Raw genomic sequence first — 72,089 nt, 5'->3', positions numbered from 1 at the left:
CCATCAGGTTTTCTTCCAGAATGGTCCTGTATTTGGCTCCATCCATCTTCCCATCAATTTTAACCATCTTCCCTGTCCCTGCTGAAGAAAAGCAGGCCCAAACCATGATGCTGCCACCACCATGTTTGACAGTGGGGATGGTGTGTTCAGCTGTGTTGCTTTTACGCCAAACATAACATTTTGCATTGTTGCCAAAAAGTTCAATTTTGGTTTCATCTGACCAGAGCACCTTCTTCCACATGTTTGGTGTGTCTCCCAGGTGGCTTGTGGCAAACTTTAAACAACACTTTTTATGGATATCTTTAAGAAATGGCTTTCTTCTTGCCACTCTTCCATAAAGGCCAGATTTGTGCAATATACGACTGATTGTTGTCCTATGGACAGAGTCTCCCACCTCAGCTGTAGATCTCTGCAGTTCATCCAGAGTGATCATGGGCCTCTTGGCTGCATCTCTGATCAGTCTTCTCCTTGTATGAGCTGAAAGTTTAGAGGGACGGCCAGGTTTTGGTAGATTTGCAGTGGTCTGATACTCCTTCCATTTCAATATTATCGCTTGCACAGTGCTCCTTGGGATGTTTAAAGCTTGGGAAATCTTTTTGTATCCAAATCCGGCTTTAAACTTCTTCACAACAGTATCTCGGACCTGCCTGGTGTGTTCCTTGTTATTCGTGATGCTCTCTGCGCTTTTAACGGACCTCTGAGACTATCACAGTGCAGGTGCATTTATACGGAGACTTGATTACACACAGGTGGATTGTATTTATCATCATTAGTCATTTAGGTCAACATTGGATCATTCAGAGATCCTCACTGAACTTCTGGAGAGAGTTTGCTGCACTGAAAGTAAAGGGGCTGAATAATTTTGCACGCCCAATTTTTCAGTTTTTGATTTGTTAAAAAAGTTTGAAATATCCAATAAATGTCGTTCCACTTCATGATTGTGTCCCACTTGTTGATTCTTCACAAAAAAATACAGTTTTATATCTTTATGTTTGAAGCCTGAAATGTGGCAAAAGGTCGCAAAGTTCAATGGGGCCGAATACTTTCGCAAGGCACTGTATATATATTTTTAATCCAGCCATACACCATAATGACAAAGCGAAAACATGTAAAAAAATAAAAAATAAAAAAAATCTATGGGACTTTAAATTAAGCTCAGGTGCATCCTGTTTCCATTGATCATCCTTGAGATTCAATTGATTGGACATGATTTGGAAAGACACACACCTGTCTATATAAGGTCTCACAGTTGACAGTGCATGTCAGAGCAAAAACCAAGCCATGAGATTGAAAGAATTGTCCGTAGAGCTCAGAGACAGGATTGTGTCGAGGCACAGATCTGGTGATGGGTACCAAAATAATATCTGCAGCATTGAATGTCCCCAAGAACACAGTGGCCTCCAACATTCTTAAATGGAAGAAGTTTGGAACCACCAATACTTTTCCTACAGCCGGCCGCCTGGCCAAACTGAGAAATTGAGGGAGAAGGGCCTTTGTCAGGGAGGTGACCAAGAATATAATGGTCACTCTGACAGAGCTCTAGAGTTCCTCTGTGGAGATGGGAGAACCTTCCAGAAGGACAACCTCCGCAGCACTCCACCAATCAGGCCTTTACGGTAGAGTGGCCAGACGGAAGCCACTCCTCAGTAAAAGACACATGACAGCCCTCTTGGAGTTTGCCAAAAGGCACGTAAAAGACTCTCAGACAATGAGAAACATAATTCTCTGGTCTGATGAAACCAAATATGAACTATTTGGCCTGAATGCCAAGAGTCACGTCTGGAGGAAACCTGGCACCATCCCTACGGGTAAAGCATGGTGGTGGCAGCATCATGCTGTGGGGATGTTTTTCAGCGGCAGGGACTGGGAGACTAGTCAGGATCGAGGCAAAGGTGAACAGAGAAAAGTACAGAGAGATCCTTGATGAACCTGCTCCAGAGTGCTCAAGGCCTCAGACTGGGTCGAAGGTTCACCTTCCAGCAGGACAACGACCTAAAGTACACAGCCAAGACAATGCAGGAGTGGCTTCAGGACAAACCTTTGAATGTCTCCGAGTGGCCCAACCAGTGCCCGGACTCGAATCCGATTGAACATATTTGGAGAGACCTGAAAATAGCCGTGCAGCAACGCTCCCCATCCAACCTGACAGAGCTTGATAGGATCTGCAGAGAAGAATGGTAGAAACTCTCCAAATACAGGTGTGCCAAGCCTGTAGCGTCATACCCAAGAAGACTCAATGCTGTAATCGCTGCCAAAGGTGCTTCAACCAAGTACTGAGTAAAGGGTCTGAATACTTATGTCAATGGGATGTTTAAGATACTTTTTAATACATTTACAAACAATCTAAAAAACAGTTTTTGCTTTGTAATTATGGGGTATTGTGTGTAGTTTGATGAGGAACAAAAACAATTGAATTTCTTTTATGTGTAAAAAGTCAAGAGGTCTGAATACTTTCCGAATGCTCTGTATGTCACAGGTTGTGACAGCGCTTGTGCGTGCGCAACCAGTCTACTATTTACTTTGCAATGTGTTCAATGGGTGTATGCAATGCTGGGTATCCAGGCAACTGTACAAAATATTGAGCGTGATCATGGATATTGATATACTATCATGTCGGTTAACATCTTTCTCTGTTTGTTTGTCCTCCGAAAGAGGATTTACTATCTTTGTCTCGAGTCCCTCACTAAGTATTGCCATTAACCATGTATTCTCATGTATTATTGAACCAGAATGGACAATTCCAATGGAACATCTTTGTAGAGGGAACAGCCTTCAGACATGTGATCATTGTCTCCCCGTACCTAATATAGGACTGTCTGCCCCATGGGACAAACATCTTAATTTAACAAGATCTTTAGTAACTCTTGGAAAAAAGGGAGCCAATAGCTAATTCAATTAGTATTGAGGGATGTCGTCGTGTCGTGGCAAATTTGCCGTGTGACACGCAAGTAGGCCAATACTTAAACTGAGTAATTATGTGTTCGCTAACGATAGACATTTGATAAATATCACATAATCACAGTGCAAGAGGTACAAAGCAGGAGTGCTGAATAACAAGCTGGAAGCTTAACTTGACTGTCCCACATTTTGAACAATAACCTACAATACACAAAACAGCCAGTGATTATCTTTAATAGTTTATGATGTGTACGGTCTATACTAACAATGGTTTTGTCCTGGTGATTTCTGCACTGAGAACCGAGATACCCAAGTCTATTAATTCCAGGTAAATCCCCCTAACACTCCAACCCCTGTGTGTGTGTCGGGAACATTGTTTTTGGGCTACACTGTTTCCTGTAATCACTTCCTTCAAAAGGTTCCCCTCTCACTGCCAGCTAACAGTTCTCTGGCCTCTAAAGTAACCTTGTGCCCATCGGAACACCACTTTGTCCGATGAATATCTGAATCAGAGATGGATAGTCTCATTGACAGTTGGTGGGATTGAGGGGTTTTGAGCAATATCCTGTCCTCTGGCTTGAGCAGCTTAGTAAAGAATATATTCCCACTTAACCATTTGAGTGATTACCCGAAGGGTTATCTTAAAATAATATTTTGTCAGAATAAAGAAGTTGCTACAAGAACGCTCTGCAACATCGTCTCGTGTTGAGGTGACTCATTTGTGAAAAGTGCGTTGCACATCTGTTTCTGTTAGTTTCTATAGAATTACAAATCATATTGTGAAATGGGTAAACCATCCATCGAAGCAAGCCCGTCCTTCGCCCCTTTTCACTCCTTCCTCTGATTATTTTCCTTGTTCCTGCTGGTTCAAAAGGAGGAGCTTGTCTCCCCAGCAGACCAAAGCATGTCTGTTCCCCTGCTGCACCCTACAGCTCTCCCTCCGTCACCCCCGGGCTGTAGAATGCGTCATTCAGCTTCACACCCAACACAACTCCCATCCTCGCCCCCTGCAAGCTCTACTAGACTGCACTTGATTCCCAGAATGGGTATGAGACTGAGAATATGAAAACCCCCAAAAACATGAGGATGCATGTATTGTGGTGTAACAGTGTTATTACACTGAGTGTACAAAGCATTAGGAACACCTGCTCTTTCCATGACATAGACTGACCAGATGAATCCAGGCGAAAGCTAGGATCCATTATTCATGTCATTAGTTAAATCCACTTCAATCAGTGTAGATGAAGAGGATGAAACAGGTTAAAGAAGGATTTTTAAACCTTGAGACACTTGAGACATGGATTGTGTATGTGTGTCATTCAGAGGGTGAACGGTCAGGACAAAACGTTTAAGTGCCTTTGAACGGGATATAGTAGTAGATGCCAGGCGCACATGTTTGTGTCAAGAACTGCAGCGCTCCTGGGTTTTCCACACTCAAAGGTTTACCGTGTGTATCAAAAAATGGTCCACCACCCCAAAGGACATCCAGCCAACTTGACGCAGGTGTGGGAAGCATTGGAGTCAACATGGGCCAGCATCCCTGTGTATAATGCTTTTCGACACCTTGTAGAGCCCAGTGAATTCCCCGACATATTGAGGCTGTTCTGGGGGCAAAAGTGGATGCAACTCAATACTAGGAAGGCGCTCTTAGTTGTTTGTCGACTTTTCTTAAGGTTCTAGGCATCTTGACTGGATGAGGGCAACAACAAAAAAAATAATATCTGTTCAACTCTCTTCACAAACGAGCATCATTGGTCATGTCAGTCTTCTACCTGGCAATAATAGATTTTTCTCACATCTATTGCCCTATGTGTTGCCCAGTCATGTCCTCCAGTATTACCATAGAAAATGAAACGCTTTCACAAAAACAGCTCAATCGTTGTCCCCTGTACTCAGTTCGGCCCACATCAGCAGAGTAACCAAACTCTTCCGTGGACACACAACGGGTAGTAGCAGTTCGACTCGCAATGTCTGGGAGAGGTTGACGTACTGCCAGAACCAATGTTGACGCTGAAAGTGGATCTTGTACTTATCAACACTTGGCAACCCTCACGGTCTCCATGTAAACTTGTTTTACTTTCCTAAGGCTAATGTGGAAGATTGTATCTGTCTGTCTGAATGGCCGCAGGGCAATAGCATTCCAAAATGTGTTACCGTTGTCTTTCTGTTATTTTAACAGGTTGAAACATCGAAACCGTTTCTTTGCAGACACTTTTTTGCCTGAAACTATTTCCCAATATTTTTTTTATTTTATATAACCTTTATTTAACGAGGCAAGTCAGTTTAGAACAAATTCAATGACGGCCTACCCCGACCAAACCCTAACGACACTGGGCCAACCGTGCGCCGCCCTATGGGACTCCCAATCATGTCCGGTTGTGATACAGCCCAGGATCGAACCAGGGTCTTTAGTGACGCCTCTAGCACTAAGATGCAGACCTCTGCGCCACCCGGTGGCCCAAGATTTCCCAAGATTTAATGCCTTGAACCGAGAAGCTCAGGGGCAAAAAGCGCTAACTCAAGAGGAAATCCCATAAAGTTGTCAGAGACTCCAGTCACCCAAGTCATAGACTGTTTTCTCGGCTACCGCACGGCAAGTGGTACCGGAGCGCCAAGTCTAGGACCAAAAGGCTCCTCAACAGCTTCTACCCCCAAGCTATAAGACTGCTGAACATTTAATTAAATGGCCACTGGACTATTTACATGAACCCCCCCCCCATTTGTTTTGTACACTGCTGCTACTCTCTGTTTATTATCTATGCATAGTCACGTCACCCCTAACTACATGTACATATTACCTCAACTAACCTGTCCCCCTGCACACTGACTAGGTACCGGTACCCAATAGCCTCGTTATTGTGTTACTTTTTATTATTTTAAATTTTTTACTTTAGTTTATTTGGTCAATATTTTCTTAACTCTTCATGAACTGCACTGTTGGTTAAGGGCTTGCAAGTAAGCATTTCACGGTAAGGTCTACACTCATTGTATTCATCGCATGTGACAAATAAAGTTTGATTTGATTTGAAGTAAAAAGCCCAGACTTGATTATTACATTATACTGAGAATAAGCTATATCTTAGTTCAACATTTACGACAAAAACCACAGCTTATTGAGCAAATCATAAACAGCACGTCAGCATGAGTATCAGTTCCCCTTTTATGGTCGTCAGTAACTACCAGCCGTAGGTTAATCAAGTCTGAAGTTGTCAACAAACACTCACTAAGCTCCGAAGGCTGCATATTTTGGACCCTATTCCAGTCTGACCGGCAGCTCTGCCAATAAGGTAATATGTAGACCTTCAGCGACTATGAATGGTCCTAATAGGCTTTTCAGTAGACTCTATCATAAAGCCCAACTGAGGGAGAAAAGTGGGGGTTACGTTGTGAGTGCACAGGTGTCCCATTCCCCAGGAGGATAAGAGTTGCTGGGAGTTGGTGCTCAACTTTTGAAGTGGCCGCTGATACTCTGAGACTAGGCTAGGCAAATAATAAGCCTTGAAGACGGCAATTTAGTCTCAGGCCACTTTCAAAACACACAAGGGCAGTTATTCTTCCACGGAACAGTTCCAATGTTTCACTGGGTCCTTGACAATCTGTTTAATCAACCAGAGAAATGTAAATTGATACATTCTTGAAGTCCAGAGAGATGTTAGGAAATGGTGGATGGAGAGGAAGTTTACTGGAAACAGATGTCTAACATTCCATTGTTCTTCCATCCTTTTTTTTTTCTAGCTTCATTTTCCCATGATGGATTATTTTCACTGAGAGAGGAAATAATTTTGCTGTCCTCTGCAGTCGAGTTACCACAGTATTCCTGGGGAGGTCTGCCAGTAATATACCATTCAAAGTGCACTATACATCCCACCCTAACAGAATTCACACACCTGTTCAAATACCCAGCCTGTCCACAAAAGGAGAATTGTCCGCTATCAGTGGTGGATAAAGTACCCAATTGTCATACTTGAGTAAAAGTATAGATACCTTTTAATAGAACGTTTACTCAAGTAAAAGTGGAAGTCACCCAGTAAAATACTACTTGAGTAAAAGTCTAAAAGTATTTGGTTCTAAAGATACTTCAGTATCAAAAGTAAAAGTATAAATCATTTCAAATTACTTATATTAAAGCAGACGGAACCGTTTTCTTGTTTTAAAAATGTACGGATAGCCAGGGGGACACCTCAACACTCAGACATAATTTACAAAAGATGCATTTGTGTTTAGTGAGTCAGCCAGATCAGAGGCAGCAGGGATGACCAGAAGATGTTCTCTTGATAAGTGTGTGAATAGGACAATTTACCTGTCCTGTTAAGCATTCAAAATGTAACAAGTACTTTTGGATGTCATGGAAAATGTAGGGAGTAAAAGTATGTCATTTTCTTTAGGAATGTAGTGAAGTAAAAGTGTCCCAAAAAAGGGGAAGTACAGATACCCCCCCCCCCCCCCAAAAAAAAAAAAACTGCTTAAGTAGTACGCACTTTAAAGTGTTTTTACTCAAGTACTTTACACCACTGTCAGCTACCATGTAATTGCAATGTCATGTGCTGTATTTCCAAGCACTAACCAGTGCTTATTTTATACCTAACAAATACACATAATTGTAATGACCTATTTGAAGTATGACCATCTGTGCTATGCTAAGACAGTTCCTGTCTTGGGGGGGGGGCTATATGTATTTTGGGGGGAATCGTCACGAACAAGAATGAATGGTTGCCAGTTTCGTTAAATTGACATGACAATAGAAACATCATAAAGCTGCAATGAAAGCTTCAGACGCACATTACTATTGAGTCTATGCCATCTGATTGTCAAGCTTCAACAGAGGTCCATTCCCACCCACAGGATTCCCATAGTCCATAATAAGGTAAACCTATTTGCTGTTGTTATGCGTGACTATCATTGTGCAACCAACACCTGCAAACGTGCATGGCTTTGTCAAGGCATTTCTTAACTGACTGTGTGGAGTCAAATTCCCTCAGGACACCATTGTGTACGTGCTATTTCAGTGGATGCTTATTGTGCGAGTGGAAAGAACTCTGGGACAGTACTTGAAGGGTTCACGGTGCAAGATATCTGAGGTCAAGTTGAAAATGGAGCCAGAAATGTGATTTTATTGTGTTTGCCTTTTTTGATATGCATGTGGTAATGACCACCCAGGGCTAGGGTTTCACAAAGGAACATCAAACAGGAACGTCGGTCTGAACTTCTGCAGGTTTTAAACACACGGTTTGTGAAAGATGTCTTTTTTTTTTTTTTTTTTTAAACTGGAGATGTGAAACAGGCTGACAGGGTATTTATTTTGCAGAAGAGAGTGACACAAGGTGTGTGCAGATCATCAGCCAATGGCAGGGTTCAAAAGGAGATGGCCTCACTATGTGAGAGCATTGCTTTGGGGTTGATGTCTGTTTCCCTTTTTTGTGTCCATTTAGACCCTTGTTTCACTTCATATTACATGCTCAATAGTAAAAGCACAAGGCAAAGAAACATAGTTTGGGATATGATATGTCACAGTGGTGAATCATTCAAATATATTTTTACTCCCGTACGATACGTATATATTTTTCTAGGGTTAACCATCATTTGATTTCCGGTGACCAAGGGCGTCCTCCAAAGAGCACTACTCATTTCCACCCTAGAAAGCTAAAGTGTGTTTTATTGAAAGGCATGCCAGAGACTGTGAGGACAAAAATGGCAAACTTCTAAACTGGTTTAGAGTCGTCGCATTGAATGTAGCTGCAGAGCAGAGAATGAGCTGCTTTAGTTTTGCTTGTACTAAAGTGAGTAGAGTAGAGGGAAATAACTGTCCTCTGACGTCAACGCCCATGAGTGGAAGTGATCTCCTTTTATAGCCACGTTTTCGCTCTCTCTCTGCATTCCGTACAGGAGCAGTGGAGAGGGCCGTGACGCACACATAGGGAGAAAGAGAGAAGTTGGCACATGCCGGTCCGTGAGGGATGAAAAAAATCCCCCCTCCCAAAGCTTTTACTTTCACTCGACAGGCTCAATCAACTCAAAGCTCCTTATCTTTGAGGAAATGTAAGACACGTTTTTACTTTAGAAGGGACTGAGGTCACACTAAGACTTGGCAAGGAAGACGCCTTCGGACTACTACTGAATCTGTTCAGCATTGTCAAAACGTGACGTATTGCACTCACACCGTGAAGAAGATGGTTCTTATTTAGTAGAAAGCACAGAATGTTAAATACAGAAATACATATTCTGTTTTCTTCTGATTTAACATTTTCTTCCCTTCCCCCCCTTGGCACAGAATGACGCCAAATCACATGCCCCGGTATTAAATTGTTAGGGACAGGTCGACATTTTTTGAAGGGGAGGGTTGTCCAAAATAAGGGAGGGTTGTCAAACTTCTTTTTTTTTTTTTGCTTTGGGGAGGGTTGTGTGCTTTTTTTTATTTGGCACAGGGGAGGGTAGTGTGTTTTTTCCCTGGTTTACATTCACTCATCTGCTGGTATTTTCCCCATAAACAATGGCTTGACTTATCTTTGATGTTACCCTAATACATTTCGAAAAGAATGTGAAGGTTTGGTATGGTATGGCTATTATTACGTTTTCGCTACTGTAGGCCTTTGATATGAAGGAAGCTCTCCAACTTACTCCAACAGCTGAAGTGGAGTTGAGGAAGACTGTTACTCCTATAATCAAACAATATAATCTTTATAAAAAAAATGTTCTGGTCACCTATATCTGCATAGCAGATGCAGTAGCCATCTGACATAAAGAAATGCATATCGGTGTCGTTGCATGCCACTGGCATATCTCTCGCTCTCTCGCTCTCTCTGGGGTTAGGCCTTAAGCTTCTCTTCCTTTTATATAGACTATATATTTTATTAAAAAATTAAGTGGACACCTAAGGCTATAGGCCTATGCATGCAGTGCCTTGATGCATTTAGTGCTCAAATATCTGACAGCTGAACTGAGAGGTGGACAATTATTGTTTAAAGAAAGTTGCCTGAAAAGCAATAAAATAATAAAGTTTTGTATAACCTACACATCGAAACACAAGGAATGGTGTTTTTCAGTTGATTTATTCTTGCTCACAGATACAACTGAAGAAATGTAGAATTTACATAAATAAGAATGGCAAAACACTAATTAAAAACACACAAAATGTGATATACAGCGCATTCGGAAAGTATTCAGACACCTTCCCTTTTTCCACATTTTGTTACGTTACAGCCTTTTTTCCTACAATATATTTACTAATTATAAAAACAAAAGTATTCAGACCCTTTGCTGTGAGACTCGAAATTAAGGTTTCCTTTGATCATTTTTGAGATGGTTCTATAATTTGATTGGAGTCCACCTGTGTTAAATTCAATTTATTGGACATGATTTGGAGAGGCACACACCTGTCTATATACAGTGCCTTGCGAAAGTATTCGGCCCCCTTGAACTTTGCGACCTTTTGCCACATTTCAGGCTTCAAACATAAAGATATAAAACTGTATTTTTTTGTGAAGAATCAACAACAAGTGGGACACAATCATGAAGTGGAACGACATTTATTGGATATTTCAAACTTTTTTAACAAATCAAAAACTGAAAAATTGGGCGTGCAAAATTATTCAGCCCCCTTAAGTTAATACTTTGTAGCGCCACCTTTTGCTGTGATTACAGCTGTAAGTCGCTTGGGGTATGTCTCTATCAGTTTTGCACATCGAGAGACTGACAGTTTTTCCCATTCCTCCTTGCAAAACAGCTCGAGCTCAGTGAGGTTGGATGGAGAGCATTTGTGAACAGCAGTTTTCAGTTCTTTCCACAGATTCTCGATTGGATTCAGGTCTGGACTTTGACTTGGCCATTCTAACACCTGGATATGTTTATTTTTTAACCATTCCATTGTAGATTTTGCTTTATGTTTTGGATCATTGTCTTGTTGGAAGACAAATCTCTGTCCCAGTCTCAGGTCTTTTGCAGACTCCATCAGGTTTTCTTCCAGAATGGTCCTGTATTTGGCTCCATCCATCTTCCCATCAATTTTAACCATCTTCCCTGTCCCTGCTGAAGAAAAGCAGGCCCAAACCATGATGCTGCCACCACCATGTTTGACAGTGGGGATGGTGTGTTCAGGGTGATGAGCTGTGTTGCTTTTACGCCAAACATAACGTTTTAAATTGTTGCCAAAAAGTTCAATTTTGGTTTCATCTGACCATAGCACCTTCTTCCACATGTTTGGTGTGTCTCCCAGGTGGCTTGTGGCAAACTTTAAACAACACTTTTTATGGATATCTTTAAGAAATGGCTTTCTTCTTGCCACACTTCCATAAAGGCCAGATTTGTGCAATATAGGACTGATTGTTGTCCTATGGACAGAGTCTCCCACCTCAGCTGTAGATCTCTGCAGTTCATCCAGAGTGATCATGGGCCTCTTGGCTGCATCTCTGATCAGTCTTCTCCTTGTATGAGCTGAAAGTTTAGAGGGACGGCCAGGTTTTGGTAGATTTGCAGTGGTCTGATACTCCTTCCATTTCAATATTATCGCTTGCACAGTGCTCCTTGGGATGTTTAAAGCTTGGGAAATCTTTTTGTATCCAAATCCGGCTTTAAACTTCTTCACAACAGTATCTCGGACCTGCCTGGTGTGTTCCTTGTTCTTCATGATGCTCTCTGCGCTTTTAACGGACCTCTGAGACTATCACAGTGCAGGTGCATTTATACGGAGACTTGATTACACACAGGCGGATTGTATTTATCATCATTAGTCATTTAGGTCAACATTGGATCATTCAGAGATCCTCACTGAACTTCTGGAGAGAGTTTGCTGCACTGAAAGTAAAGGGGCTGAATAATTTTGCACGCCCAATTTTTCAGTTTTTGATTTGTTAAAAAAGTTTGAAATATCCAATAAATGTCGTTCCACTTCATGATTGTGTCCCACTTGTTGTTGATTCTTCACAAAAAAATACAGTTTTATATCTTTATGTTTGAAGCCTGAAATGTGGCAAAAGGTCGCAAAGTTCAAGGGGGCCGAATACTTTCGCAAGGCACTGTAATTCCCACAGTTGACAGTGCATGTCAGAGCAAAACCCAAGCCATGTTGTCAAAGGAATTGTCCAAAAGGCACTTAAAGGACACTCAGACCATGAGAAACAAGATTCTCTGGTCTGATGAAACAAAGAATGAACTCTTTGCCCTGAATGCCAAACATCACGTCTGGAGGAAACCGGGCACCATCCCTACAGGGAAGCATGGTGGTGGCAGCATCATGCTGTGGGGATGTTTTTCAGTGGCAGGGACTGGGAGACTAGTCAGGATCGAGGGACAGATGAACAGAGCAAAGTACAGAGAGATCCTTGATGAAAACCTGCTCCAGAGTGCTCCGGACCTCAGACTGAGGAGAAGGTTCAACTACCAACAGAACAACAACCCTAAGCACACAGCCAAGACAACGCAGGAGTGGCTTCGGAACAAGTCTCTGAATGTCCTTGAGTGGCCCAGTCAGAGCCCGGACTTGAATCCGATCAAACATCTCTAGAGAGACCTTAAAATAGCTGTACAGCGACGCTCCCCATCCAACCTGACAGTGCTTGAGAGGATCTGCAGAGAAGAATGGGAGAAACTCCCCAAATACAGGTGTGCCATGCTTGTAGTGTCATACGCAAGAAGGGTTGAGGCTGTAATTAGATCAAATCAAATTGTATGTCACATGCGCTGAGTACAACAGGTGAAGACCTTACCGTGAAATGCTTACTTTCAAGCCCTAAACCAACAATGCAGTTAAAGAAAATATTTACTAAATAAACTGAAGTAAAAAATAAATGAACAACAACGAGGCTATATACAAGGGTTACCGGTACCGAGTCATTGACCGGAGGTACAGGTTTGTAGAGGTAATTTGTACATGTAGGTATGGGTAAAGTGACTATGTATAGATAACAAACAGCGAGTGGGGGGGGGGGGGGGGGGGGTCAATGTAAATAGTCTGGGTTGCCATTTGATTAATTGTTCAGCAGTCTTATGGCTTGGGGGTTGAAGCTGTTATAGGGAGCCTTTTGGACCTAGATTTGGCGCTCCGGTACTGCTTGCCGTGCGGTAGCATAGAGAGCAGTCTGTGACTTGGGTGACTGGAGTGTTTGACAGTCACCAAGTATATAGGTCCTGGATGGCAGGAAGCTTGGCCCCGTGATGTACTGGGCCGTACGCACTCCCCTCTGTAGCGCCTTACGGTCGGATGCCAAGCTGTTGCTCTACAGAGGATAGTGCCAAAGACCTGAATACTTTCCGAATGGACTTTAAATAGAATACAGAAACATTACAGGATATTTTTCATGGTGGAAATTGAAATGTTAAAATGTGATTGTAAAAAATTAAATGTTTGCAAAAACCATTTAAGAGCTAGAGTTATTATACAGTGTCACACCCTGACCTTAGAGAGCCTGTTTATTTCTCTATTTGGTTAGGTCAGGGTGTGATTTGGGTGGGCATTCTAGTTTTCTATTTCTTTGTTGGCCGGGTATGGTTCCCAATCAGAGGCAGCTAGCTGTCTATCGTTGTCTCTGATTGGGAATCATACTCACCATCAGTACGACCAAGAATATGACTTTCGTGAAGTGGATCCTGTGTTCTGCCTTTCACCCAGGACAACGGAATGGATCCCAGCCGGCGACCCAAAAGAACGACTTCGTAAAAGGGGGAAACGGAGCGGTCTTCTGGTCAGACTCCGGAGACGGGCACATCGTGCACCACTCCCTAGCATTCTTCTCTTGACAAGAAGGTTGATGAAATCCGAGCAAGGGTAGCATTCCAGAGGGACATCAGAGACTGTAACGTTCTTTGCTTCACGGAAACATGGCTCACTGGAGAGACGCTATCGGAGTCGGTGCAGCCAACTGGTTTCTCCACGCATCGCGCAGACAGAAACAAACATCTTTCTGGTAAGAAGAGGGGCGGGGGGCGTATGCTTTATGGTTAACGTGACGTGGTGTGATCATAACAACATACAGGTACTCAAGTCCTTCTGTTCACCTGATTTAGAATTCCTCACAATCAAATGTCGACCGCATTATCTACCAAGGGAATTCTCTTCGATTATAATCACAGCCGTATATATTCCCCCCCCAAGCAAACACATCGATGGCTCTGAACGAACTTTATTTGACTCTTTGCAAACTGGAATCCATTTATCCGGAGGCTGCATTCATTGTAGCTGGGGATTTTAACAAGGCTAATCTGAAAACAAGACTCCCTAAATTTTATCAGCATATCGATTGCGCAACCAGGGCTGGAAAAACCTTGGATCACTGCTATTCTAACTTCCGCGACGCATATAAGGCCATGCCCCGCCCTCCTTTCGGAAAAGCTGACCACGACTCCATTTTGTTGATCCCTGCCTAGAGACAGAAACTAAAACAAGAAGCTCCCGCGCTGAGGTCTGTTCAACGCTGGTCCGACCAATCTGATTCCACACTCCAAGACTGCTGCCATCACGTGGACTGGGATATGTTTCGTATTGCGTCAGACAACAACATTGACGAATACGCTGATTCGGTGAGCGAGTTCATTAGAACGTGCGTTGAAGATGTCGTTCCCATAGCAACGATTAAAACATTCCCAAACCAGAAACCGTGGATTGATGGCAGCATTCGCGTGAAACTGAAAGCCCGAACCACTGCTTTTAATCAGGGCAAGGTGACCGGAAACATGACCGAATACAAACAGTGCAGCTATTCCCTCCGCAAGGCAATCAAACAAGCTAAGCGTCAGTATAGAGACAAAGTAGAATCTCAATTCAACGGCTCAGACACAAGAGGTATGTGGCAGGGTCTACAGTCAATCACGGATTACAAAAAGAAAACCAGCCCTGTCACGGACCAGGATGTCTTGCTCCCAGGCAGACTAAATAACTTTTTTGCCCGCTTTGAGGACAATAGAGTGCCACTGACACGGCCCACAACTAAAACATGCGGACTCTCCTTCACTGCAGTCGACGTGAGGAAAACATTTAAACGTGTCAACCCTCGCAAGGCTGCAGGCCCAGACGGCATCCCCAGCCGCGCCCTCAGAGCATGCGCAGACCAGCTGGCTGGTGTGTTTACAGACATATTCAATCAATCCCTATCCCAGTCTGTTGTTCCCACATGCTTCAAGAGGGCCACCATTGTTCCTGTTCCCAAGAAAGCTAAGGTAACTGAGCTAAACGACTACCGCCCCGTAGCACTCACTTCCGTCATCATGAAGTGCTTTGAGAGACTAGTCAAGGACCATATCACCTCCACCCTACCTGACACCCTAGACCCACTCCAATTTGCTTACCACCCAAATAGGTACACAGACGATGCAATCTCAACCACACTGCACACTGCCCTAACCCATCTGGACAAGAGGAATACCTATGTGAGAATGCTGTTCATCGACTACAGCTCGGCATTTAACACCATAGTGCCCTCCAAGCTCGTCATCAAGCTCGAGACCCTGGGTCTCGACCCCGCCCTGTGCAACTGGGTACTGGACTTCCTGACGGGCCGTCCCAGGTGGTGAGGGTAGGCAACAACATTTCCACCCCGCTGATCCTCGACACTGGGGCCCCACAAGGTTGCGTTCTGAGCCCTCTCCTGTACTCCCTGTTCACCCACGACTGCGTGGCCACGCACGCCTCCAACTCAATCATCAAGTTTGCGGACGACACAACAGTGGTAGGCTTGATTACCAACAACGAAGAGACGGCCTACAGGGAGGAGGTGAGGGCCCTCGGAGTGTGGTGTCAAGAAAATAACCTCACACTCAACGTCAACAAAACTAAGGAGATGATTGTGGACTTCAGGAAACAGCAGAGGGAACACCCCCCTATCCACATCGATGGAACAGTAGTGGAGAGGGTAGTAAGTTTTAAGTTCCTCGGCGTACACATCACAGACAAACTGAATTGGTCCACCCACACAGACAGCATCGTGAAGAAGGCGCAGCAGCGCCTCTTCAACCTCAGGAGGCTGAAGAAATTTGGCTTGTCACCAAAAGCACTCACAAACTTCTACAGATGCACAATCGAGAGCATCCTGTCGGGCTGTATCACCGCCTGGTACGGCAAGTGCTCCGCCCACAACCGTAAGGCTCTCCAGAGGGTAGTGAGGTCTGCACAACGCATCACCGGGGGCAAACTACCTGCCCTCCAGGACACCTACACCACCCGATGTCACAGGAAGGCCATAAAGATCATCAAGGACAACAACCACCCGAGCCACTGCCTGTTCACCCCGCTATCATCCAGAAGGCGAGGTCAGTACAGGTGCATCAAAGCTGGGACCGAGAGACTGAAAAACAGCTTCTATCTCAAGGCCATCAAACTGTTAAACAGCCACCACTAACATTGAGTGGCTGCTGCCAACACACTGACTCAACTCCAGCCACTTTAATAATGGGAATTGATGGGAAATGATGTGAAATATATCACTAGACACTTTAAACAATGCTACCTAATATAATGTTTACATACCCTACATTATTCATCTCATATGTATATGTATATACTGTACTCTATATCATCTACTGCATCTTTATGTAATACATGTATCACTAGCCACTTTAACTATGCCACTTTGTTTACATACTCATCTCATATGTATATACTGCACTCAATACCATCTACTGTATCTTGCCTATGCCGCTCTGTACCATCACTCATTCATATATCTTTATGTACATATTCTTTATCCCCTTACACTTGTGTCTATAAGGTAGTCATTTTGGAATTGTTAGCTAGATTACTTGTTGGTTATTACTGCATTGTCGGAACTAGAAGCACAAGCATTTCGCTACACTCGCATTAACATCTGCTAACCATGTGTATGTGACAAATAACATTTGATTTGATTTGATTTACTTAGGCAGCCTATTTTCCACCTGAGTTTGTGGGATCCTGTTTTTGCATAGTTGCTGTATTAGCCCCGCAGAACTTTATGTTCGTTGATCTTTTGTTGTTTTTTGGTGTTCATCTAAAATAAAGAAAGATGTACACTTTCCACGCCGCGCTTTGGTCTCATTCCGACGACGAACGTAACATACAGTCTGACAGCAGCGGGTAGATTGGCATTTCGCAGGCAGTTCGTACGGGCGGTTATACAGGACAGGTCGTGGGTGTTTCTCAGGAGCCTGGTGGTGCAGTTACCTCTTTTTGGAGGGAGCTGGTCTCTCAGTGGATGGTCAAGGGTGTGCATGTCCTTCACCGGGCGCACCGCAGACTGCTCTCGCCTGCTCTGCAGTGGCGGGGACCATGGTTGGGCTGCTCCACCTCTGGGGATGAGCCTCAAGGCCCTCTTCTGTGCCCTGTCTAGTCGGGCCTGCTGCTTTTTACTGCATCCAACCTTTTATCATTTGTTACAGGCTGTTTTTAAGGACATGTAAATGGGGCTCATTTGGCCAACATCCCTCTTTTATTGATTTGTGCTGGCTGTGCCTGGCCGCATCTGAATGCATATGGACGTCTGTAAAATGTCTTAAATGTCTGGTCAATTAAAATCTTCCCTGTCATGTTTTCCGGCACCAATGAAATATGGGTTTTTATTAAGATTTTAGAATATTTGCATGAAAATCTGTCTCCAATTGGATGGGAACCTAGCTATAGACACCCTAAATGCTCTGGCAAGTTCGTATGCCTGCACATCATGGTTCACCAACAGCCCCAAACATCTAAAGAATAAGCTACCAGCCAAACAAGCTTGGAAGAATTGTACCTAAAGTCCCCCCTCACACTCATCTCGAGATTGAGATTTTTTTTTTACCTCGATCTCTGTAATGTGTCTTGTATCTATGTAATTGTTTATGTGTTCATGCAAAACATAGGGACCACAATGTAAGGGATCTCGTCCTCCTCTGAGGAGGAGGAGAAGCGAGAAGGATCGGAGGACCAAAACGCAGCGTGGTAAGTGTCCATACTGTTTATTTTAAAACATAAACTGAACTCTACGAAATACAAAACAATAAACGTGAAATGAATGAAACAGTCCAGTGTGGCGACAAACACTGACACGGAAGACAAACACCCACAACCCAAAACTGAAACCCAGGCTACCTAAGTATGATTCTCAATCAGGGACAACAATTGACAGCTGTCTCTGATTGAGAACCATACTAGGCCGAACTCAAAAACCAACATAGAAAAACAAACAGACTGCTCACCCCAACTCATGCCCTGACCATACTAAGCCAAAGACAAAAACAAAGGAACTAAGGTCAGAACGTGACACGCAATGAAAATAAGTCCCTGAATTTATTGCTCAATCTCGGTCACTGAAGAAAATCTTTATGTATTTATGTATTTGTTTTTACTGACAAATAAAATCAATCAATCAATCAATTCAAACGGTGCAATTTATGAACGGAAAGAGACGTCCGTCACAAAAGGCCAAAAAGTTGAATGACATTCGGAGATTGTCAAGCCAAGCCTTCGATACTGGGGAAGCCTACAAGGTAGGGAGGGATGTCACGATCGTCGTATGAAGCGGACCAAAGTGCAGCGTGGTATGAATGCATTATTTTATTGAATGACGAAAAACACGACGTAAACAAACAAAACAACAAACCAACGTGACTGCTAATGAAACATAGTGCTAACATGCAACTAGACGTGAGCCAACCCAGCTCACGTCCTGACCAATACCTAAACAAGGAAAACACAAAAGAACTATGGTCAGAACGTGACAAGGGATGTGTTTTCTGTTTGTCAAAATTGACATAGTCTTTTTTTTTTATTGTGGTTGTTGAAAATGCAAACCATGATTTTGAAGTGCCTGAAGGCGGTATTCTTTGTTTATTGGTTGTGTTGGTGCATTGGCATGGAAACCTGTTGGTGGAAAATTCCTTTCATATATTTTATACAATTATAAATATGGCATCAAAATGTTGAAAGTCTGATTTCCCCCCTAGCTGATCATTGTCTGCCAGCTGGCTTTGATCATAGTGTAATGAGACAGGCAGGGAGAGTGAGCTCATCGGTGGTGGTCGGCGAACCTTCTGGCCCATACCCCTGCATGGTATCAACACTGCCACAATGGCATGTTGAAGTGGCAAAGTCGATATCCATATTTATAAAACACAGGGTTGCTACAGTTGTTGTTTTTGGTCGTAAAAAATATTTTTAGTTAATTCTATGATGGGGGAGGGTGTTCAATTTATTTTACAGACAAAGGGAGGGTCATGCAGATTTTTTAATATATTTTTTTTACGTTGGTGACACCTTGAGTTGGACCCCCCCCCCCCCCCCCCTCCCCCACCACTACATTTCAATCTGTCCCATACAATAGCCTGTATCCCATGGCCTGACTTCCCGCATAACACCCAGTGAATGAAGTCAACACACCACAAAGTCCAAAGACTTCAATGGAGCTCCCTCAGATTAACTTGATTCATAAAGCCAAACACATTTAAAGCCTATTTCCTAACTCTCTGGTTCTTTAGTCAATTTCCCCCATTGTTCAGGTATTTGTTTAGCTTAAACACTTGGCTCAAAGATGTGCCAACTGCCTATACACACACCTGCCAAAATACACGTTCATATAAAGTACCTTTGATTTGACTTGGGTGAAGTTTTATAGACAGCCCTGAATGATTATAATAGCATAGGGAGTGCACCGTTCAACCTTGAACGTGCCTGACTCCAAATACAAAACTGTAGCAGTGCTTAATAAATGTGACTGTTGCAATAACTTCTCCATAGCTCATATTGCTGTGCCCACATGCTCCACATTAGATATGTAAGAATTCTCCCTCTGTGTTGTTCTTGGCCGGAGGAGTCTTGATAGGATTTGACACTGACTTGCATCGGCAGAATAGAAACCAGACTTGTTTCCATGACGCTGAGCACGCCTGTTTCAAGAGGCTTTTGCAATTAATCTTGTCTTGCCTCAGTAACTTGTGCAAATAGACCAGTTCTACCTTTGAACTGCTGCTCTAGCAACCACCTCTCAGCAAACGTTGATAGAGAGTGGTTCAAACTGACTGCTCTCAAACGGTTCACATTGCGGTGCTCCTGAATGAACTTTCCTAGTGTCGCTCATGTTTGTAAAGAAAGTTTGCCTGTTCGTGTTTGTTACTGTACGTAGAAGGATGTGTTTTAGGGATGTCTTTTTTTTAAATGGAAAAACAGTAGATACCTTGTTCAAAACATTGCTTTTAGTCATACTTTAGTCATACGTGTTTTTCGATGCCCTGTCTGCCAAACAAAACAATGTCCACACTAGCAAATGTATTATTCAAATGATTTTTTGGTTTTGTAAGGCTTCACTGTTTGCTAATAGTAGACTGTCTATTAGGCCTACTATTTCCTGTTTGCTTGTGGGGGTGGGTCTTGACGGTCCACAATGACGCTGATGGAGTAATGTATTTTGTTTATATTTTATCTCTTTCTAGCGGTTAAACATTGATGTTGGGAGGGGTTTTGGCCTCTGATTATGGATCTGCTTGTCTGCACTGAGACAACCTTGCCAGGGCACAGGTAAAACCCACTCTGCCAGAGGAAACCTTATGCTTAAAATAAGACTTTTCTGATCCCGTTGTCCTTCCTCTGTCCACATTACGAGGTTCTGTTAGAACAGTTATTCTTTTGGGTTTAGGCCACAAGGCAAAGTGAGTTATTGCAGACCCCTAGAGGTTTCTAAAGGCATTGCAAGAAGGAATGGGGGTTGGATCAGTTTGCCATGCTAATAAATCATCATACTGTCAGTCCAGAATAGATAGCCCCAGAGCTTGCCAGCTTGTAGTCCATAAAAAATGAAATGAGTCACGACTGGTTCGTTCAGCCATTCCTATGGGGAAAGAATAGGGTTTTGTCATAAACCCTGAAAATGAGGTCTGAGGTAAACACAGGCTTAGGATCCCATCTTCTAAGTTTGTTCTATCAGATAATATCAGTCAGTTAACATGGCCTTTATAAATTATGAAGCCTTTATGTGCTTTAGATGCTTGTTTTGAATACAGAAATGCTTCAAAGTTCACCAAAAGTTAAGTTCGCTGATGAAGATTATCTCATAAAACAAAATGTAATAAATCTCCTAGGCCTGTGTGAACTACAGACCTTATTTTTGGTGTTTATCCACCCAAAAAACATTAATTTCCCCATAGGCTTTGGCCAACAAGCCATGTTGGAGTTAGTGCCTACAAAAAGACAGCATTAGTAACGCTCACTATAATATTACTTTATCAGTTATTCTGGATACAAAAAAAAATAAATCTGTACTAAGGTATAACTGTTGAGACTTGGAATCAGATCGGAGTAGAGCATTTGGGATTCATTTGTGACTCAACATGTGACCATTTCTACAGAACTGGGTCCATTACACAAGGTGTGATGGAGTTTATCATAGACAGTAAATATATCCTCCTTGGCAGGAATCTACAAAACATATATAAACTAGCATGATGCTCACATTAACAATTCCTCAAAATGCCAACTAAAGATAGGGATTTCACTATCCATTCCAATAGATAAAAGGCAAAAATAAACTAAAGAAACACACTATATGCGGCATTACACTGTTGCGGTCCAAACCGCAATGCATGGTCCACCAGCTGTCTATGTTTGCAGTGTGAGGCCATGCCAAACCTAGAGAAAACACACTGCCCGTTTTGTGCTCTGTGTTGGTCATTTGATTTTACTGGACGGCGTCTGTTGTTATGGCAACGCATCCTGTATCTGTACTGACTTAAAGGACAAGAGAAACTAAATGGACTGTGAATTGATTTCTTTATTGATGTGACTGATGGCCTGCAATCACAGTTCCCCTATGGTAGGTGTTTTTGTGTAACGGCATGGTCTTCCTAGGAGTGTTGTGAGGGGTCCTCTGGTCCTGCATTCTGAAGTCTTGGTTGAAATACAGAGAAAATGTAATGGCAAGATCATCTGTATTGACAGAAAGATGTTCTGTTCTTCAGATCAAACATGAACTTCCTCATTGTCAACTGACACCTCGACTACCCATCTTGAGGAAGAACAGAAGAGGAAAGGGGAAGTGGGAAAGGCAACAAATGAATAGATGGTGTGAATTTGTCATATCCTTTACCTCACTTGTAGCTGTCACAATTAGATACGCTGCGGTTTCAACAACGCTGTTTATCTCGTGCATCAACCACTGAGTGGGGGTCACTTTCCTTAAGCTAGAAGTGAAAACCACTCTAGCAGCACCATGCACGATTACATTACCTTATCAAATAACAATAGCTTTTGCTCTCATTCTATAGTATGCGGGCAATGTATGTCTATGTGGACAAATTGTTGCAGCTATTGATCTGTCTGTATTGGTGACCTGTTCAAAGGTTGTGTTTTCCCTACAGATGGATTAGGGCTATGTACGTACATGCATAGATAACTGATCTCAGGACAGGTTTATCTGGAAGTGTTAGCCTTTAGCACTGTTTCTTCACTGCCGATTGCATTGACAGTGAGAAGATAGCATATCCAATCCATAGGCGTAGCCTGATTTGTATTAGTAGGCTATTCCCAGCCACCTATCATTTAGAGTAAATGGCAAACTGAAAAGCATATGAACTTGGTAGCATATAGGGTTACAAAGCTACTGGTAATTTACCAAAGTTACCTTAATATTCAGTCATTTTAGTAATTAACAGAAAATGATGGCAATCCAGCATAACTGTATTATATCTGTGTGTACATATTGTCCATGAGTTTCTAGTTGATAGACCATATGGTTCAAGCGAAAATAGCCTAAATAATGGAAAAATAATCTAATTAACAAGGGCTTCGTTTTCAATTAACTCTGCAACTCTGTCAACTATTGACTTTTTTCACAACTGCCACCAGTTTGACGCCAAAGCATTGACAACTACATATTGACATAGTAAAATAAATGTTTGTAAACATTTTTTATTTAGAATTAAAAAGGGCATTTCATGCTGAAACTCTCATATGAATCACCAATGGTATTCAAGTTGATTGCTTCGATTTAGCATAATGTTTTACAGCTTTTCCATTCTTTTTTTACATTTTAAAATCATCTCATTTAATTATTTCACATATTTTACATGCAATAAGGCCGACACAGAGGGCCAGAGATTATTACAGACACGTGGAAATCTGAAAAACTCAAAAGGGCCACTAGATGTCTTTTGATAGAGTACATAAAATCCTTGAAAGATACAGAAATTCTAAAGTTTCCAGTAATATACCCAACCTTTTTAACGTTAGTAGCACGTCTGCGTTCAGGTTTGCTTTTTGACCCCTTCCTTATTCTTGGAGAAGGAATTTCAGATGATCCCATCAGAAATGTGCAGCGTATAGACTTTTGAAGGCCTTACTGGATTGAGGAAAAGTAGGCTATTGAAGTAGTGAGGTTGACTTAACACTATAAACCTCACATTTCAAATACACGGTTTAAGGAAGTGTTTGCATTGCTCTTTGTGTTCATCCTGTGTCCATATATTAAAAACTTCTCCATAAAACCTCGTCAGCTATCCTTACATGAAGGGACAAATTGCAAAAGGAGATTTCTGGAGTTCACTTGTAATACAAGGCCTTTCTGATGCAATCGAGTCACATCTGACATCATAAAAATGGATACCCATTTGGGGATAAGAATGGCAAGTATTGGTGCACACTCAAGTGTATACAGAGCAGAGGAAAGACAGGTAACCATGGCAACCTTGCCAGTGAGTAAACACAAGGGTGAGCACAGGGCGTCCTAAGAGAGGAATGTCAAATATGCACAGGCACTTGACCACACAGCTAGGTTACAGCTCAGCTCCCTATCTAATGGTCAACACACCAACTTCAGTATATCCACATGGCTAGTTATGAAACTGAGCTCAATGCATGCAGGATAAGGACTAAGTTGTTGTTTTGGGTCAAATGCCTTCAGTGACTGACAGTATTTGGGGCCAAATACAATATCACCCATTTGTGTTGACATAGCAGCCATCTATAGATAGATATAGACTGGTTTCTCACAGCGAGAAAACGAGGGTATATGCTGTTTCTATTTTTGTATTATTTAAGCACAAAATACAGTTTGATAATATCATAAGTTGTGTGTTGTGTGTATCTTTGCATAAACCATGTATTCTGCCCTCATATAGCCTCGGTTTGTGTTGTCATCAAGTAGTAAGGAATGTTTGCCTTATTGAATCAAACTTGAAGCAAGCTGAAAACGGACAAAAAGACCATTCAATGCAAGGAATTACATTTCTTTATCATTTTCATTTATTTCTCCTGTTCAGGCGATCAAAAAAATAAATTCATACTTTTTTTCTTAATAATTCACACATCGTTTTCACAGACCCTGACATGTTCTTGATAAATAAGTACAAAATGCATTGGTATTAACACAATAAATATCATAATAAATATATTAGTTAAGTCTATACAATTACAAAAAGGCAAATAAGTCAACCGATCGTCTATGGAAATACTGTGATGTTACAGTCCCTGATGAAATAGAAGTCACCTACTACAGTTGAGTAAAGACCCAACCAGGGTTGTCAAAACATTATGGAACAAAACAGGTCTCTCAATAAATGGCAAAGGCTACACAAATACCCCCTCCTAGATCTGTGACATACACAGACGGCGTACTAGCACCTTCTCACTTTTGTCACAGATGTGTTAAAATATGATGGACGCCCCCCAAAAAATTACAAATAAATGGAAAAACTGCTCTTACACAAAGAATGTAGCAAGTGTAAAAAAGTAAGTATAAAGCTTTGGTTAAATGCTACATAGAGAGACTAGTCTCCCAATACCTATTTTAAAGTGCATATCACAGTGAGAGAATGTCTTGTCATTTTTCAAGTCACATTGATGGTTTGAATATTTTCAACAGTTTTTTTGGTATACACATGAATACCAACAGTATGAACAGATCTGACAAATAGTTCTGGCAGCTTACTAAATGGAGGGGAGTCTTTTGTTTCATATGATCATATATTTGAAGGACTAATCGAAGTAATCCAGCTAAAGTAAGGCTACTAGGCCCTTCTCATATTGATTGAGACAGGTAAAGGCACTTAAAACGTCTGTTACTGTCATAACCATCAAGGTCATTTTTAAAGAAAGTAATTAATGGAAGACAAGATGAAAAGTTAAATGAAAATATACATAAGTATAAAAAAATATACAGATTTTGATAAGTTTGAGTACCAAATAAATTTCACTGAGCAAGTAATCTACTAATAAATAAACAACAGTATAAAGTGTTGATGCGCATCATATTGATAGGATTTCTGATTTCTGTAAGCAGAACCTTCACAATTGATCGAGGTTCGTGATTTGGATTGTCTCTGTGTGGTTTGGGTGCCTAGTCAGAGAGTGACAGTCGCGCAAAGACGGTGAGGCGCTTGTTGCCAGCCCCATCAAAGGTGGGGGACTCTGACCCGCTGGTGCTGCCTGTGCTGGTGTAACTATCCCGATCTGAGAGGGAATCTTCAGAAGAGAAGCGCTGGAGGTTTGGCTGGGTGATGTAGACATTGTTGCGGTCCTCCATAGCGTAAGATTTGTTCAGAGTGTTTGGGAAGTTATTTCCGTGGCCACAAACGCAGCGTGAGGGCTTCTGTGGCTCAACTATCATAGGGATGTTGTGGATGTCACCAACACTGGGTCGGCTCTGACAAAACTGAAATGTGCTGCGTTGGGTGTCATTGAACACTGGGGAGAGAATGTCCGCAGGGGGTGGTGACACCGAGGGCGCACGGGTGAAGCCAAGGGGGTCGTGGAGCGCAGGGGGAGGAGAGCTGCGTGATCCCATGAAACCTGCGAAACTGACGCTCTGACGGAGCTGACGTGGGTTCTGATCAGCAAGTGCTTGGTTGTGGAACTTTTGGGTCAAGGGGGTGAGTTTCTCTTCGTGAATGAAGTGACAGCGGGCTCCATATGGGCAGTAGCCAAAGTTGTAAAAGGTGCGACAGGCCTCCGTTTTGTATTTTGGGTGCCTGTACAAACCGCGCAGCTCAGGCTCTCCATGGGCAAACTGACACTTGCTCCCATATTTACAGCTTCCGTTCTCCTGGAAGCTACGGCACAGTTCGGTTTTGTAACGGTTGGAAGGGAGAGGTGTAGGGTTGTTCAGGGGAGGAAATCCAGGCGGTGGAGGCACTTCATCCAGGGTCTTCATTTTACCGAAGGAGAGGATATTGGATTCGGTTAGACTCATGGAGCGGTCAGGTCTGAAGGAAACTTGTTGTTTACTTGGAGCCATCTTGCTCCAAATGTCAAGTGGCCAGGGGGTATCATCGTTCAGTTGCTCAGAGCTTAGACTATGTCTCTTTGGTGAGAAGAACGAAGTTGAACTGTTGAGACGAGGTGCCATTGGTTGAATTTGTTGCTGGATGAATGGTTCATCTAAACCAAGATTGATCAGATTCTGTGGAGAGAAATATGACTGTCAATAAATGATCACGTTATGCCCATCCTATAGACTACCCAGGATGCAGAATTGTAGCCTATGCCCAGTTCCCCATTAAGCTTTTAATTATGTTAAATATGTTTTGTGAATATTTCAACATGTAATCAAAGTTGAAAGTAGCCTACAACTTATACAATAGTTGTAGTTGTAGTTTTTTTTAAGGAACCAAAAGCATAACCTAAGCTTATGTAACTGAACAAAAACATACATATAACCACAGTGAATAAACCTTACCCTCGTGATAATATCGTCGATCATATCGGACATGCTTCTACGTGTTCTTGTCCTTTGAAACGTTTCAGTTCGCCTGTCACTTTCAGCTGCAAGACACGGGCGATTGTGTCTGGGCTGCAGGCAGGCGGGGTTTCCTGTGCTATTTTCCCGGACACCACTCCCATAAAGTTTCATACACAACTCAACCAACCAAGGTTGCTTTGTTTTTGTATTTTTAGTCAGCTGTGAAATGTTTCAGTTTCACCAACATTCGAACATAAACGCGTCGTACTGACTAGGCTTCGTAGGTCAACAACATAATACGCCCACAAATATTGACACACTTGTACATAATTTGCCTATGTTCATTAGATTTTCAATCACGATGACGACTAGTTTTGTGGTAGTAGGCTATGATTAACTACTTCGTCGCCGGACACATTTTCCCCAAGGCTGTTACCAGAATCACCCCAGACTTTTTCCTCGTTGGTTTCTATGCGTGACACCCGCTCTCTGTTTTTTTTGTAGAACATCTGTCTTTAATATAATTTCCAGTCTTTACATTCATTTTCCAACAGTTATAGGCTGTCTCTCTAAGGGGGGAGAATACATTTATTTATATATATTTCCTTAGGCTGTAGACGCAAATATGCTCATGTGCGTTATGACAACGTAAAAACACTTGATATGAATCCAGGTAGGTAAAATACTTTAGTACGATCTTACTGCAACAAACAACATTATCCAGTAATCAGTCTAGACTTCAAACGCAGGGTTTTTCAGGATATGGTTTAGTTTCTATTTGTGATATCATGTAGGCTGAATTAGGTTATGTGACTTCTTCCATCTGTGTTACCGGTAGCCCAAGTATAAACAGGCAATGTGATTACTCGTCCCTCAATAGCAGGAAACTCTTGGATAACGAAAATATGTTTCTGTTTCTGCTATTTAACCAATAATGAAACCCTTGGGTCTATCTCTTGCCTGACATAGCAATTTTCACACACGTGAGAAACGCATCTGAATTTGTGTGGCTAAATACTGAAGTCACGAGGCATTAACTCAGCAGCTATCCACCTTCCAACAACAATAAAGCAAGAATGTGCAAGAATGGCCAGATTTCAAAGGGAGGAGTAACCAACTCTTTGTCTTGATTAGTGGACTATATTCAGAGAGTATTTTGTACATTAGTTGTGCTATATTTGCTTATGTAAATAGTGTCAAGTTGAAGTAGTGGAGAGGGTTTAAAATCTATCCAGTCAAAATCGATCCAGTGACAGTGTCCCATGGATCGACTGGGCCATGTTGATTTGATCTACAGTTCTTAGAGGTATCTCTATTTGTCCTTTGGGTTTGTCATCACACAGTTCATAAGTCTGACAAGGCAGTGTGACAGAAAGTCATATATTTACTTTGAAATGATTACACTTGGATGGGCTTTGAGCTCTGTCAGTTGAGTCAATTGATTGCAAAACTACCTAATGGCAGAAGGGGCACTATTTCAGTGTTCGAGGAAACTGCTCATTTTACTTGAACCCTGTCACACCCTAAAATGCTTACATAATGACTTCAGCACCGCTTTTGCTGGATAAGGATCCACACTTAGGAGTGTTTTTGCATTATCTGGTTGTGTCCTAAGCTTTAACGCCTCTATTTATCTCACTATTAAGGTCGTATTATGGAGACAACGTGAGGGGAAATGGGTGCAGAGACTGGCCTTACATGATGTGTAGTAACTGCTGTATACATATTGCAGTAAGCCAACTCCTCATGGTCTATATAGCCAAGGGTTGGATGTGAAACGGGAACACAAACTTGTCCCTCCCTCCCTCCCAAGACATATTGTGTCAGTTTCCCACCATAGTGGTCACAGTGTACCTTTTCACTTTATGCCATTATCCCAACAGCAGTGGGACTCGTCCACCAGGGGCCCTGAAAAGCTCAGGTTTCATCAGTCGCAGGCAGCGTAATAACTCCCGGGCCACAGGAGCATGCAAGGCAGGCATGCCTACTCATGTCCAGTTAAAAATAACCCCAGGCTTCCACTACCTTGTCAAATTTGGTTGGAAATTCTATTTTAAAAATGCTTAATGAGAAAAGGAAAATATTTCACCCCTTCCTCTCTCCCTTTCCTTTTTATTTCTATTTTGTTTCCCAATCCACCGGTTTGGTTTCTCAAGCTGTGCAGTTGGTGTGCATTTTCTCCAAGTTTCTTTTCTGGCACCGGTCCTGAGAGTATGGAAAGTCGCTCCTAGTGAGTTGTGGAGGGGCGCGGCATACTTGCTCATACACACGTGCTCACACAAATATACATACTAGCTAAGCCCTAAGGGATATTCTATGGTGAGCAACGATGTGCAATACGCCAAGCTTTCCATTCGAGCTTTCCTGTCTTGGCAAAGGTGCCGTTTGTAGACTTACAGGCATACCAATAGGCATGTTTAGGCAGGAACCCCCTTATGAACACTCATGCTGACATATGTGCATGGGGTGGGGTGGCTGTTGTATGAATTAGGGACATTTTCACAAAAACTTATGGTGAAAAATCTGACAGTGCCTTCATAAAGTATACACACTCCTTGACATTTTCCACATTTTGTTGTGTTACAGCCTGAATTTAAAATGGATTCAATTGAGATTTTGTGTCCCTGGCCTACAAAAGCCGTTAATGTCCAAGTGGAATTATGTTTTTAGAAATGTTTACAAATAATAATAAAAAACTATTATCAATAAATATTCAAACTCTTTGTTATGGCAAGCCTAAATATGTTCAGGAGAAAAAAAATGTGATTAACAAGTCACATAATTAATTGCATGGACTCACTCTGTGTGCAATAATAGTGTTTAACATGATTTTTGAATGACTCTCTGTACTGCACACAGAATTATCTGTCGAGCAGTGAATTTCAAACACAGATTCAACCTCCAAGACCAGTGAGGTTTTCCAATGATTCGCAAAGAAGGGCACCTATGGGTAGATGGGTAAAAAAAGCAGATGTTGAATATCCCTTTGAGAATTGGTAAAGTAATTCATTTTTACTTTGGATAGTGTATCAATTCACCCAGTCACTACAAAGATACAGGCGTCTTTCCTAACTCAGTTGCCGGAGAGGAAGGAAACCATGCGGCCAAAGGTGACTTTAAAACAGTTAGAGTTTAATGGCAGTGACAGGAGAAAACTGCTGATGGATCAACAACATTCTAGTTACTCCACAATTACTAACCTAAATGAAAGAGTGAAAAGAAGGAAGCGTGTGCAGACTACAAATATTCCAAAACATGAATCCTATTTGCAATAAGAAGGCACTATCCAACACAACACATCACTGAGTACCACTCTTCATAATTTCAAGCATGGTGCGTGTATTCCGTTTATTTTTATCCCCCCAAACAGCAAGCATCGGCAATTACTAAGGATTTTTTTTTTTTTGGGGGGGGGGGGGGGGGGTGAAAAATAAACGGAATAGAGCTAAGCACAGGCAAAATCCTAGAGGAAAACCTGGTTCAGTCTCCTTTCCAACAAACACTGGGAGACAAATTCACCTTTCAGCAGGACAATAACCTAAAACACAAGGACAAATATACACTGGAGTTGCTTACCAAGACGACATTGAATGTTCCTAGTTGTGGCCTAGTTACTAGTGGCCTAGTTACTGTTTTAACTTAAATCGTCTTGAAAATGGGGGGGAATAGGTGGGGGGGGGGGGGGGGGGGGGGACATCTAACCCTCTTTCTTTCTACATGTCCTTGTTTTGTATGTCGTGTTTTGTATTATTTGTTTTGCACCCAGAACTCTGGGTCTTGTTGTTCCTGTATGCTCTTTTATGTTTAGATAAGAATTGACACACCTGTCTTGTGTGTGTTTAATAAAAAATATTTGAAACAGAAATACAGGGGCTCTTATTTCTTCAAGAGTTGTTTCTGTGTTCTTATCCTTTGTTTGTAATCAGTGCGTCTTTGTGAAATAGGTGTACTGCATATGAGCACTTGTGCTGTATAGTAGGCCTAAGTTCTTTACAGTAGCTACATATTGCTCTGCATTGATTGTAATGTTTGTGTGATAGACATTTTCCTCTATTGCCTTTTGTTTTACCAATATTATTATTTTTCTGTCAAACTCACCTTTGAACCTTTGGTACACAGACTTTTCCAGGTACTGTATGTCTGATTTTGTAGAATGACCTCAGCAAGTCAAGGCGGTAGTTTATTGTTGAGGTCCTCAGAGAGATTGCATTTGTGCCACTTTGTTTTCACTTGGGTGGTGTAGTTTTTACACTTCCCTCCGAAACACATTTTGGCAGTGTGAAATATTCCCAGAAGAACAAACGTGGTCTTATATATGGAATACCACCCCTCGTCTTTCACACACTGGCTCTGTGAGTTGATGCTGTACTCCCCTCTATTTACCCAACCCCACTTAAACACAGCACTGTCTACTGTACCTGGAAAACCTGACTGGATGCCAGTATACATAGGCTACCGTACCCTGTTTCCCTGTAACAGAAAATGGGCTATCAATGAACATCAAAACCGAGACACGTAACCCACTTGCTTTGTGCCAGTTGAAACGTGGACGCTTGTTTGTCAATCCAAGCGTGAAACCGTATTCCTTAATGTTTGCATGCACCGGTCACTGAATATCGTGGCCAAGCGCACAGTGACAACACCCCGCAGTGCCAGTGACGCTGGGCTTCATTGTCCATCTTTATCTAGGTCAAATTTCTGATGCATTATTTTCACACTGAGCAGAGGTTGGAGATAAGATCAGTAGCCTGTCGGGGAATGAATGCAGTGGAATATTTTTCCCAGGGAATGTACACAAGGTTCAAGAATGCGTGGAGAACCTGATAGTCTTGGAAGAATCCAGCATGTGAATTACAGATTTTGTTATGTATTACTTGTAACTCAGTGCGGCATTTCCCTTCTCAATACAGTCCATACACATATCACTGCTTTACAGGTGCGATATCATCACACAACATGTAGCTACATTTTGACTACATGTGTGATATCCCATGTAGTGACATTCTATGATAATATTCACAATTGGTGGATGGTGCCATCTCAGATTTGACCATTTGTGGTGGAGGGGGTAATAAAAAAGAATACTGGAAACTGTCTTGTGAGGTGGGTAGGTGTTGCTAAACGCAGTGCTAGCCTATTCTTGTTAATAATATGGCTGATCCTAGGTCCGAATGGCCAGCCGCCGTGGGAATGATTGAACCAACCCCTCACAGGCACTCTTGATATGGCAGTCAAAGCTGAGTGCAGAATCTGCCAGTCCTGAGCTAGATATGAAGTACTACTCACTCTGCAGAAGCACAGCTCTCATAGTCTCTCTCTCTCTCGCGCTCTCTCTCTCTTGTGCTCTCTCTCTCTCTCTCTTTCTCTCGCTCTCTCGCTCTCTCTCTCTCGCTCTCTCTCGCTCTCTCTCTCGCTCTCTCTCGCTCTCTCTCGCTCTCTCTCGCTCTCTCTCTCTCTCGCGCGCGCGCTCTCTCTCTCTTGTGCTCTCTCTCTCATGCTCTCTCTCTCTCAGTTAAAAGTAGGGAACAGTGTTGTCAGTGAACCATTTAGCTCTGTCCAGGGTGGGGACGCCTTGTGACAAAAGGGTCAGACACTGCCAGAAGACAGTTTTTTTTTTGTCCATGTGAAATAGTTACCGTATGTTCTGCAAAGCTTTTGTATTTTTGACATGTATCTATTCATAATATGCATTAGGCTTTCAAGTCTAATACTGTATATGTGAGATCTCGTTAGGCTATGGCCAAGCGCACACACTCCCTTTTCTGAATTTTCACTCATAGCGGTGTTCAAGGTCAGGTGCCGTACCGCTAGATGACGACTGTGCAGTTGTGGACCGACTGTTCAGTAAAACTATGACTCAGCCTCACACCCTTTTTGAGGTGTTTTCCCACCAGCTTCGGGACCTCACAGTTGACAGGAACGACCCCTGAACTTTTTGACACTGTCTACCTGTTACGTGACTGTCATGTGATTTTCTCTCTCTGTCTGGCTTGCCAGTAATGAGGGGTCATACACAACCTCTCGTCCTTTACTGTAGTGGACTGTACGGCATATTAGGTTGGGGAGTCTTCAGTTGATTCTGTCTGACTACTGATGACTTCTTTATACGGACGCAGTAAAACCGATGCGTTGTCAGTGGCAAAGAACAAAATCAATGCAAAGAATAGCAATAGTAAGACCTCTATGTCATCCATGGTCACACCTGTGGAAATAATACATTTCCTCAAGATGAGGTTTCAAACGTCATGACCAGTATTGTTCAGTTTCAGTAATATCAATGGAGTTCCAGTGTTGGATTGGTTTTCATGTGGATATTTTACAGGCTTGAAGTCCTGAGTACTTTGTGGATTACCACATACTGTATAGCAGATACTAATCCCTATGGGCCGTGCTTATTTGAACGCCCCTCTGTAATTTAGCGGCATGTCAACACCCCTCCTGGTCTCTGTATTACTTTCCCTCTTTCTCTCTCTCTCTCTCATTGGCGCTCTCTTTTCAAACCTTCTGAAAGTCTCTCCCTGGTTCCTCAGTAATATGAGAATCTGAAGTTGTAATATGCTTTCTCATTTTTTCCCCCTTCCCCATCCCCCCTATTTGCCTCTCCCTCGCTCCCTATCATATTTCTACATTCTTCCCCCACTCAAGGATGTGGGGCCAGCGTAGCCTAGCAGGAGGTTGAGGGGCGGGAGAGACGGGAAGCAGAAGTAGGAAAATGAAACAAAACGTCCTGTGCTCTCTGACAGTGGTTCCGCAACAGCAGACTTTTTTCTTTCGCTGGTCTAGTGGAGATAAAAGAAAGCACATAAGAGCGATTGGGAAACCAAGGGAGGCAGCTTCCCCTAAATGTTTCATAACACCATCAGTGCCTGTAAATACTGTAGAGGGAAACACAGGCATGTGAACTCAAATGAGACCGGCAATATAATAAGGGGAATGGAGTGTGTTCCAAAACCTTTGATTGCTATGGGAGGATAGCATTATTTTATGAAAGATGGAAGAGGTAATGAAACATTGTCAGACTGGAAGGGAAGGAAAGTTTTTTAAAAAAGGGCAAGAAATGGTTAGAAGGAGAGGGGGATGGAGGGAGGGAGGGAGTGGGCGTGGGAGTCTGCCGTGCGTCACGCCAGGGCTGATGTGCAGGCGCTATCTCTGCACCATACCGCCTATCAACATTCCCCACTCCACTGATAACAGGCCCTACTTCTCTCTCTCCTCCCTCTCTCTCTCTCCAAACTCTATTGAAAACAGCCTCTCTCTCTCTCTCTCTCTCTCTCTCTCTCTGTCCAAACTCTATTGAAAACAGCCTCTCTCTCTCTCTCTCTCTCTCTCTGTCCAAACTCTATTGAAAACAGTCTCTCTCTCTCTCTCTCTCTCTCTCCCTCTCTATGTCTCTCTCTCTCTCTCTCTCTCTCTCCTTCTCTATGTCTCTCTCTCTCTATATGTCTCTCTCTCTCTCTCTCTCTCCCAACTCCATTGAAAACAGACTCTCTCTCTCTCTCTCTCTCATTTTTATATTTTTATATTTCAGTCAGTTAAGATCAAATTCTTATTTACAATAACGGCCTACCCCGGCCAAGCCTGGACGACGCTGGGCCAATTGTGCGCCGCCCTGTGGGACTCCCAATCACGGCCAGATGTGATACGGCCTGGATTCAAACCAGAGACTGTAGCGATACCTCTTGCACTGAGACGCAGTGCCTTAGACCACTGGCAATAGTATTTCCCTCTAGGGTAGGCAAAATTCGCAGCGTAAAGTTTGACGTATGAGGAGAGAGTTTCAGTGATTTGTGCTGCCGTCCTGTGGGTGTCATGTTGAATAATAACTGACACTCTAGTGCCTGACTCAGGCCATTCAAATCAAATCAAATCCAGATTTATTTATACAGCACATTTAAGACATGGGATGCAATGCAATGTGCTTTGCAGGGGGAAAAAAGCACAAAAAAACAAGGAAAATAAACGCTGAAATATTTACGACACAACAAACACAAGATAAAAAAACGAAACAATGACAAACAGCAGCCAAAGGAAAAGTATGTTTTATATACTTTTAGTAGAAAAGTATGTTTTAGTAAAAATATGTTTTAATATCTTTTTTTTATATTTGGCCACAGTTTCGGCCCCCCTCAGGTTCTTTGGCAGGCTATTCCAGATGCTGGGGGCATAATCTCTTGGTCCAAGGCTTTGGGATAAAGGGAAAGATGGTTAAAAGGTCAGTGCCAGAGGACCTGAGAGACCTACTTGGTACATAAATTCAAAGCATGTCTGACATGTATTGGGGTGCACAATCGTGGATTGATTTAAGAACCAATAGCATAAACTTAAAATGAATTCTAAAACTCACAGTCAGCCGGTGCAGAGACCTTAAAACAGGTGCAATGTGTGCTCTCCGTCTGGTCTTGGTCAGCCATGTCTAATTGGAGAAATGTGGAAATATAATAAATGATCATAACAACAATAATCAGAACAGCAGTAGTACATACAAATGGTGGTGTGGACACGTTGTGTGGACACGTTCCATGCCATACAGTGCATTTGGAAAGTATTCAGACCCTTTGACTTTTTCCACATTTTGTTACGTTACAGCCTTATTCTAAAATGGATTAAATTGTTTTTTTCCACTCTACCATAAAGGTCTAATTGGTGGAGTGATGCAGAGATGGTTGTCCTACTGGAAGGTTCTCCCATCTCCACAGAATAACTCTGGAGCTCTGTCAGAGTGACCATGAAGATCTTGGTCTCCTCTCTGACCAAGGCCCTTCTCCCCCGATTCACCAGTTTGGCCGGGCGGCCAGCTATAGGAAGAGTATTGGTGGTTCCAGACTTTTTCCATTTAAGAATGACTGTATTCTTGGGGACCTTCAATGCTGCAGAATTTTTTTGGTACCCTTCCCCAGATCTGTTCCTTCACACAATCCTGTATCAAAACTCTACGTACAATTCCTTCAACCTCCTGGGTTGGTTTTTGCTCTGACATGCACTGTCAACTGTGGGACTGTCAGATCTCCCCAAGGAGATGTGGGTGTGGAGTCAGGCACAGGAGAAACGAGTTCAAAAGAAAAGGGCGTTTCATTTAACTAGCTCAAAAAAACAAACAGGAAGACCGGACTACAGCAATAGCCACGAACACCCCCACTCAGACACAGTCTAGGGAAAAACACCTGTAAAACATGAGCTAATAAAAACGAAACCCAAACTCACTGACAGTTCAAACGAAAACAATCCCGCACAAAACCCCAAAGGAAATGTCGAATTAAATACCCCCCCCCCCCCTAATTAACCAAAAGGAAACCAGGTGAAACACAAAACAGACATAACCAAAAGAAAAGGAAAAAGGATCGGTGGCAGCTAGTAGACCGGCGACGACGACCGCCGAGCGCCGCCCGAACAGGGCGAGGAGCAACCTGCGGTGGAAGTCGTGACAGGGACCTTGTCAAATAGACAGGTGTGTGCGTTTCCAAATCATGTCCAAACAATTGAATTTACCACAGGTTGACTCCAATCAAGTTGAAGAAACATCTCAAGGATGATCAATGGAAACAAAGAGCTGAATTTCGAGTCTCATAGAAAATGGTCAGAATACTTATTTTTATTTATGTTTTATACATTTTCTATACATATTCTAAAAACCTGTTTTCACTGTTTTCATTATGAGGTATTGTGTGTCAATTGATTTTTTTTTAATAAGGCTGTAAAATAACACAATGTGGAAAAAGTCAAGGGTTCTGAATACTTTCCGAATGTACTGTAACTTCCCCATACTTTTCTGAAAGGTCATGTCTGCTGAACATTTCTCTGTAGTCACATTTCAATCCGCAAATAGTTTAGATAATACCTTCAAATTTAAGTACAGGGGAAACGCAAACCTTGTTGGTGTATCCCTTTCACCAATCAGATCTTTAGCCAATGTGTCTCCCTATGAATGTTCTCTCATATAAAAGTAGGCCAAAGGTACCGTGCAACACCTTTCTGATATCTCACACACCGCTTTGTATGTCTCCTAGGAGCGTATGTGTGTTACCCCTATTCCTGCCTGTGTAGTTCCTCTGTCTGCTGAAGGAGGCTTCTCCATTCTGCCGTGCTCTCACGTATGCTCTGTATTTGCCACCATGGCACTATTGACACTCAAAGCAGAAAGAAGTGCAAGGCTAAGCAATAACAGCAAATGAGTGCACATGTACGTGCACACATGCACCCATGGACACACACACACACACACACACACACACACACACACACACACAGTCCCTCAGACTTTCAAAGGGAACCTTGTGAGGAGGGTGAAAACATTTAGGTCATGTTCATGCTTTGCAAATCACCAAATAATTGTTTAAAACAAACTGTTTTGCAAAATTGGTCTACAGTAGTCTCAACAGCAATCTCTGGGGTAGCACCATTGTGTTGCTGGAGGACAGTTAGTTTCTGACCTCCTCTGGGTATATTGGTTTTCACCCTCTTCCATAGACTTACACAGTAATTATGACAACTTCCGGAGGACATCCTCCAACCTATCATAGCTCTTGCAGTGTGAACTGAAATGTTGTCCACCCAATCAAAGAATCAGATAATTAATCAAGTACTGAATGCTTAAGCTACAGATAGCTAGCACTGCGGTGCATGAAATGTGGCGAGTCGTTGACTCAAAGTGAGAGAAAGACAATAGTTGAACAGTTCTGAAGAAATGTATTTCTTAAAAAATTAAGAAGCCCGAGAGAGAGTGAGAGTGAGAGTGAGAGAGTGAGAGTGAGAGAGAGAGAGAGCTATCTATATCTCTCTATAAATATACAGTGCCTTCGGAAAGTGTTTTTTAAACTCAGCAATCTACACACAATACCCCATAATGACAAAGCAAAAAAGCGTTTTTTAAAACATTTCTTTTGCAAAAAAAAACAAAAAACAACGGAAATACCTTATTTACATAAGTAATCAAAACCTTTGCTATGAGACTCGAAATTGAGCTCAGATGCATCCTGTTTCCATTGATCATCCTTGATGTTAACTTGAATTAAATCCATTGGACATGATTTGGCTAGGCACACACGTCTATTTAAGGTCTCAATGTTGACAGTGCATGCCAGAGCAAAAAACAAGCCATGAGGTCGAAGGAATTGTCCATAGAGCTCCATGACAGGATTGTGTCGAGGCACAGATCAGGGGAAGGGTACCAAAAATTTCTGCAACATTGAAGGTCCCCAAGAACACAGTGGCCTCCATTCTTAAATGGAAGAAGTTTGGAAACACCAAGACTCTTCCTAGAGCTGGCCGCTTGGCCAAACTGAGAAATTGGGGGAGAAGGGCCTTGGTCAGGGAGGTGACCAAGAACCTGATGGTCACTCTAACAGAGTTCTAGAATTCCTCTGTGGAGATGGGAGAATCTTACAGAAGGACAACCATCTCTGAAGCACTACGTCAATCAGGCCTTTATGGTAGAGTGGCCAGACGGAAGCCACTCCTCAGTAAGAGGCACATGACAGCCCGCTTGGAGTTTGCCAAAAGGCACCCATGGACTCTCAGACCATGAGAAACAAGATTCTCTCGTCTGATGAAACCAAGATTGAACTATTTTGCCTGAATACCATACATCACGTCTGGAGGAAACCTGGCACCATCCCTACTGTGAAGCATGGTGGAGGCAGCATCATGCTGTGGGGATGTTTTCAGTGGCAGGGACCTGGAGACTAGTCAGGATTGAGGTAAAGATACCAGAGCAAAGTATAGAGAGATCTTTGATGAAAACCTGTTACAGAGCGCTCAGGACCTCAGACTGGGGCGAAGGTTCAACATTCCAACAGGACAATGGCCCAAAGCACACAGCCAAGACAACGCAGGAGTGGCTTCAGGACAAGTCTCTGAATGTCCTTGAGTGGCCCAGCCAGAGCTAGAACTTGAACCCAATGGAGCATCTCTGGAGACACCTGAAACTAGTTTTCCCCATCCAACCTGACAGAGCTTGAGAGGATCTGCAGAGAAGAATGGGAGAAACTCCCCAAATACAGGTGTGCCAAGCTTGTAGAATCATACCCAAGAAGAGGTATAATCGCTTCCATAGGTGCTTCAACAAAGTACTTAGTAAAGGGTCTGCTTATGTGAATGTCATATTTCCGTGAATTAGTCTCCATAGGTGCTTCAACAAAGTACTTAGTAAAGGGTCTGAATACTTATGTGAATGTCATATTTTCTAAACCTGTTTCTGAATTGTCATTATGGGGTATTGTGTGTGGATTGATGAGGGAAAGAAATCTATTTAATCAGTTTTAGAAGAAGGCTGTAACCTAACAACATTTAGAAAGTCAAGGGGTCTAAGTACTTTCTGAAGGCACTGTGTGTATATATATATATATATATATATATAATATATATATATATATATATATATATATATATATATATATATATATATATATATATATATATATATATATATATATATATATATATTTACCTAGCTAGTGAATGCAGCTAGCTAGTTTAGCCTACTCAAACACCTGGCTCAAACAGAGAAGGATGCTATGTTAGCTAGCTGGCTATGACTATCCAACACTGGAACTCTTCAAAGTCAAGGTAAGCTTTTGGTTTTATATATTAGTTGATAGCCACTGGGGCCCTCTGGTGTAACTGCTAAACTGCATGCTGTTCACTGTACTGCATTGATTGTAGCTGGTTTATTAACTTGTTAGTTCTAGTAGATAGCTATGTTGACTATGACATTAGCTGACATTGAGGTATGCTGTGTGTAGTGGTTAACGGTTATGTTATGAAGGTTTGGCTTGGAAAGGTTTTGTCACCTGGTCACAGACAGTGCTTGTATTGTGCACTGAAGTCCACAAGCAACAAAGGGAAAAGGGGAGAGGAGGAGAGCACCAGTGGTGTAAAGTACTTAAGTAAACATACTTTAAAGTACTACTTAAGTAGTTTTATGGGTATCTGTAGTTTACTATTTCTATTTTTGACTAGTTTTACTTCACTATATTCATACAGATTTTTTAAAACCTTTTACTCCATACATTTTCCTTGACACTCAAAAGTACTCATTACATTTTGATTGTTTAGCAGGACTGTAAAATCCTCCAATTCATTCACTTATCAATAAAACATGCCTGGTCATCCCTACTGCCTCAGATCTGGTGGAGTGTGCCCATGGCTATCCATAAATAAAAATAAAACATATAAAAGGGTGCCTTCCGTTTTGCTTAATATAAGGAATTTGAAAGGATTTATATACTTTGATACTAAAGAATATTTTAGCAATTACATTTACTTTTGATACTTAAGTACATTTAAGACTTATATAATATATATTTTACTGGGTGACTTTCACTTTCTATTAAGCCATCTTTACTTTTACTCAAGTATGACAATTGAATACTTTTTCTACCACTGGAAAGCGTGTAGATGCGAGAAGGAATCATACAACGAGCAAATGATCATACTGTTTGTATGTGGCTGCTATGAAAGTGAACTGTGATTGCGGTGATCAGGGGTACATTCATTCCGCCAATTCTGTTGAAAAACTTTTCTTAAAACGGAAGAAGACGGAATTAAATGGGGATAAGCATACCTGAATTTGTCCAATAAAAACTCTTGTTTGCAACTGTTGGACTAATGATTACACCCTAGATCAGCAAGATGCAGGCAACAGTGTGCAAGGCGTTATTGAATGTATTACTGTCTGGATAACATTTTCTCTCGACCAGTATAGCAACCTCATGATGGGTATAGGGAAATTTGAGCGTCATGTAGTAAACTAAACCTATTGATGTTACATTGATCTGGGTGAATGGAATATGAATGACAGTCATCCAATATGCTGTAATAGAAATAAGGCCATGCTCATTTAAAAAATACTGTCCTCCATCTTAAACGGCGCTGACCGCCTCTGGTATGTACTGATAGAAAAACTCAAATCTGACACAATTACTTTTATAACTGAGACATTTACATTCAGCTGACATTGTCCCTCTCTTGCAATTCCCTAATTTAAGAACAGGTTATTTTTCAGGGGCAGCAATCAATTCAGAATCTAAACCTATCCGATTCCATGCATAAACATTTCCCTTCTTCGAAACTTGGATACAGTCCACTCCTCTTATCCATCTACCAATGACTTCTACTCCCAGTGCCCATGGACACTAGAGTTTATCCATGATTGTGAAGTGCAAATATTGCTCTGTAAAATACACTCTACCCTCAAAGGTCATAGCCTTGGGTTTATGTCAGGCCTGGTGTGAGTTCAGATTCAAGGGCTTCTACATCAAAGCAGGGCACCGGTGTGTTTTCAGCACTACATCAAACCCCTTACTGAATATGCCTCTTTTTTTTAAAAGGGGAGGGTTAATCTGAGCAATAATCCACACATCAAACGTCCCGGGCCACGTGAGAGAGACCCAAAATCCTGGGATTATTTCTGATGAAATCCTCCTTAAGAAGGTAAACCTCACAAGTCAGCCCGATTGTTTTGGCTGTGCTTGGGTTGTACGTAGTTCTGTGAGAGTGACATCTCCTGAACCCAAACCAAAACTCAGGCCTGCCGGAGTCCAAACCTTGGCAAGCCAAGCCATCCGAGTAGAACGCTATAGAGAGGTCCGGAAAAGGGACATATGTAATCAACTCTATCTGGGATAAGATTGTATTACACTTGAGTCAGTTCTACGTTATCAGAGAAGTTAATGTCATGGCACGCATGGAAGAAATGCGTCGGACCGCTCTGGAGGCTTTAGTTTTGAGCTGCTCTTAAAGTTTGTGAGGATTTAAAAGGGGAGTTATCAGGGTCAGGAAGGGTAATAAGCAAGAAGCCAAAGAGCATCGGAGTAATGCTGTGACGCAGGCTGCGGTTGTGTTAATGGGTGATATCTGCACAGTTAATCCATGTGTTTGAACAGGCCAATCTCTGTTGTTTTGGATGGCAAACAACAGTACTAGAATTGAGTAGCTCTGACAACCTGTTCACATCAGTTCTTCTCAATGTGAGTACATCTGACTTTTTCAGATAGGGTACTGGAAAATGTCTGTTTGGCCCTTTGATGTGGTGTAAATGATCTTCCACCTACGCATATTTTCTGAATTGTTACAAAGTCTAAAACTTTCTTTGTCTTGGTATGTAGGTCATATCTTTCAACAGTGAGCTTAAAAATGCCCAGGTTGAAATGTGTGGATCACAGACTTTTTCAACTCGCCCTTCACACCACACGGCATTGTACCATCTGACATACAAAGGAATCTCTTTTTTTAAGTGACAACTTCATGAGGTGTAATTATTTCAATTAGATGAGCAATGCATTTCATCTTTTGATCAAAACCTTACTTGACTTTCAATATAGCATGATTATGTAATCTGCGTGTGAGGTTTTATGTCTTTGTATCCGTCGTTGAAAACGGGAGTATGGAAACATCTAGAAGGAATATTGAGGTGTGTCGTCCATTGAGCAAAAACCACATGCCAACATTATTACATTTTCCATTTGAATCATTTAACCGACTCTCTTATCCAGAACGACTTACAGTTCATCTTAAGATAGCCAGATGGGACAACCACATATCACAGTCATAGTAAGTACATTTTTCCTCAAATGAGCAAATTAGCAAAGTCGATGGTGATACGGGGAAACAAATCCCCTAAGAAAAGTTAGGGTTTCATGTTTTCGGTAAGATTGGCAGGAACTCTGCTGTCCTAGCTTCAGGGGGAAGTTGGTTCCACCATTGAGGTGGGCAAAGAGACCAGAGGTGACAGAACGGAGTACTTGGGTTGGGGTGTAGGGTTTGAGCATAGCTTTAAGGTAAGTTGTAGATGCGAGCTTCGGCTGGAAGCCAGTGGAGTGTGTGGAGGAGCGGGGTGACATGGGAAAACTTGGGAAGGTTGAACAACAGGTGGGCTGCAGCGTTCTGGATACATTGCATGGGATTGAAGGCACAAGTGGGGAGCCCAGCCAATAGTGAGTCGCAGTAGTCCAGATGGGAGATGACAAGTGCCTGGATTAGGACCTGCACCTCTTCCTGTGTGAGGTAGGGTCGAGTCACTGCTTTTATATTTGCAGAGAATGACAGGGTGTTGCCACGGTTCTTTGCACTCTGGGAGGGGGACTCCGTGGAGTTGTCATCCGTGATAGAGAGGTCATGGAGCGGGCTGGCTTTCCCCGGGAGGAAGAGCAGCTCTGTCTTGTCGAGGTTGAGCTTGAGGTGGTGGGCCAACATCCAAGCTGAGATATTTGCCAGGCACGCAGAGATGCGTGTCGCAACCTGGGTGTCAGAAGGAGGGAAGGAGAAAAGTAGTTGAGTGTCATCTGAATAACAATGATAGGAGAGACCATGTAAGGATATGATGGAGGAAATATATTTTATGATGTCACATAGCAGGTGCAACCTGTTTCTGTTGGCAGCAAGCAGGAAGTCACACAGTTGGCAGAGAGAGGGAGAGAGAGAGAGAGAGGGGGAGAGAGAGAGAGAGAGAAAGAAAAAGAGTATGGATGTTTCTTGCTGTTTGGCTGTCTTCACTCTTCTTTAACCAGTTTTAGAGAAAACAGATGAGCCTCTAATATCCCTAGCTAGATGAGTCGAGCCGTGAGGTTACATGTCACGTTGTCTATTTTGTACATTTAATGAGCTGTAAGAAAAGTGAAAAGGTCTGATAATTCAAATCATGATGCATTGAAAGTGGTATGTGTGCTGAGTTAGCTAATTTGCAGGGTAATTTAGGTTAGAAATGGTTTCTGACATCTTCTCAGTTTTATACTGGTCTGGTACAAATTCTTTGGGAATTATTGAGAGAAAATATATACTAAACAATCTTAGCAATGACGTGTCACTATAAACATTTGTATACTGAAGACTTGGGCCAACTAGGGAAGTGACTCATGATATACTTTGAGGTCAACCAAAAACCATTTTTTTGGGCAAGTGAGAATTTCCTTTGAAAAGAAATGCCTTGCATTTTGTCCACTTATCAGGTCTCCTTGGTTTTGGCTGGCAAGAGAGATAGATAGAGGCTTCTCCTTTCCTTTCCTCTCTCCTCGTCTCTCAGTGGGGCCCGTTCGGGGGCTTAGTCACTTGGGTGTGAATCAGAGGCCACATTTGCACCGAACAAAGTGACTCACCCTGCTGCCTTAAGTCATAGGAATGCACGCAATGCAGGCTGCAAGATGGCCGCCTCTGGGCTGGCTGCATATGGACTCTAGCTGAGAGAGAGGTTTAGGTTTGACTCCCTCACTGCCAGAGAATTCCCCCCCTCTGCCCTTCTCTTTATCCCCCTTCAGTCACACTGATTTGGTACACCGTTTTAAACAGGTTGATTAATGTCTTCAGAACCAGATAGCTTTGACTGATGCTTATGTTTAACCCAGAATTCCCTGCATAGTTTTGAGGTTGATAATAACCTGCATATGAACAAATGACAAATGTTTGGCTTTTTTTAGTCACCCATGTCATGCTTTTTTAACAACCTATTTACCTCTTAATGTTATGACAGTAAAACCCTATTTGTATGCCCATATACACTACCATTCAACATTTTGGGGTAACTTAGAATTGTCCTTGTTTTTGAAAGAAAAGCACAACGCTGTGTACTACTCCCTTCACAGAACAGCCCAAACTGGCTCTAACCAGAAGAGAAAGAGGACTGGGAGGCCCCGGTGTACATCTGAACAAGAGGACAAGTACATTAGAGTGTCTAGTTTGAGAAACAGACTTCTCACAAGTCCTCAACTGGCAGCTTCATTTAATAGTACCAGCAAAGCACCAGTCTCAACATCAGCAGTGAAGAGGTGACTCCGGGATGCTGGCCTTCTAGGCAGAATTCCTCTGTCCAGTGTCTGTGTTCTTTTGCCCATATTCATCTTTTCTTTTCATTGTCCAGTCTGAGATATGGCTTTTTCTTTGCAACTCTGCCTAGATGGCCAGCATCCCGGAGTCCCCTTAGGTGTAATTATGTACCTTCAGTCATCAGGCGAATGCTTAACAATATTTTATCACTTTCTGTTAAGATCATCAAGCCTTTCATACTGAGAGAGCTTTCATGAGAGGTTCAAGCCCCTCTTAAAAGGGAGGAAGGGGTCTGGGGAATGTTCAGACTTTTCTTGGAGTATCCTTTTCCGTATGAAATGCAGTCCAGGCTTTCCCACATGTTTTTCATTTCCTTCCTTGTTTTTTCTTCTCTGCCCGTCATCTGGAAGCCCTTCTCATTTGTTAGTGAAATATAGCTGAGCGGTGTTAGTCACAGGCCCAGTTGGAGCAACTGGAGACTCTGGGAGACGTCGCGCAGTGGGTCCTGTCAAACAATCGCCAGATGTTGGGAGAGGAGGCGGACCAAGACCCTAGGCTTGGGCCTACCATATGGAGGGGTGTGGTAGTGGACTAAATGTTGTGCGTTTAGCCTACTGGGGGTGTATGATAATGGGCTTGGGCCTGGGCCTATAAAGGCTTGGGCCTGGGCCTATGGAGGGGTGAGGTAGTAATGGAGGGAATGATTCAGTCTTACTCTGCTCCAATTTATGTAATTAGTCATTAGGGTTACGGAAGTGAAATAAAATGGTGTATTATTACATTCTTAGCTAATTTTAACAAAGTGGTTTCAACAAGGGGCACTCTACTGTCAGACTGTCACAAAGTTTAGTCACACCTAATGTATGTCTGCTGAATGAAATAATCTGCTGAACAAATTGTGTGGTTACCGACTTTGCATACATGATTTATATTTTAAATGTGTATTTATACATTTCTATTAGAAATGTGCTGTCTTTGAAACCTTCCCACATGTAACAGAACATTCCTGGTTTCTATTATGTTTGTAAAGTCAGCATTTGTAGTCAGCAAAAAAAAACAATGAAAGTTTTCCATCCCCCAGAGACCATATCACAATTCCTTCAGCTCATTCCTCTGGCTGAAAGCTCAGGGCATGTGTTGAAAACGTCTCCAGGGAGATGCCTTTCAAACGATGCTGTTCGGCTCCGCACCCACGCTATCCTCAGCTCTTATCATGAAGAACTATGAAGAGCCTAGGACTAAAGCAAAACATCTGTAGTCCTAGATCGGTGAGGAGGAAGGTGAGAGCTGCATTCTTGCCCTGTGGAGGTGACGTCCATTGGAGGAGAGATCTGCTGCTTGATTGGTTGCTTTTCTTTTCAATCAAGCTGCCAAGAGCATAAAACAGCCAGCGTGGCCAAGAGTACCTCCACAGGTTTCTAAGAATTCTGACAATTCCAAGAAAGAGTGATTAACACACTTGCTGTAACACCGCTCACTAATTACCCTCTTAACGAGAAATATTTTGTGATTCTAAACCTTAGGTTCCCACAGTCTAAAAAATGACTGGCAGCTTAAAATCAAGGGGGCGGGTGATCTCTTTTCAACCTGACCTTGTTTCTTCACAAGTTCACCACTTTGTTTCCACTGGATGTACATTAGAAGCTTTACTGGCAAAAACATCCAGAAACATACCACTGCTAACGCTAACTCAGTCTGCCAATGTTCTGGCATTGACGGGTGTGACTGTAATGTTTGATTTGAACCGGTAAATGTGAAACTTTTGACATCTTTTGATTTATTACGTCATTTACAAGTGGACTTTTCAGCCTGTGTTCTTTTTATGCTCATATTGTGGAAGAACCCAAAGCTTGCATGACCAGTGTTTGTGACAAAACTTAACCCCCCCACCCCCCCTCCCCCCCTCCTATAACTACTTGTTGTTGCTATCTACTGACTCACTGCTGTAAATCAGGTTGTCTGCCATTCCTTCGCTGTGTTGTCACGGTATTGCTTATTCTGCCTATCAACAGTGCTTCTTTGTCAAATGGGCACTTGAGACAGAAGGAAGTTATTTAAAAGAATAACACCCCACAAAGCGTGCTCTCATTCACAGCATCTGAGCATTTTCATTGTTTTGATTGTCTGCCATGTTGTCACTAACATTAAGTCAATCCGTGTGTCTTCTTTTGTTCCCTCACAGATGAATCCATCTGCAGCACCTAAACCACAGTGAAACAGAGTCACATGAGGTGGAATGAGCAACGAGTGAACACGGAGGCCTAGTCATAAGCTACAATGACTCAGGCCTAGAGGACCCAATTTACCCACCCGCTAGCTCTGAGACAAATACTCATTCTTCTCTACATTCACAACTATTTCTGCACATAACTTCACATTCTGAGAACTTGGTTTACCACTTCTCGAAAGTGCCATGAGTTGTGTCGTGGAGTATAAGAATATGGACCAAGAACGAATCTTGATTTTGATTAGGATACAGGTTCATACCGTTCCCACACGTGAAAAGTGAGAACAAGGCCTAGAGTAAGATTATGAGTAAGATTTTGGTACAGAGCCAATATTGGGCCCTTTTCAGCTCTTAAAGGGAAAAAAATAACCCTTGTGGTCAACCAAACTACAAATATTTGCCCGGCGCGGTTTGCTGTAGTCATCACAATTCTTTGGTGGCAAATGTAGTTGATTTTTCCTTTAAGGTTCTAGATTAAAAAACATTTGAAAGAGTGCACCACATATCATGTCATCACAAAGCTGATTAGTGGAACAAGGGCCAGTGTGACAGAAGTTTGCTGTAGTCATCACAATTCTTTGGTGGGAAATTAAGCCTTGTTTTTTCCATTTGCTATTGACGATAAGACACACATCTTTATCTCATCCTCAAATATGATAGATAACATTTCCATAACACAATGAAATAGGACCAACCTGAGTAAACCTGAGGAGCAATTGGTTAATACAACACAGAGCAGGCACCTGATTGGTAGATTTATAAGTAGCGTCATAAATAATGACATCATACGATATCATCTGATTGGTGGAACAATGGCCCGTGTGAGTCCCTGGTTTACAGCCTTACCCCTAGGCGTGTGTTGTGCCATGAGACAGTACTGATTTATGGAGCTGTCTTTGATTGGGCAAGTCTCTGAGCTGGTGAAACAGGTTATACTGTCCCACAGCAGGGACAGAACACATCACAGTTTTACCTGGAAGTCCGGGTGGGGCACTGGTAGGGACGAGGCCCCACATGACACAAAATCCACAGGACAACAATGAATTGCCTGTCAAAATGTGATATACAATCTAGAGTACTCAACCTAAGAATGATGAAACCTTGCAGATTACTACATTGTTCCAATGGAAAAGTTCACAAATTTGCGGAATGTCGTTTTTTATGTCATGTGTCACAATTCACTGTCCCTCAACAATAGTGGGAGAAGCATTCCTTGTCATACTATTTTCAAATATTGAACTCTGTGACTGAGTTAAAATAGCCGTCAAGACCTAGCACACTCTTTTGAACCACTCACACATTTCAGGTCAGGATAGTGAATGGTGGGGTTGAAGCAGAGGCTTCATGCAGGTAATAACACACAGACACAGACACACACAGACAAACACGCACGAGCACAAACAACTGACCTTTACGCCGGCAATGTTTTCTCTCAGTAACAAAAAAAAATATGAATCCATTAAATAATTATGTCAGCATTACTACCATTCCTGGAAAGAATGAATCTACGTATACTCCAGTGACTTGCATTTTGAAGCCAACCTGTTCACATGAATTCTTGCCTCAAGGCCCCTTTACATAAGGCAACAAATGATTACATGGAAATGTTGAATAGTAAGGTCAAGTGGACTAAGTGACTAAAGTTCTGCCTTTTTGCTGGGTGACCGTGGTTTATTCCATGTCTCTGTCTGTTGTCTATTCAGAGAACCCGCACCCTATTTTAAATAGATTGTCCCATCCAGTCACTGATATTTAGAAAACTGGAAAGACAAGCTTAGCTTACTGTAAATCTTGCATTCCCAGCCCGAAATACGGTGTATATAAATAATGGTAAAATATTTGTAAGGTATATACACTGAGTATACAAAACACGCTCTTTCCATGACATAGACTGACCAGATGAATCCAGGAGGAAGCTATTGATGTCACTTGTTCAATTCACTTTAATCAGAGTAGGTGAAAGAGAGGAAACAGGTTAAAGAAGGATTTTTAAGCCTTGAGACAAATAAGACATGGATTGCGTATGTGTGCCATTCAGGGGGTGAATGGGCAACACAAAAGATTGCCTTTGAAAAAGAGTGCCTTTGAACGATTTATGGTAGTAGGTGCCAGGCACACCGATTTGTGTCAAGAACTTCCACGCTGCTGGGTTTTCCACGCTCAACAGTTTCCCGTGTGTATCAAAAAATGGTCCACACCACCCAATGGACATCCAGCCAACTTGACGCAACTGTGGGAACCATTGGAGTCAACATGGGCCAGCATCCCTGTGTAATGCTTTCGACACCTTGTAAGGTCCATGCCCCGACATATTGAGGCTGTTCTGAGGGCAAAATGGGGGGGGGGGGGTGCAACTCAATATTAGGAAGGTGTTCCTAACGTTTGGTATACTCAGTATATGTCAGACACAATACAAAAGGGGACGTACTAAACATTTGAGTGTGCACTAGCTAGTGCTAGGTTACAATGTTGACTGCCATTAGAAAGTTTCAGTCGACTTGTTTCACTTAACCTGCTCTGCGGGCCACATGTCTTAACTACGTGTCCGACTCTCTGTCTCTCGCTTTCCCTCTGCCTCTCACCCATACACACACGTACAACCTCACACATACTCATAGACGACCGTTCATACTTTGTAGCTTTAAAGATTGAGCCGTTACCTCATGAAAAGCCTTCTCTGTGAAGTGTTTGTTTGCAACGTAATGTAGGTGAGGGAAGAGCAGAGGCGGCTCTGCAGGTTGTTCAAGGAGTGGTTTGTGGTGTAAGTCTCCCACAGCTGTGAGCTACTAGGGTGTTGTTCACCATTCACCAACCAAACCTCCTCACAAGCCTTATTTCCCACCCTTCGGGGACAAACATTGTCCAACATTTCTTCTGACTCTGTTTTCCCAGGCCTTTGGCCAAGTGTTTGCAGAGTGAGTTTGTGTTTCTGCCTGTTAGTAATAACAGCCCTCAGATTTCTAAATGTGGCCAGTATCACAGCTGGCTGAAAGGAGAGAGCTGTGGGCAGAGATTGTTGTAAGGGGGTGGGGATGGGGAGGTTTCTATACATGTAAGGTTGTGTCAGAGCCCTGGATGTTGTGCTTGTGTATGCTAAATACATACTACACAAGCAGGAGTAGATCTATAGTAGAAAGAAGAATAACACAGGAAAAGGTTCTCAGTGCAGTACCTGTTATAATAACACAACATAGCCAAAGGGGAAGCCATGCTAGTAATGATGCCGTACAGATTAACAAAGAGCAGACAAAGGAACTCAGTTAAATATCAATTGATCCTTATCAATGGTCATTTTTAGCTCATGCGTCGTATCAGTGAAGGAGATTTGCAGACTTTACCCTTCAACCATAAAACAATCTTAGGACCAGAGTAATGTTTTACCACAGAAGGAGGGAAAGACACTTCCTGAATGAAAGTTCTGTCTCAAAAAGGCGACATGGTTCTTTAGGCGTTTCCACCGACAAAATAATGTATAGATTGACGTAATTCAGAGACAATCAATATAGGCATTGCTAACGCTCACCTGATTTGACAATGTGCAGGTGGCTAGGTGTAAGCTTGCCAATGTTAACAAAAAAACCTATGGGACAAGTGACAGCTCATCGAAATACATTGTTTTACACCTCTGTAGTTCTAGGCCAGTTGCTGTGTGGGCAAGCTTATCTGCCATGTGTGCATATGAAGATACTACTCCTTCTACCAATAGGTCTGTGTCTTTTATGGCTTAAGCTGGTAGTGCAATTGATTTGTAACCCAAGTCAGTGGTTAATGTTTAGTAGCCCAGACAACCTCAGGCTGCCCTCATTCTAATGGACGTAGGACTCAATTTCTCACTTTATTGTACCTTTTATTAGGTCTGTACACTCTGCCCGCTGTACTGTAAAGGCTCTCTGACGTCAATGTCTGTGCTTGGCCTGAATACTGTTAGGCAAACAGCCTTTGGACTGTGTAGAGGAGGAACTGCACACTTCCTCTGTATTCTTGCGTTGTGGTTAGCCTGTGGTACTCCGTATTGTATTATAGTATAACGGCACTAAAACCTTTTTATGGCAGACTGAAATAATTCAGTGTTGATCGATCAGTCTTTTCTTTCATCCTAGACGCGGGGACCATCTAAAAATGGGAAATGTTCTCATTCATAATTGTGACGAACGTGACTGCTTAAACTTCAACTGAGCTTTGATTAAAGACGTATGCTGGCTACACAGTATCTAGACATGGCCACTATTTACACTGCGCTGGTCAAAGCTGGCCTGGGCCCGGGTGGAAACAGCACACCCTCATAGCGGTGCCTTTGTTTTTTCTTCTTCTTACCTCTACGTCATGGTGTCTCCATTCTCGCCTGTCGGTGTGAAGTGCACGTTACCAGCACAACCACAACATCCTGTCCATGCAGACTGCTGTTGACTGCTCGCGGAGCTGTGCAGAGGGGCGGCTGCTGATTTTAGGCATGCTAATAAGACGCGTGGGAGTGTTAACTGCATGCGAAATGAGAACAGAAAATGAGAACAGAAAAGTCCTTACACGCAGCATGGGTTTGACTCTATTTTGATGGTTTGATTTGGATCTCTTTTAGTCCCCCTTAAACGATGGTAATACCGGTATGTGAGTTTAGTAAGTAAAGGTGGTCCCTTTTTAGTGTCATAATGGCTGGCTTTGGCGAGTCAGCAAGCACCATTTGGGTCAGTATGAACATGGTTCATCTTTGCACTGGTTGAGCAAATGTTTTTCATCTGTCTGATCACTTCTGAGAACATGACTGTATCAGGTGCAGGGTGAAGGTCACATAGTGTGGGAAGTAGAGCAGGTTGCGAAAGCCTGTACACATGCATTGTTCATGCCTGGGTGACTGTACCAACCACAGTCTAACAGACCGTGTGTCTTAGAAACGGGAAAGTCAAAGTGCTTTCCCGCTCAGCATGTTCACACAACACAAACGTATGATCATCTGACCCTCACACCTATTCTTCTAGACTGATCTATAGGCTACACAGCAACCAAATCATTTCCCATATAATACATGTTCATTATCAAAGCTTTATCAAGGAATCAAACTCACTATCTATTGGATAATTGTTGTAGTTAACTTCTAACTGGTGACTCATTCCACGCAATACCATTTATATTTTAATGTTCAGGTGATACACTTCCCTATCACTGCAATTATAGCCTATATATGATTGCTATTAAGTGTGTCCCCTTTTCTAGTACATAGAAAGCACGAGGAATTAGTGGCTTTGTGTACGTATAGTTGGTCACTTGTCTGGATTGGCTCCTTACCTTTTTCCATAGCAACAGTTCTCATGACCCAGCAACTAGCCGCACACGCCTCAGAGGGACACCCAGCATCTGTAGTCTGAGGGACGGAAACATGTTATTGTTAGGCAAAGTCGCGGTCAGCTCGTGGCATTATATCCTCATTCCCTCTGCCCCTTCTCAAGAAGCAGCTCCCTCGGTTCCAGAATGTCATGCAATAGAAGATGTTACACATGTTTAATCAGCAAATAGTGGATGGTTAGTGGCAATGAATGTGTTCCAGAGGGTTGAGATGGAGTGAGGGGTGGTGTGGGTTGGTGGTGTAGGTTGACTTGCTCACTCTCAATGTCATTGCTTATGAACACAGGGGCTGAGTGAAGGAATTGGGTGGGTTGTGATCTGACGCATAGGGGGAGCCCTTTAGTCCAGTTGGGGTTAGATACTGCAGGGGCTTTTTCTGGTGTCGGGGGTGGAGGGTCATGTTGACCTAATCTCCGAGGAATGTCTTTCCTTCAAGGTCCGATTGTGCAAACTCAAGGACAGTGGGTGGACTATTGGCCTGACTGAGTGAAGTTCACCCAAATATCTGACTGTTTAAGTCAAAGACGAGGGCTTCAACAGATGACTGCAAGCTGTATTTATTTTGGCATTGGCTTCTGCAACCAAATAATCTCATTATGTATCTTTGTCTCAGAGGTCAAATAGCCCATTATGTATCAGAAAGGACATACACTACATGACCAAAAGTATGTGGACAGGTGTTCGTCGAACATCTCATTCCAAAATCATGGGCGTTAATTTGGAGTTGGTCCCCCCTTTGCTGCTACAACAGCCTGCACTCTTCTGGGAAGGTTTTCCACTAGATGTTGGTAAATTGCTGCGGATACTTGCTTCCATTCAGCCACAGGAGCATTAGTGAGGTCGGGCATTGGTGTTAGGCGATTAGGCCTGGCTCGCAGTTGGTGTTCCAATTCATCCCAAAGGTGTTCGATGGAGTTGAGATCAGGGCTCTGCGCAGGCCAGTCAAATTTTTCCACACAGATCTCGACAAACCATTTCATTTCGACAAACCACTTCCCTTTGTGCATGGGGGTATTGTCAGTCTGAAATTGGAAACAGCCTTCCCCAAACTGTTGCTACAAAGTTGGAAGCACAGAATCGTTTAGAATGTCATTGTACGCTGTAGCGTTAAGATTTCCCTTCACTGGAACTAAGGGGCCTAGACCAAACCATGAAAAACAGCCCCAGACCAGTATTCCTCCTCCACCAAACTGTACAGTTGGCACTATGCATTGGGGCAGGTAGCGTATTCCTGGCATCCACCAAACCCAGATTTGTCCATTGGACTGCAAGATGGTGAAGCGTGATTCATCACTCCAGAGAACGCGTTTCCACTGCTCCAGAGTCCAATGGGGGTGAGCTTTACACCACTCCAGCCGACGCTTGGCACTGCGCATGGTGATCTTAGGCTTGTGTGCGGCTGCTTTGCCATGGACACCCATTTCATGAAGCTCCCGACTAACAGTTATTGTGCTGATGTTGCTTCCAGAGGCAGTTTGGAACTCAGCAGTGAGTGTTGCAACCGAGGACAGACAATTCAGCACTTGGCGGTCCCGTTCTGTGGGCTTGTGTGGCCTACAACTTTGCGGCTGAGCCGTTGTTGCTCATAGATGTTCCCACTTCACAATAACAGAACTTACAGTTGACCGGGGCAGCTATAGCAGGGCAGAAATTTGATGAACTGACTTGTTGGAAAGGTGGCATCCTATGACGATGCCACGTTGAAAATCACTGAGCTCGTGCTTGATTGTATACACCTGTCAGCAATGGGTGGGGCTGAAATAGCCAAATTTACTAATTTGAAGAGGTGTCCACATACTTATATAGTGTATGTGTAAAGATATACCAGGTTCTTGTAGTTCAGTTTGGAGCGTTTGAGCAAACAAAGGAAACCAGAGAATAAAAATATATTACAATACAGGTTTTATTTACAGTTAACTTTAATAAAAAGTTCAACAGTATGTACAAGTTGCTTGACAGCTCAAAAATGCAAAAAACACTCCCCCAACTGAGTTTTTTCAAGAGAGCTTCGCAACACACGTTGTATTAGCAGTTCTCTTGAACAATGAATATGAGGCAAAGGTTATGTAGGCCTAAACAGGTCAAATAGACATAGGCCTACCAAAATAAATAGACACACATTTAAACAACAGACAACATCAATGATGATACTGCAGTCACTGACGATAGCAGGTGTTCATATTTTCAGTAGCCTATTACAATTTATTTTTTACTTATTTAACCTTTAATTAAGTAGGCAAGTCAGTTAAGAACAAATTCTGATTTACAATGACGGCCTACCCTGGGCCAAACCCGGACGACTCTAAGCCAATTGTGCGCCGCTCTATGGGACTCCCGATCATGGCCGGTTGTGTTACAGCCCAGGATCGAACCAGAGTCGAACCTCTAGCACTGTAATTCAATGCCTTAGACCGCTGCACCACTCGGGAGCCACAATAGCCTACTTATCCAAAACGGAATAAACCAAATAAATTCTTGGAGTCCCCGACACAATGTAATGAGGAAGTGAAGCGAGTGCGCACCATAGAGATTGTTAGAGTACTCATCTTTGTATATGTGACTTTATAGTGTCTGTGGCAGCATGGGCAGCGCCATTGAAGCTATCTCCATATTAAAATAGTCAATTGTCTTCTATATTGGCTGATTGCTCCCAAATCATAGGAATCCCCACCCAGTTGACTACTTTAAATTGGTGGAAGCCCTCATTGACAATGTTAAAATGGGTAAAAATGGGTTATATTCATGACGAGTCCTCTATCTATCTCTATGGTGTGCACCAAGAGGAGAAGGCGAACACAAACACGGTTTGAAAATTAAATGTAGGCTCCTAACTTTGTTTAGAAGATACAATCAATTCTCACAATGATTTAACACGAAGTTGTTCATGAAGTCTTTACGTATTAGTCATTAGTAGCACAAACAAATATGTGTGCGGCAAAGTGCACTCTGTAAGCCTCCATTTGTCAGAGTTCAAATTGCATATGGTGCCCTATGGAGAAAGAGAGTGGACGCACTCGTTTCGATGTGGCTGTAGAGCAGCTAAGTTCACGTCGCCATAAAACGTTTTTATGAAAAGCTGAAAATACAAGTGAATGTAATTCTAAATTACTTAGTTAGTTAACCAGGGTACAACTTTGGTGTTAGAAGTGGGGGGGTTATAATTATTATAATATATTTTTTTATCCAGTTGAATAAACACTCCAAACAGCCTACCCGACCACTCGGAGACGTCCGCGTGGTCCTAAAGCCCACGATGCCACATTTTGTATCACATTCCAAAGATAAAAGTGGGGGGGGCAAAAATTTCATTCAAAATGTGTGGACATGTCCCCCCCCCCCGTCCCCAGTGAAAGTTGCGCCCCTGTAGTTAACCCTTACAGAGAAATTTCAACCAAATTAGATATATTCACAACAGCTATGGGGGGGACCGGTACTAAATGTAACACGGGTTAGTTGTAAGAGGCTGAATAACTCCGCTTAGAAACCATTTCCAAAGCTCTTATTAAATGTGCCAAAGCTCGGAAAGTGTGTCTACATGCCTATGTTTTTTTTTAAATAATTATTGACCTGTAGAACACCTGTGGAACTCTCCATGTAACTAAACATATACTTTTTATTTGTAGGATGTGGTCTTTTGATTGGTATAGTTGATGACAATAATTATTGTTGTGTTTTCTCACAAGATTAGTAAAAGCCCCTATGCTCGGGGCTAGTTGGTAGACTGGTGATCAACTTGGCTACCTCCACAAAATGAACAAATGGGGTGGAGATAGCCTACCAGTCTACTAGAGAACTCTTGGGAGTCTTAAACCTATTCCTGTCCTCAGTAATTTCTTTCTAAAAAGTAATTATGTGTTTACATATGTTTTTTTCCCACTCTTTTAAGAGGAACGACCACCTTGTGTCGTTTTCTGCCACTGAGCCGCGTTAGCCAGCCGCTCTGACTTGCTGAGGAATTCAGCGGATGGACACGTGTCTTTGGCCGTGCTCCCACATTCCCACATGATCATCGTGTTCTTGGAGCATCTCTACTACTGTGAATTTGTTCTATACATTTTTTTTATTTTACCTTTATTTAACTAGGCTAACAGCGAATGATCTGAGCATTTCCTGAACGGCGGTCCACGCCAAGCTAGGAGGAGATCAGATCTGGAGGAGGGACCAGGACAGGAGGTAAAGGCCATAGGCTAGTGCTAGTGCCATATACAGGACTGGTGCCAGCACAAATCAGTTGGACGGGTCTTTTTGTGTTTTATTAGGGATTCCCATTAGTTGTTGCCAAGGTAGCAGCTACTCTTCCTGTGGTCCTAACGCATCAAGACACATTAAACAAAAGATAAAACCGTACATCATATAACATCACTACACCACTAGATATCCACCACACAAAATGCACGATACCACAATGCAACAATACCACAATGTACATGTGTGTAGAGTGCGTGTGCTAGCGCCTGTGTGCGTATGCGTGTGTCTGTGCCTGTGGTTGTGTGTCTCTTCACAGTCCACACTGTTCCATAAGTTGTATTTTATCAGTTTAAAAAAAAATCTGATTCTACTGCTTGCATCAGTTACCTAAAGTGGAATAGAGTTCCATTTAGTCGTGGCTCTATGTAGTTCTCTGCACCTCCCATAGTTCTGGACTTGGGATGTCTGGTGGCATGTCTTGTGGGGTATGCATGGGCATCCGAGCTGTATGCTATTAGTTTAAACAGACAGCTTGGTGCATTCAGCATGTCAACACTTCTTACAAAAACAAGCAGTGATGAACCTCCACTTTGACCCATGAGAAATTGACATGCATATCATTAATGTTATATCTCTGTGTGCATTGAAGGGCCAGCAGCGCTGATCAGTTCTGAGCCAATTATAATTTTCCAATTATAAAGTCCCTCTTTGTGACACCTGACCACACAAGTGAACAGTAGTCCAGGTGTGACAAAACTAGGGCCTTCTTTTTTGATGGTGTTGTTAAAAAGGCAGAGCAGCACTTTATTATGGACAGACTTCTCCCCATCTTAGCTATTATTGTTTCAACATGTTTTGACCATGACAGTTTACAATCCAGGGTTACTTCAAGCAATTTAGTCAACTCAACTTGCTCAATTTCCACATTATTCATTACACAATTTAGTTTATGGTTTAGTGAATGATTTGTCCCAAATACAGTGCTTTTAGTTTTGAAATATTTAGGACTGTTATTCCTTGCCACCCATTCTGAAACTAACTGCAGCTCTTAAGTGTTGGAGTCATTTCAGTTGCTGTAGTAATTGACGTGTATAGTGTTGAGTCATCTGCAAACATTGACAAACTGGCTTTACTCAAAGCCAGAGGCATGTCATTAGTAAAGATTGAAAAATATAAGGTGCCTAGACAGCAGCCCTGGGGAATTCCTGATTCTACCTGGATTATGTTGGAGAGGCTTCCATTAAAGAACATGCCTAGGTTTGCTAATCTTGCCAATGAAAACATTTATTTTACTAGGCAAGTCAGTTAAGAACAAATTCTTATTTTCAATGATGGCCTAGGAACAGTGGGTTAACTGCCTGTTCAGGGGCAGAACGACAGATTCGTACCTTGTCAGCTCAGGGGTTTTGAACTTGCAACCTTCCGGTTACTAGTCCAACGCTCTAACCAATAGGCTACCCCATCATTAAAGTAATTGGCAATATCAGTGGGTTTTGTGATGAATGAGCCATCTGATTCAATGAATGATGGAGCTGAGTTTTGGCCTTTTGCCCAAAATGTCATTTAAGGTGTCCCAGAGCTTTTTTACTGTCATTCTTTACATAATTTATCTTTGTTTCATGTTATAATTTATTCTTATTTTTATTCAGTATAGTCACATGGATTTAATTGTTTTTACGGTCATTTTCTCAATGGGAGCATGCTTATTAGTAACTGGAATAAGCAATTTCACAAATGTGTTATTTGAAGCATCTTGCTCCTCGATGCATCTTGCTCCTCATTACACACCACAGACTAACTGATATTCTTTACATCAACAACATAGGAATCACCACAAAACTTTTTGTATGACTTCATAGGCGGGCACGTTTCGTTTCACCAAACCTCCTATGTGTGCATGCGCTGGTGCGTTCACCATTTTTTTAAATGGGTGTTATAGTAAAGACCATAGGCAGCTCTTGAGTTTCAAGTTTGGGGAAGCTTACAATTTATACTACCATTTCTGTGTGACAAGTATGATTATTTTGACATGTGCATTTTCGTGGAACAGTTTCATTTCAGTAATAACGTTTGAGTTTGTCCAAATCATTGTCATGTGGTCAGTCATAAAAATCTGAAGTAAAATTCTACTAAGAAGAGAGCACCATGCTCTGCCATACGGGAACATTGCAACACTGTGGTATATTGGCGGCTAAAGAAATGAGCACATAGAACTCAGAGATAGCCTGTATGCCAATGAAGCAGTGGCCTGTAACTTCCATCAACAACTAAGTAAAAGACATAGTCCTAAAGTCAACAAATAAAAACAGTAGAAAATATCCTGATGAACATTCCGTTTTTTTCAATCACATTCATCTCTCTACTCAGCCTACTCAGCCTCCCTTTTTATCTGTCTTGAATTGAGCTATGACTAGTAAAGTCCATCCTTGTATTAAATCATTAAATTATTTATACTTGTACTTTTACTTTTGATACTTAAGTATATTTAAAACCAGGCACTTATAGACTTTTACTTAAGTAGTATTTCACTGGGTGACCTTCACTTTTCCTTGAGTCATTTTCTATTAACGTTTCTTTACTTTTACTCAGGTATGGCAACTGGGTTCTTTTTCCACCACTGGGATAAAATTGTACATTTTCCAGGCCTACTGGTGACATACAGTATGTAATGGGGAATTAATACAAAATAAACATTCAAAGGGCAAACAATTCACAGAATGAAACAATGAATGGTGCAAGAATTGACAGGAGACAGCTGATCACATTCCGGAGAGCTGAGTGCATGCATTCTGGAGAGAGACGAGCCATATCTTCGCTGCACACCCCTCCCCTTCTTCTTGTTGCAACATTTCAAGACACATTATTTTCCACACTTGATTTTAGATGCTTTTCACTGACGGGACGCAACTCAATCAGCTGCCCATAGGCCTACACACTTGTGATTTGAAAGAATCCATATATTTTTTTAAAGAAGTTAATGTTCCTCTGTGGCTACGTTGGTGAAGTATTTGGAAAGTTTAAATGTAAACAGACGTAATTATATAATTTTGGCAAAAAAAAAATCGACTTACAAACCAACTTTCCTTTCCAATTTGCAAGAGGCTGAAACCAGAGATCTGTATGCGATGACGAGATGCTCATGTTTCCACCCTAATAATGGGAGTCATTGTCCCAAAGGTCGGGAAGGCAGGCGTCAAGCTTAGGTCTGCATATTATGCCTATAGAAACGCATTGGGCTTATTATGGACAGATTTTGGCGAGAGTGAGCCCTCTCGCTTTTCGCCTCTTCCTCTCTGCTGAAAATCTCTCACCGGACAAAACATCAGAGTGAGCGAAACAGCATCCCTCTGTCTTACTATATGTAGCCCGTGTCTCTGATGCTGTCTGGCCAGAAATAGTATGACAAACCATACTCTTTTGGTCCAGACAGCATCAGGTACATGGTCTACGCATACTGAGACAGCTGTTTCGCTTACTCGGATGCTTTATCCGAGAATAATGTGTCTTTCTGTAGGCGCACGTCTCGGTCAAATAAATGATCAACATTTCAATATTTGATTTGGACGGGAAAGGAGGTATGGTAGTGCGGGACAGGGCCATAACGCCCATAACTCCGGCCCTGGCCATATATTAACCCGTATAGCAGCCACTTTATTAGTGGCATGGACATGCCCTTTGCTCTCTCCGCAACTGTCCTTACTAGACTGTATAACGACCACTCATAGTTCAGTTAGATATCTTCATCATGTCGTTTGCACAGATTCAGAAGCAGCCACGCTTTAGATTTCCTCACTGATTAGAAAGTGCAGAGGTGTATTGCTTTGCAGAGAGTCTTGAGTCTATCTGTTCTGAGAGCAGTACAGTGCTATCACAGTCATCTCTGTCTGTCTACAACAGCATGTTCAACTGTGCTGGTAGAGAAATGGCTTATCGCCTTTGTCCCCGGCTTCAAAAACACATAACCGCTTCTGAGAAGTCAAATGTCAAAAGGCAGTTATAAAACAAACTACGCTATCCACAATCTGAGCTTAGTAACATCACCACCCATCCCACAGCTAACGCCTGCCGACTGTAAAGGTGTGAGTTTTGTCTACGCCCCTGCCCTACTCTGAGGTTCTTATAACTGTATATGGGGGGTGTAGTAGGAAAACAGTGTCTGTCTGTCAATTTCATCCTCTGTGTCACTTTCTGAACTTAGTTCCTTTTTCATGTCTTTATTTTAGTTAGTCAGGGCGTGAGTTGGGATGGGCATTCTATGTTGTTTTTCTATGTTTTGTTCTGTTGTTATATTTCTATGTGTTTGGCCTAGTATGGTTCTCAATCAGAGGCAGGTGTCAGTCGTTGTCTCTGATTTGGAGCCATATTTATGTAGCCTGTTTTCTATTGTGTTTTGTGGGTGGTATTATCCTGTGTTAGTGTTTTCACCATACGGGACTGTTTCGGTTGTTTGTTAGTACTTTTGTTATTTTATTTTGTTCAGTGTTCTGTTGATTTATTAAATATATCATTATGGACACTTACCATGCTGCACATTGGTCTGATCCTTGCTACTCCTCCTCTGAAGAAGAGGAATTCTGTTACACTATGCCACCTCTACATGACTTGTACATCTCATTAAAGACTCACCTCAAATGGTTTATTCTGTAAGTTATGCTTTTGCATTTCTGGGAAAAAATGTGTTTCCCCCAAAAAAGAAGACGGAGCTGTTTTGAAAAGTTAACTCCTCAAAATGAGACAAGGGCTCATTAACAAATAACAAATGGTACTCAATATACAAAACAACATTTGAACGGGTATACACACACACACACACACACACACAGTAAAGACTAAATATAAAACAAATATTTTTAGATCAAAACATGAGCACTTCCTTTGACATTTTAGTAGATTTCCCTTACAAATGTCACCAGCTTAATGTTCTAGGCCTGTCAGTAGTATATCAAGAGAACTGTCACCACACTTCGATCAGTGACATTTGATTTCCCTCTTATCCACGAACACACCATTTTACAACATGTGAACTTTAACTCTACGTGGTAAAACCAAGCCCCTATTAACTTCTTCCTCTTTGACCTTTACGTAATGTACAGTAGAGTGTGATGGGGCTGATAAGTATTCTAGATGTAATCGTTCAACACCACAGAGCAGGGGTTCTGTTTCCATCGCCTCTGCTTTGTCTCTCCGTCTGGGGGCTTTCATGGCTAAAAATAACAGGTGGGGTTAACCGTTTCCACTCTCAAGCCTGGCTTCTTTTTTTTTACACCAACATTTTCATACAGATCAAAGTGTTTGATGGGGTTTATTTCTGACAGGCATGGCTCCAAAAAGAGATTTTATTCAAAAGATGGTCTGAATACGGAACAGTAGGTCTGAAAGTATTCCGTTGTGAAGTCTAGTCACACATGCAGTCCCACTTCTTTCTCCTCAAAGTATGCAATAGAAAGACAGTTGGTGTAAGACATGCTTCTGGGTAATCAAAAAATTGATCGATTGAACAACATAAGTCACCATTGGTGGTGCCTTTTGATTGTCTGCTATTTCCACTTCAGATGAACTGTTAACATAACGTACAACTTCTCAAGACCACATTTGCATGGCTGTGAAGTGATACTGAAAAGAATGTGATACTGTAACGCAACTCATATAGTTGTACTGATAGAGCTCACCGCACATTGTATTCTCAGTTTGAATATGACATTGCATCTGTAAGAGCCTCAAAATAACGTCAAACCAACCTCCTAATGAGGCCCTTCAACTGAACGAATCTATAAAGTCACAACAGGGCCACCATCATACTCTATCTACAATTTTGACTGTGTTTCAGTCACCAGTGAAGGGGATACTCCGGGATGCTGGCCATCTAGGCAGAGTTGCAAAGAAAAAGCCATGTCTCAGACTGGCCAATAAAAATAATAGATTAAGATGGGCAAAATAACAGACACTGGACAGAGGAACTCTGCCTAGAAGGCCAGCATCCCAGAGTCGCCTCTTCACTCTTTACGTTGAGACTGGTGTTTTGCGGGTACTATTTATTAATGAAGCTGCCAGTTGAGAACTTGTGAGGCATCTGTTTCTCTAACTAGACACTCTAATGTACTTGTCCTCTTGCTCGGTTGTGCACTGGGGCTTCCCACTCCTATTTCTATTCTGGTTAGAGCTAGTATGGGCTGTGCTGTGAAGGGAGTAGTACACAGCGTTGTACGAGATCTTCAGTTTCTTGGCAATTTCTCACATGGAATAGCCCTAATTTCTTAGAACAAGAATAGACTGACGAGTTTCAGAAGAAAGTTCTTTGTTTCTGGCCATTTTGAGCCTGTAATCGAACCCACAAATGCTGATGTTCCAGATACTCAACTAGTCTAAAGAAGGCCAGTTTTATTGCTTCTTTAATCAGAACAACAGTTTTCAGCTGTGCTAACATAATAGCAAAAGGGTTTTCTAATGATCAATTAGCCTTTTCAAATGATAAACTTTGATTAGCTAACACAACGTGCCATTGGAACACAGGAGTGATGGTTGCTGATAATGGGCCTCCGTGCGCCTATATAGATATTCCTTTACAAATCTGACATTTCCAGTTACAATAGTCATTTACAACATTAACAACGTATACACTGTATTTCTGATCAATTTGATGTTATTTAATGGACCAAAAAATTATATTTTCTTTAAGAAACAAAGGACATTTCTATGTGGCCCCAACCTTTGAACAGTCGTGTATATGGTTTACTTGTGTTAATAGTCACCTTATTGCTATTCTAGTCATTCCTTAAGGTTTATTGAGAATCAAGAGGCAGTCATTTCACCTCTGCTACTTCAGGATCACCTGTCCTTGCGATGTGTCTCAGACACCCCACATACATAAGCATTTCAAACATAGAGAGCCAGTGTTTATTTTCTGTTTCAAAGAAATAGATGTCAGCTAATGTGACAGGCTTTCTAGCCAGGCCTAGGAACTTCTAAATGCCTTTGGTCATCCAATCCAAACACTGTTTAGATTGCCTTGAGGGTTAAAGTGCAGCGACAGCGCGAGAAATACGAATAACTCACCCAAGCAGTCAAAGCAAAAGGTTTTCATGAGACCCCTCTGAGTAGCCCCACCGCCCCTCTCAGTTCAGAGGCTGTTGGTGTTGGATCAGGTTTTGTCATTTCAGGTGGTGTGGCGCATTGTTTCCTGCGACGACTGCCAATGGAGCGGTAGACATGTGGTATTTTTAGCACCTGAGCTTCCTGAGGCCGGCCCATGGAGAGATGATCATGGGAAAACACACATGTAAGACTCCTGACTACACAAATTCCAGGGACTTGGTTAATTATTTTGCCCCCAGTGAAATACCTCATTAGCTGAGCTCAAAAAGAGCCTGAGTGAAAAGAAGAGAGAGAGATGTCAGAGAGTAGGTCTGAGCAGTGTGATGTATTAAGTAGGCCTGTTGGAACATCACAATGTCCAAACTTTCACACCAATATACAGCGGGACAACATGAGATGAGAGGAGTCACCAACAATTATAGTGACAATGTTGATGATTTTAATGGCAGATGTCTCTACCACGCAACCACAGGATATGGAAACCACACTCCTGAACATGAAAAAAAAATGTAAAGGGTGCTTGCTACAGGGGGGTCTGGCACGTTCCACTTGCGGAAGTGCTTTCATGTAACCTTAGCAGGCATAGTGAAAAGCATATAATATCAGTTGTCAACAAACATCCAGTAGTCTTTAGTCACGTGGGGTCGTCAACACATTTTATACATCTCAGGCCGACATTCGAAGCTATTTGACCTATTCTAACCAACACAGGTTTGTCGGGAATACTGCAACTGAATAAATAGTCTGCATGCCATAAATGTACAGCATATCACATTTACTTGAATGCCATAAATGTATAATATGACATTTACTTGACTTTGGGTTTAGATTATATAAAATATCCTGCATTTTTGGAGCATTTTACCTGCCCAGTAATGCAACCCTAAAAACCGACACACAATCAAAGCTTATTGTAAAATAGACACAAATAACTTAATCGGAATTACACAAATTTCATTTTGTGTGCATTACACGATTTTATTTATTTATTCTTTCTTTGTTTCTTTCACTTTTATTTAACCAGGTCGGCTAGTTGAGAACAAGTTCTCATATACAACTGCGACCTGGCCAAGATAAAGCAAAGCAGTTTGACACGTACAACAACACAGTTACACATGGAATAAACAAACATACAATCAATAATAGAGTAGAAAAAGTCTATATACAGTGTGTGCAAAGGTAAGATAAGGGAGGTAAGGCAATAAATTGGCCATTGTTGGTGAAATAATTACAATATAGCAATTATACACTGGAGTGATAGATGTGCAGAAGATGAATGTGCAAGTAGAGATACTGGGGTGCAAAGGAGCAGGATAAATAAATAAATACAGTATGGGGATGAGGTAGTTGGATGGGGTAATTACAGATGGACTATGTACAGGTGCAGTGATATGTGAGCTGCTCTGACAGCTGGTGCTTCAAGTTAGTGAGGGAGATATGAGTCTACAGCTTCAGTGATTTTTGCAGTTCGTTCCAGTCATAGACAGCAGATAAGTGGAAGGAAAGGCGGCCAAAGGGGGAATTGGCTTTGGGGGTGTCCAGTGAAATGTACCTGCTGGAGCGCGTGCTATACGACCTCACGTGACTAAAGACTACTGGATGTTTGTTGACAACTGATATTATATGCTTTTCACTATGCCTGCTAAGGTTACATGAAAGCACTTCCGCAAGTGGAACGTGCCAGATAAAGCAGGGCTTTACCTAGCAAAGACTTGTAGATGACCTGGAGCCTGTGGGTTTGGCGACAAGTATGAAGCGAGGGCCAGCCAATGAGAGCGTACAGGTTGCAGTGGTGGGTTGTATATAGGGCTTTGGTGACAAAACGGATGGCACTGTGATAGACTGCATCCAATTTGTTGAGTAGAGTGTTGGAGGCTATTCTGTAAATGACATCGCTGAAATCGAGGATGGGTAGGATGGTCAGTTTTACGAGGGTATGTTTGGCAGCATGAGTGAAGGATGCTTTGTTGCGAAATAGGAAGCCGATTCTAGATTTAATTTTGGATTTGAGATGCTTAATGTGAGTCTGGAAGGAGAGTTTACAGTCTAACCAGACACCTAGGTATTTGTAGTTGTCCAACGCATTCGTGTACATTACACAAATTCCAATTTGTTTTGGCTAACGTTAGCTAGGCTAACTAGGTGGCTAATGTTAGGGGTTAGGGTTAGGTAACATGCTACAATAGCTAAGTAGTTAAGGGGTTAAGGTTATCGTTTCTGTCTTAATTAACCTACTGTCTTCATCTGTGATTGAAATTTACTATATACAGAATCATGTACTGCACACGAAAATACACTTCAGTTTGCATTCAGACTGTTTAATATGGCAAGTGGTAGGAACCTGCCTGTTGTACAAAACCTGTGCAGTTGTACAAGAGGAAGACACATAATATGTCTCTGCTGAGCCACACAAACATGAGGCTCCAACCTCTTAACTGAGGGGATACTCTGAGTGGTGCAAACATAAAAACGTTTCAGATACTCTCGGTTTCACTGATGAAATCCTTGCGTGTGTGCCCATTTTGCAGTTAGTGTATAGGTTACTGCCAAGTCAAGCCTGTATTTAAGTCCCCTGTGTTCATCATTATCCTGGGGGGGAGAGTGAATCTACATAATTCTCACAGCTTGAGTCACACTCGCGTCACACTACTTTTTGACTGCTTCCCGGCAGGGCAGTGGGAGTGTGGGGAGGAGTGTGGTTATCCCGAAGATGACTTCAGATGATTCAGGTTCAGACATCTGTAGACATCCTTGATTTCTGGAAAACAAACTTTGGTTGTGTTTCAGATCATTCTATCTACAGTGCTGGTGGACAGACCCAAAACAACGACATTTGTCACTGTCACAATAACTATGGAGGTCAATGTAAGCGCAACAAATCCGTAAGCTTTAATGATCGATTGGCTTGATGAGTTATGATCCTCTGTGATCTTCATGTTTGTAGAATGCCGTTCAGTGACATGATGCCATGTCTGTAAGGGCGGTCATGGCCTTTACAGTCTTGCCCAATCTTGTAATTTCTGTCAAGGGTAGCCTATTTATCAAATCAAGCAACTTCAACTGAACATAATGTATAGGATCAGTTTACGCTCCCTAAATCCTAACATTGCATGTAGCCCCTAACACAGTGTTTAGGGTAAAATTGTTCTATACCAACATGCTTCAAATCCATTCTAATAGAGATACATTGAGAAGAGGAAGTGCAAAGGGTCTCTTCTGTTGTGATGCCACCTGGTGGAGAACGCAGTCAAAGTCCAACACTGGTCTGTGAATCAGCATGCTGGTGATGTGCATTTCGCTAAATAATTTGTTCTTTTTACTGACTCGAGAGTCGTTATTTGTTTTTCGGAGTGACTCGTTCACTTTTGTCATTCATTTGACCTTCTAGTGCAGGCCACAATGAGTACTACAGCAGGAAAATAGGTCACGGGCATAGAGAAGAAGTCATGTAATAATTGATCTCATGGTGCAAGAATGACTGCAATTAATTGATTGTTGAATGGACACAGCTTTGTAGAATCAAAACATATGTACAGCCTCTGCTTACCAAACAAATTGTTTGGGGGGGGTAAATCAGCTTTAATATTGCAGATAGATTGTGGCTTCCATCACTGTAATTGTCGGCATTATTTTTAATTCCCCATATATAAAAATATGTATATATAAATATATTTTAATATATTTGTCTTTATTATTTTCGCCTAACCCTACCATTCCTCCCCTAATTGGAGTAAACTAATGGACAAAAACACTTTTACTTTTTTTTTATTTTTACGCTTTTACTTCCAGTTTACACATAATATATACATTTTATGGACACTATCTTTTACAATAGTTATCTTTTGTTTGTTTTTAGTCCCATCCTTCAGCTCCACTCAACCCCTCCCATCTATCTCTGAACAGCTTCTGGAGTTACCGCAAGTCGCAAAGAACACAGGAGGTGCCTCCACTATTCCAGCACGATTTCAACTTCAACTTTTAAACTTGATCAGATCACATATGCTTAGTCTAACACAGTGACAACAGAAAGGTAGCAAAAACATTTGAATCCAATCAACTAAAAATATAGTCCAATCAACATAATCTATAATGTGGCTGTCAATGGTTCTGATTTGTGTGTGTGTGTTTGCGTGCGTTCGTACAAGTAGAAAAAAAACATGTAGACTCACAATACTTGTAGAGAAACGCCAATGCCATCCTCCTCTCTTTCATGTTGACCAAATGGTCTATGACTTTATTTTTTGTTTTCGTATGCTACCTGGCTAAAAAGCTTGCTCCCTAGCCTAACTTCCTTTCATGGGCAACGTTAGCTAGATAACGTTTGCCTCCTACATCTAGCTCCGTATTGAACTCCCATCACCTCAGTTCAGAGGCATAATGTATGAATTTATGGTAGGATCAGAATCGCTGTTATATTCATTGGTCAGTATGGAGAACTAAGTAAAACCAAATCCCGATTTCCATTCATGGCTAATTTAGGAAAAGGCCAATTTTAGCTAGCTAGCCACCAGAGGACAACAACGCAACGAGATGCAACAGAAAGTTCTTTCTGTCAATGACATTATTCTCTCGATGCGATGTGATAGGAGTGAAGCCAAATCCATACTGGCTTCCCTTGACACTTTAGTTGTCGTGCGTCAGGACCATTCACAGTTGAGCTATCTCAGTTTAGCGCAACAATAATTTGGCTATTATTTTATTCTTTTTTTTATCAAGGGAGGCCAAAGGCTCGCTGGCTTCACTACTGGCGGCAACAATGTCATACTCTTTTTGACCAGACAGAGTCAGATAGATGGCCTACTCATACAGAGACAGAGGGCAGGGGGTTTCACTTGCTTCGATGCTTTCTCGGTGAGATACATTCAGCCTCTTGCGAATTGAAGGAAAATTATGAAAATACAGAGAGACAAGATAAATTATTGTATTTGTTTTTTTTCTTATACAAGTTTATGTTTACAAGTCTAAATCACAAATGACGGCTCCAACATTCTCCTATAATGAACGAGAGGCTCATATAGACCAGACTCATTTGAGTTCTCAGTTCATTGTTTGCCGGTAGGAAGACCTGCCTGCTCTGGGCATTGCTGACTCAAATGAACAACATTTTTCAAACGATTCAATCTTTGGACTGAACGAGTCGAAAAGAGCAGAGTCAGTAAAAAGAGCCAAACTTCCGTCACTACATACATGGTAAATCCAACGGTAAATCTTGTTCCCACTCCAGTCAGTACAGGTTTTGTCTTCATCCTAATTATCATAACACTTCAAATGTGATTCTTATATAGAAAGAAACCATCAGAATGTGTTGCCCACCAACTCACTTGCACCATCATTGTGTGTGATGACTTGGCTTTTTGTGAGATATTCTAGTTATTTCTGTAAGACCACATGTAGCATAAAGGAACTAATGGAAAGTTTTCTAGCATATGAGGAAACACAACCAGACGAACCAGTACCTGATAATTCCACTTCATGTAAAAAAACAGAATGAGGTCCCCTGGTTACCTAATAACTCAGTGTATCACAGTATACATCACTTCCCCTGCCCACAGAGATGTTCTCTGAGAGCCAAATTACATTTTGAATATAATGCGCACTCCTCCAGGAACCTCGGTTTCCCTGTAAACCAGAGATATTGGGCTGGGAAGTATTGTGCCACCTCTGCAATATTGTGTAATCCCCTTCCATTATCAGATGTGGATTCTTGTTTTTTCAGTATACTTTTTGATCACACATTTCACGTAAACAAGCACTTGGGAAGTGTGTCACTATTGCACCGACGTGCTGTAGGTTTTACACAGATGCAATGTTTTGGGGAGTGGGGTTGTGGGTGGAGAAAGAGGTAGAGCTGTTAACCAGTGTATCATTAGGAAGCATCACAGTCTTCCTCCCAGAACATATTATATAGCTTTATGAATCTCCCAGAGCAAAGTTGAGATTTTATTTGTGTGCCAATATTAGGTTGTGCACAGTTTTACATGTTTTCCCAAGAAACCTTAATATCTCTTTTGAGGATGTCATTGCAATGAGACAGCCACAGGACACAGCATGTATGGCAAAACCTCCACTGGTTATTCCCTTTTGTTGCAGTGGATGGCCCGCAATAACCTCTGTGGTGACTGATGGCCTGGGTGTAACAGCATTCATTAGGTGAAGGTGAAGACCAAGGTGCAGTGTGGTACGTGTTCATATTATTTAGTCTGACTGAACACTGAATACAAAATTACAAAAAGAATAGCCGAAACAGTTCTGACAGGTGCAACAAACACTAAACAGAAAATTACCACCGACAACTTACAGTGGGAAAACAGGCTACCCAAGTATGGTTCTCAATCAGAGACAACGAAAGACAGCTGTCCATGATTGAGAACCATACCGGGCCAAAACATAGAAATACACAACCTAGACATACAAACATAGAATAGAATTCCCATCCACATCACACCCTGACCAAACAAAACAATAGAAACATACAAAGCAATCTAGGGTCAGGGCGTGACAGTCCCCCCCCCTACAGGAGCGGACTCCGGCCGCATCCTCCTGCACCCAGGATACCCTGGACCGAAATGGCGTACTGGTGACCAAACGCGCTGAGCTGGCACAATCCGCCCTGGCTGGATGCCCACTCTCGCATGGCATATAGCCCTCTGGGCTATGAGCGTGCACTGGCGACACCGTGCACTTCATCGCATAACACGGTGTCTGACCAGTACCACGCGGCTTCCGGTAAGCACGGGGAGTTGGCTCAGGTCTCTCGCCTGACTCCGCCAATCCCCCCGTGTGCCCCCCCCAAAATTATTTTGGGGGGCTGCCTCTCGTGCTTGTTGCACTGCCGTGCTAACTCCTCGTAGTGTTGCCGTTCAGCCTTAGCTGCCTGCAGTTCGTCCTGCGTACGGCGATACTCCCCAGCCTGTGCTTGGTCCTTTGGTGGTGGTGGTTCTGTAATGGCATTCATTAGAAGAAGGTGCAGTGTGGTACGTGTTCATATTATTTATTCTGACTGAACACTGAATACAAACTAACAAAAAGAATAGCCAAAACAGTTCTGACAGGTGCAACAAACACTAAACAGAAAACAGGCTACCTAAGTATTGTTCTCAATCAGAGACAACGAAAGACAGCTGTCCCTGATTGAGAACCATACCCGGCCAAAACATAGAAATACACAACCTAGACATAGAATGCCCACCCACATCACACCCTGACTAAACAAAAAATAGAAACACACAACGCAATCTACGGTCAGGGCGTAACACTGGGCTGATTTCCTCAAACCCTCCCTGGCTCCAGACAGTGTCTCTCTGATGTCACCCGGCAGACGGGCACAAGGAGGCGACAGGTTTTCTCTGCCTCTGCTTCTGTGATTCCTTAGTCACATGTTTTTCACAGGACTTCCCAACTCAGAAGCAGAGTCAGTAAGGGTTGCAAATGATGACTACAGAGTTTCCTGAATGTGTGTGAATGAGTGTAATGGTGTAGGTATATTTGCATGTGAGTATGTTGACAGAAATGTTCTGCTATGCCTTTATTTCCCACCAGTGAGTGACACCATTTACCATACATTGCTGCCCACATTTCCCACAACCTTAACATAAGTAAGTACATTGACTAGAGAGCTACATAGTTTCTTCATGTCTTTTGCCATTTACAACTTGCTTATTCCAGTCCTCAACCCCATGGAACAGTCTTTTTACAGTTTCCATATTGGAATACAGGATCATTTATTACACCGATTAAAATGTGGAATGGAGAGATGTAATTGATACACTGGGTATCATCATCTACCTCAGTAATATTGACATTAAAACCTATATGCTGAGGAAATTAGCAGCCGTGCCAGTAACTGTGCCGCCATGTAAACAGTTCTGCTTCGAATGGAAATGTTTTATCGTGTCACGTTACCTCCTCAAACACTATTGAAGACGTGAGAGGCGTGTTGTGAGAGGTGTGTGTCACAGTGGGAAACGTAGCTTCCAGGAAACACCACGTTCACAGATAGAAACCGTCACGTGTGTATCCAAATATATCATGTTTCACTGTGATTCACCACTTCGAGATGGTTTCGTTCTGGTCGGAAGCACACAGAGATACAGGCGCACATACACAATCAAAACAAAACATCCCAACGAGACATTCAGTAAGCAAAAGAGAAGTGAGAACAGTAACCGAGCCAAATCCTGTAACAGGCCAGATAATCATCTTGAAACTATAACGATACAATATTGTAAATTCTCTCCCATGAATCAAGTGTTACTAACCTACAGTGCAAGCAACTAATAAAATATAACTAAATTGAAATGTGTACAAACGTGTATTCATTTAACGCTGGCATTGGGGAGCGATTCTATATCGGAAAGTTAAACATTATTCAATGTTTTATTTGGATTGCAGAGTGTCTTTTCCCTCCAACTCCTATCCACTGAGACTTGTTTTGTCGTTCTTCCAGAAATTTACTGTGTGATGCAGGTACCATAACATAATTCTATGAGGCTGAGTCATGTTTTGGATTGTGAACTATAAAAATGGGGTTGGAATAACATTTAATCCACTTGAAACATTGTCCAAAGTAGTGCAATTATAATGTAACGTGATTCAAAATCAAATCAAAGTTTATTAGTTGTGTACACAGATTTGCACATTTTATCGCAGATGCAGTGAAATGTTTGTGTACCTAGCTCCAACAGTTCAGTAATATCTAGCAATACAAAACAATTCACACATAATCCAACATGTAAAATGGTAATACATTAATAAATATCAGAATGATCAATGTCATAGTCCGAAATATTTGTATATATATGGTACCAGTCAAAAGTTTGGACACACCTACTCATTCAAGGGTTTTTCTTTATTTTGGACTATTTTTACTATAATAGTGATATCATCAAAACTATGAAATAACACATATGGAACCATGTAGTAACCAAAACAGTGTTAAACAAATAAACATGTATGTTAGATTTTTGATTCTTCAATGTAGCCACCCTTTGCCTTGATGA

The 72,089-nt window shown here is 42.1% G+C and overlaps 1 protein-coding gene and 1 long non-coding RNA gene across 2 annotated transcripts; both read right to left on the bottom strand.

Moving 5' to 3' along the window:
* Nucleotides 1-24,038: 24,038 nt before the first annotated feature.
* On the bottom strand, nt 24,039-26,629 carry zgc:162730 (mRNA decay activator protein ZFP36). The gene is made up of 2 exons (XM_021581976.2): nt 26,493-26,629; nt 24,039-26,216 (listed from the first exon to the last, which is right to left on the bottom strand). Exons 1-2 carry the CDS (start codon nt 26,523-26,525, stop codon nt 25,155-25,157), a joined length of 1,095 nt encoding a protein of 364 aa, XP_021437651.1. The 5' UTR covers nt 26,526-26,629; the 3' UTR covers nt 24,039-25,154.
* Nucleotides 26,630-34,355: 7,726 nt separating this feature from the next.
* On the bottom strand, nt 34,356-50,931 carry LOC118944106. The gene is made up of 3 exons (XR_005039423.1): nt 50,788-50,931; nt 34,840-34,908; nt 34,356-34,677 (listed from the first exon to the last, which is right to left on the bottom strand). It is a non-coding gene; the product is annotated as an uncharacterized LOC118944106 (long non-coding RNA).
* Between the last annotated feature and the right edge of the window lie 21,158 nt (nt 50,932-72,089).

The sequence above is a fragment of the Oncorhynchus mykiss genome, chromosome 24 (genome assembly GCF_013265735.2).
Source record: "Oncorhynchus mykiss isolate Arlee chromosome 24, USDA_OmykA_1.1, whole genome shotgun sequence".
NCBI lineage: Eukaryota > Metazoa > Chordata > Actinopteri > Salmoniformes > Salmonidae > Oncorhynchus > Oncorhynchus mykiss.
This window is presented reverse-complemented; position numbering and strand designations above follow the sequence as displayed.

Bases quoted from the DNA above. Each gene is read 5' to 3' on its own strand.
- zgc:162730 (XM_021581976.2), bottom strand. From the start codon at position 26,525: ATGTCCGATATGATCGACGATATTATCACGAGG. The intron at 26,217-26,492 runs GTAAGGTTTATT...TTCTCTCCACAG, and splicing joins TCGACGATATTATCACGAGG to AATCTGATCAATCTTGGTTT.